The sequence below is a fragment of the Saccoglossus kowalevskii genome, chromosome 20 (genome assembly GCF_978046115.1).
Source record: "Saccoglossus kowalevskii chromosome 20, keSacKowa6.1, whole genome shotgun sequence".
NCBI classification, from domain to species: domain Eukaryota; kingdom Metazoa; phylum Hemichordata; class Enteropneusta; family Harrimaniidae; genus Saccoglossus; species Saccoglossus kowalevskii.
The window spans coordinates 20,419,881-20,491,969 of record NC_140660.1 but is presented as its reverse complement, the minus strand read 5'-3'; the positions used below and the strand labels follow the sequence as shown (position 1 = coordinate 20,491,969).

At 34.0% G+C, this 72,089-nt stretch overlaps 4 protein-coding genes and 1 long non-coding RNA gene across 5 annotated transcripts in view; 2 read left to right on the top strand and 3 right to left on the bottom strand.

Moving 5' to 3' along the window:
- Nucleotides 1–7,335, top strand: part of LOC102804163 (mucin-5AC-like) — a 9,860-nt gene extending 2,525 nt beyond the window's left edge. The window contains exons 4-14 of the mRNA XM_078006015.2: nucleotides 127–324; nucleotides 1,253–1,363; nucleotides 1,947–2,060; nucleotides 2,266–2,388; nucleotides 3,783–3,921; nucleotides 4,255–4,274; nucleotides 4,384–4,536; nucleotides 4,694–4,717; nucleotides 5,989–6,227; nucleotides 6,439–6,743; nucleotides 6,944–7,335. Coding sequence (XP_077862141.1) covers nucleotides 127–324; nucleotides 1,253–1,363; nucleotides 1,947–2,060; nucleotides 2,266–2,388; nucleotides 3,783–3,921; nucleotides 4,255–4,274; nucleotides 4,384–4,536; nucleotides 4,694–4,717; nucleotides 5,989–6,227; nucleotides 6,439–6,743; nucleotides 6,944–6,953 — 1,436 coding nt within the window. The 3' untranslated portion in view covers nucleotides 6,954–7,335. The remainder of the gene's footprint in view (nucleotides 1–126; nucleotides 325–1,252; nucleotides 1,364–1,946; nucleotides 2,061–2,265; nucleotides 2,389–3,782; nucleotides 3,922–4,254; nucleotides 4,275–4,383; nucleotides 4,537–4,693; nucleotides 4,718–5,988; nucleotides 6,228–6,438; nucleotides 6,744–6,943) is intronic.
- Nucleotides 7,336–17,083: 9,748 nt separating this feature from the next.
- LOC146730115 (uncharacterized) lies at nucleotides 17,084–22,723 on the bottom strand. The gene is made up of 5 exons (XM_085494598.1): nucleotides 22,589–22,723; nucleotides 19,528–19,543; nucleotides 18,035–18,235; nucleotides 17,653–17,904; nucleotides 17,084–17,332 (listed from the first exon to the last, which is right to left on the bottom strand). Exons 1-5 carry the CDS (start codon nucleotides 22,646–22,648, stop codon nucleotides 17,298–17,300), a joined length of 564 nt encoding a protein of 187 aa, XP_085350724.1. The 5' UTR covers nucleotides 22,649–22,723; the 3' UTR covers nucleotides 17,084–17,297.
- Nucleotides 22,724–38,358: 15,635 nt separating this feature from the next.
- Nucleotides 38,359–43,981, bottom strand: LOC146730114 (uncharacterized). The gene is made up of 5 exons (XM_085494597.1): nucleotides 43,851–43,981; nucleotides 40,812–40,827; nucleotides 39,322–39,522; nucleotides 38,930–39,181; nucleotides 38,359–38,615 (listed from the first exon to the last, which is right to left on the bottom strand). Exons 1-5 carry the CDS (start codon nucleotides 43,908–43,910, stop codon nucleotides 38,581–38,583), a joined length of 564 nt encoding a protein of 187 aa, XP_085350723.1. The 5' UTR covers nucleotides 43,911–43,981; the 3' UTR covers nucleotides 38,359–38,580.
- Nucleotides 43,982–59,350: 15,369 nt separating this feature from the next.
- Nucleotides 59,351–60,464, bottom strand: LOC146730113 (uncharacterized). Its single transcript, XM_085494599.1, has 3 exons — nucleotides 60,310–60,464; nucleotides 59,928–60,179; nucleotides 59,351–59,607 (listed from the first exon to the last, which is right to left on the bottom strand). The coding sequence occupies exons 1-3, from the start codon at nucleotides 60,386–60,388 to the stop codon at nucleotides 59,573–59,575; spliced, it is 366 nt and encodes a 121-aa protein (XP_085350725.1). The 5' UTR covers nucleotides 60,389–60,464; the 3' UTR covers nucleotides 59,351–59,572.
- Nucleotides 60,465–63,385: 2,921 nt separating this feature from the next.
- On the top strand, nucleotides 63,386–63,859 carry LOC146730112 (uncharacterized). Its single transcript, XR_014927952.1, has 2 exons — nucleotides 63,386–63,447; nucleotides 63,792–63,859. It is a non-coding gene; the product is annotated as an uncharacterized LOC146730112 (long non-coding RNA).
- The last annotated feature ends 8,230 nt before the right edge of the window (nucleotides 63,860–72,089 follow it).

The window sequence follows — 72,089 nt, the reverse complement described above, 5'->3', positions numbered from 1 at the left end:
ACGTTAAGGTCCAGATTATAACAGCACCGGGCACAATATTTCACCGAAACAGTTGGAAAAAACAGTAACAAAATCTCACAATTGTTGTTTATACATTGATCAAAAATGTAATTATACATTTAACAGTTATTGAAGATGACAACTGCAGTGTCTATGTAGCCGGTGTTTTGAAATGGGGCGAATGCAAAGATGACAGATATATTGATTTCGATGCAGAAGGTTTCGAGGAAGGTTGTTTTTATCCAGACAAACCATGCCTTAGTCATAAGCACTGTGAAGGTCACATGCAGTGTTACTTAAAATTTGATGCTTATCCCCGTTTAGGTGAGTTTTTCTCTCTATAATCATCAAACAAGTATTTATGTGACTAAACAAAAACTTGAAACAGCAACATTACGGCTCAACGCATTTTTATACTAACCATTGAACAAAACGTAATTTGATACATCTGCTACTGTAAGCTATGAAGTTACAGAATACAATTATTAACAGTAGCATCAATGAATATGCAAAATAATATATACTTGTTATGCAGATTTAAAACATTACTGGATTGCGAATGGTCTTTCTACCTCATCACGAGATCAACACAACAAATAACACTTCAGACCCCTAATTTTTCAGCACGACTCTATAATGTAACATCTTATGATTAATGACATCCGTCATTACAGCAGTATCAAAATTGTACATAACTGATTATGTACGAAACGATCAATCAATATATCAATAATAATAATTAAAATAATAATGTCATAATAAAATTCAATAATTTATGTTCGAATACATTCCACGCTTTAGCACTGTGCTCGAACTTACGTGTCACGGACAATAATTTTGCATTACGATTTAATCAAATGTGAATTCTTGATTTCAATTTGACATACAAATATTATTAATAACATAAAACAACTCAACCAAAATGTCAATATTGTTTGTACTTTTAATTTAAAATAATTTTATGTACCACAGCAACTATTATAATCACCTGCCTGTCATAATACATTATGATAATTTGGCATTATATAGGCCCTTTCTCACAAAAGAATCTGCAGACCAAAATTTATGATTTTTCATTTGTGAATCAATAGTCAATAGTTCTGTTCTCTCCTTTGTTTCTATGACACATTCATCCAGTGAAGGACTTTATCTGTTATTGGGTTTCATCCCGCTGCAACATATTCATATTAACATTTGTCTTTTATGTATTTACATTTGTTTTTATGTTCATTCATTATATCTGAATTTATAGATAAACCATGTCTAGATATAGGAGGACATTGTGTAAAACCAGGATCAAGAATTGATGGAATATTTTATAAGGGTTACTGTCCATGTGATTATGACTGTTATGTTAGAATCCGTAAGTGCGAGTTAGACTCGAAAATATTTGAAATAATTCACAACAAATATTGTAGATAAATGTAAACGCCAACTAAGAACACAATATCGTTACTGAAGCTTGTCATATATGCACTGACTGCAAAAACCCTGTCATGCAAAATGTACTACATGACCATTGATTGTGGATATTGGGAATGCTTTTCATATACAAGGACAAATGGGGCTATACAATTATTATTCTTTTCAATGAACACATATAGTGTATGATCGTCATAGGTACTGGGTAACCATTTCTAGTGTGTGCTGACATTGTCACATACACGCGAAAATTATGTTACGTAACCGATTCTTGGACATCCTAGCAATTTACTCATCTCTGTGAATTGTGGGCCTGTATCTGTAGGCACACTCTATTGAAAGGTATTTTCAATACTTACTACAATGTTACTATATTTTGAATGCACATAAACGTTGACTAACACCAAAGTAATTAACAATAAAATAGGTTGTTGGAGAAATTCGGATTTATAAATTAAATGCATGACATCACCTCAAGCTTATCTGTTTTAATTTTTGTTTTAATGTTGTTGATTTTTCTTTAGAGGATTCTGGTTGTACCGGCACAGACCATTGTCAAACGCCCAATCTACCTTGTGGAGGAACGTTGAATCATAATCTATGTGGTGTTTCCCTCGCTTGCTGTGTCAGTAATGAGGGTAAGAATAATTCTATATATATGATAGTAGTAGCAAAAAACAATTAAGCTGCATACGACTTGGGTGAGAATCGGGGTGTTATACTTAGCAGAGCAGCCGCTTCGCTGTGATCTATTGAAAGTAAGCTTCCACGATCCCTTTAATGATAAACCATGTCTGGATTAAGTAGCACATATTTTATGTGCGTCTATGCTTATTATGACAGATGACACTAAATGTGCTGATATAAATGGAGTATGTCAAGAAAACACACAAAATTGTGATGGCTGGTATGTTACTGACAAATGTGCAGGACATGCAACAAGACAGTGCTGTGTGCCCCCCGCAGGTAAACATATTTTTTAATAAGTAATCGAAAATTTAGTGTGTTTCAAGTACTCAGATTGTATATTACCGATTTCCTTTCAAGGTGGTACAAAATAAAACACTCATAATATATAATTAACTAGTTTTAAATTAAGCTCATATGAAAAATTACAATTGATAAACTTTCGAATTGAAAACATAGACCACAATAAAGATGGGTCACTTAATTTAACAACATTAATAGTACGCAACCCTTCTGTTACAGAATTGTCCCCTATGTCTATTTGAGGTTATATTATTATTATTATTATTATTAAATCTTTATCGCAGGATATAAAGTGAAAAATACGCACATCCCATATTAAAAAAACAATAACAAACAATAAACATAAACAAACAAAGAAAAAAAACGAATATATAAAAAGGCTTGACTAATAAATAAATAATTCATTGTTTCAGTGTGTTTCAAGTACTCAAAAATAAAAATAATATTGCTGTACGAGTGATTCATTTAATTCAACAAAATTGACCAGTAGTTTAAGTGATTTTTTTATCATACAGAATTTTTCCATATGTATATTAGAGTTTATAAACGGCATGTGTGATGGTCCTTTGTAGCGGATATGATGTCTTCATGTACGAAAAACACCTCAACTCATGCGCACGCGCTGCTTTGTGTAAATTTCTAATTCTTCCAAAGTTTTTTGCTCTTAGATAATACTACTGTACTATAGGGGGTCATCGAAAAGCCATATGTTTTGAAAAACACCAAACCCTTTGATAATTCTGAAAATATAATACCATGATATTCACTGATTTGATTTTTATAATGATTTGCGCGTGGATTTATGTGAACTGGCATTCTAATTTATTTTGAGAGATTAGAATGTGGTGCGCTTTCAAGATCTCGTATTGGAGTTCCAGGGCTAAAACGTATTTCATAGAACAATCTCATAGATGAGCGAGGCGCATTACTAAATCGATAAAATATGTAGTATATATAACCACGAAATATCGGTAGTATCGATCATACACTACTTTTGTACATGAACGATGTAAAAAAGCAAAAATAACAATGTTTATAGTTGTCTATTCACGAAACAGATCCGGTGAATAACAGATAATGAGTTTTCTCGCAAAATGCGCAATATATATCATTTTGGCAATGCTAATTCGTATTAGTACTTGTACCAGATTTACCTGTTTTGATTGACATTCCTAGATATTTAACACAGTTTATTCAGTTTTGGGTGGCATTACAGGTCTTCTACTGTTGAATATAGTTTTTTGCTTTAGCCAATACAATGGACTAGATTCAGACTAACCACGTTATAATTCAAGTTATAGCCTGAGAGTACTAACAGTGTTCTTCCCAATTTATTTGATTAAAACAAAATAGTTTTATGTCGTTACCAGATGATACCAAATGCACTGATGCCCCTTATTGGGGTAAATGTGATGATATTACAAAGACACCTTGTGAAAATGGTGATTATAGGCATGGTAATCCTAAATTATGTTCCGGACCTGTTCATAGACAGTGCTGCATAGATGGGTAAGTCTAACTGTCTATTAATTCATTATTAAAATGGTTGTACTCTAGTCGTTTATTATTCGATACGAATATAACCTTAATTATCAAAACTTGTTTTTTTATAACATGAATACTGGCATATGAGATATGTGATTGTTCTACAAAACATACGGAAAAAAGAAACAAACTATATATTAACATTTTATCATTTATATATGCGTATTCGCATCACTAAAATAAGCTGTGATTCTAATATATATAATTCTGTCTGTTATTTATAAAACTACGGTAGAAGATGCTACTTGTCTATATATAATCATCGTAAATTAATATTCTATTCCATTCTATTATTAGATGTGTGGATTACCTTGAAGGTGCGTAAAACAATCGATTGGTTAACATTTATATACATGTCTAAGCGTATTAATACTAGTCCATTTTCAAATTTTTTGAAGAATTTTAAATGTAAACTTTATGTTACAGTTGATGACAAGGAAGTTCTCACTCAGTGTCATGTGTATGGCGGATGCTGTAGACCTTTCTGTGAACCACCAGAAGTAGAAACGGAAGAATATTCTTGTGAAATAACAAATAGGGATGGGAACATCATTGGAACACATTGTAAATGTTGTATAAGTGAGTTGATTTTGTATTTAAAAAATACTAAATACATGAACACATATATTACCGGATATCCGCACTTTTGTTTTAAATTTCATTCCTATATAACATATTCCCCCGTCTCTTTATTTCATACATTGACTAACTTGTATATATTTTTTTGTTTTTGTAGTTCCAGGTGGTGAACCAGTGATTGGTAAGTGTGAATATTATATATTATTTTATATTTGTCTTTTAAAACAATATTCAATTTCTGAATGCACAAAATAAATCTAAAAAACTGTGCCATCATGGGAAATATGACAAAACTCCACACCCTTCCCGTGGCTTTCGTTGCGTATAGAAGTTATTTTCACGAGTGATACGGTGCATTCTGCGGCCGTACTTTCTTGAGCTAAGCGAGTGAAAGTACAGCAGAATACACCGCATCTTTAGTGTAGAATTTAGAATGCGTCTGTGTGAAAATAAAATAATCAGACGTCTAATCTGAATCACTGTTCGAATAAATAACTCGTGGACGTTTAGTTGGGGACATGACAAAATCAGAACTTGAACTGGATTATGATACAAAGTTTATGTTGAAGTTAAAAGTTCCTCCACAGAGTTGTACTGCATTGGCAAACATGCCGTGCAACTACGGTACTCCACTGACGGGATGACTTTCGTCGACAGCGGTCGTCACTAAGCTGCACGCTACAACTTCGTTTGTAATGTTGCTTTGTGGTTGTTGATTCAATGAGTCTTAGTTGCTGGTCAAAATGTCGTTCATTTGGCTTTAATAATCTTTATTTGAAACTGAGTAACGCCGCAACGTCACCAGCAGAAATCTTCTGGTATCTCGATGTTGACGTAATCACTGAGAGCCGAGAGCCCTTCAAGGCAGCTTCAAGGTTCATAAAACTCAGTACCAGGTGTTCGACATACATTATGTTCTCCCAGTCGTAGTATTCCATGCTGTGTACACCTAGTATGCCAAAAATGTTGCTGAACGATTTGAATCGCATAAAAATAGCAGACGAAACGGTGTTTACAAAATAAAAATAGTTCGGTATCCAATAGAAATACCATGTTAATTTGCATATCGACCGTGAAAATACAGAAAACATTATTGCATGGTGATATGCAAATTAGTTTAGTCAAAATGAATGACTGCCTATAAGTACCATTACTGATGTTCAAATTTCATTTCACTTGGCAAGTATATTCATGTACCCCAAAGGAAAAATTTCGTACTTCTAAATATTGTTTATTTCTGCTATGTTTCGAAAATCGGTACTCCAGAAGGAACTGTTTTGTTTTTCTCATTTGCATATGGGATGTGAAAATACCGATTTTGATTTCAGGGACGAATCAAAATAAACTGCAGTACATTTGTAATAATTATGTCAAATATTTTGTCGTTAATAATAGTATTATAAGGCAGGAATGTATTTATAATATCTAATCAACTTATTTCTACCACTGTAGGAGTGAGAGGGGATCCGCATTTTATCACACTTGACAGCCAAAAGTACAATTTTAATGGCCACTGTTCCTACGTATTGTTGAGAGAATGCACAAATCCTTTGGGAACTCCACGTTTTACTGTGACTACTAAACACAGTTTGATGGAAAGCTTAAGAAGGAATTTAAAACCATATGTCGACAGCACATCGGTCATCGTAGGGGCATTCCGAGCTGATCTTTTGCACGGCAATTTAGTTTCAGTAAGTAATTAAAAACAAATAATCATAAAATAACCATTATTACAATACAGATAAATATGCCAAGACTGCAATTTTAAATTTACATATGATTTTTCTTAATAGTTCACTCCATGTATACAGTTTTATGCTCTGCCTAATATGTACTCCATGCAAATATGATGATGTATGCATCATGATACAACAATAGTAAACTATTTACTACATTTTTCAGATCAATAATGAACCTGCAGTGCATATTCATGAGTTAAGAGGATGGAACAAAACAGATAAAGGCATCACTGTGACACCAGACAAGGGCATGGTTAAAGTAGACGTAGAGGGTGAATTTACTGTATGGTTTAATGGTAATGGACGTGTCAATGTCGCCATTGATCGACAGTATCACGGGAAAGTGTGTGGTTTACTTGGCAACGCCAATGACAATTCCGATGACGATTTCCAGAAATTGACAACTAATGGTTTGGAATTGGTCACGGACATAGATGAATTTGCAAATAGTTGGGTTGTGCCGAATAGGTGAGTGATTAAATTGTAATAGATGTTTTTTGGTTGGAGAATGAATGAATAGTCATATATCAACTGTTAATATTACGTTCAGCGTATATGTGAAAAATGAACAAAATTATGGTTGACAGTAATATTTCACTTGATGTGTGTGGGACGTTTACCGTGTCATTTGCCATTTACACATCTAATAGTGTTTTTCTTCTCCGCAGTTGTCCGTGAAACCGAAATCAGCAGAAAAAAAAAGATGAAGGCATGCAACTCTAACAACTGAGACAGCTTTTTAAAATTCATTGCTCTGGTGTTGGGAAAATATTCCTTAAATTAAATTCACGTAACTTCTACGATTTCCATACATACATCTCTAAATTCAGTAAAAATATTGACAATTATACATAAATACGATGAACGAAGCACAAATGCACAAATATGTGACGTGTTACTTTCGATCGTATATTAATTTCTTCTGTCTTCTTTGTATGGTGCTTTAAATATAATTCCTGTCCTCATAATCTTATTTTACTTTATTGGAAATGCATACTGCTGTTTTTCTTTTACTCATTTTGATCTATTATACAGGCGAATAAATAGCTTTTGGGAATAATTGTTTTAGCAATGATTACATGATAGTGTTACGCACATGTCATCCTTGTGTGTCGTGCCTTATTGAGATACGTGGTTTTTCAAATATTGTACATTTTTGTGTTATACATCTCGTCTTTTGGGTCAGAAATAGGTATAACTATGGAATTATTAATAAGGGTACCTCACAGTAAGAATACGATCGCGACATTCTGTATTGTATTCGTGTATACTTTGATATATCCTTGTAATACTAAAAAACAGAATTTCGTGATATATGTGTTATATATGTTATACATCTGTCATCGTAACGCTATAAGTTACAGAGTGCCGTAATTTCGCGGTATTGCACGCGGTATTTTCATCCTACCATATTAGGAAATGCATCCTCCAATAATAAAAAAACATGGCTAAGGTTTGACCGGACCCACACAAAGAAGTTCGCTAAATTTGTCCTAAACGTTTTGGATTTCGGCATTCCCATGATTCTCTTGTATTAGGAATCTGAAATCTCACTTCATTTTGGAACCATATAGCAACAATGTGAATAATACCCTGGCTTAACATACCAGTTGATCAGACATATTAACATTTAGAACATCAAATGTTATATTTTCTGATTGTGATAATGGATTTAATACGTCATATTACTACAAATTTAAATATTTTGCTTGGGTGAAAGTAGATTTTTAAAACTATACCAAAAGCAATATACGCGAAAAAAAAATAAAAAAAAATAATCCACATAATACAACAAATTATATCTTGAAATACAATACTCCACCCAAAAAACAATCATATGAAACATATCTGCAGAATATGCATATGTTCGGGTGAAGCCGAGAAAACTAGCAAAAAAGAAAGGTGCTATTATAAATCACAAATTCAGGACAGAAAATTGCTGGACAGCCATTAAAAAGGGTTGACTTATTAATAGAACTGCCTTGTGCGGCGTGTTTTGATGCCAGTTCCATGTCTAGTGGCTCGGCTGAAACAGTTCTGTGACGTGTTGTTTTAGAGCGTTTGCGTTTTATTTTGCCTGATAGGGTCCATATCATAGATATCTAGGATACTTTCTTTCATCCTGAGTATGTATACTAATAATGCGTTAACTCGATATGTGATATTTCTACCATAACAATATTGCTATTTTTTGTTTGACACTGTCTTTGTTCAAGTTTTACAGAGACATTAGTTGTGGAAGGCTTTGAGTTTCTTTCTTCAAGTCTTATAAATGTCATACTAACAACCGCAAACAATGCTTCCGATGTCGACACAATTTCAAAAAGATCAAAAAGTCAGAAAATCTTGACATTTCAGGAGGTCGTTGACTACATCTGGTTCAATGATTATTACACCGAAAATGTGTTTTGTTTTGTGTTTCTTAAACATTGGTTTCCTAACATAGCAATAGACCGAATTATTAACATCGTATATGTATTGATTTTATTAGTTAGACTTATAGATTTATTGTTAAATTTATTTATTTTAATTGACCCTGCAATTTCGAATTAAATTAGTTAAATTAAATATTTAAATCTCTCAATCATGATCTAATAACCACCCACCAATGTGACAATTATACAAAATCAGGAACATTACAGCTATAATATCATGTCACTTCTGATGAACAAGAAAAACGGACAGTCCACACTGTATAGTACAAATAGCATATCAATTTTCAAAAAGTTATTATATTTAACAGTCGGCCACTATGACAAAGATGCCAAAACATGCAAAATTATTCAATTTTTCAACAGCTGCAGGAATCAGAGGTCAATTCGTATATTCAAGGCCAGGGACAATAAAGCTACATAATTGCACACAATGGCTCAAATCGGTACCAAAATAACATAGTAACGAACCTGCCAAAAGTGTGAGCCACAGTTAATGCTTTGAAAAAACTACTCATAGGACTATTTTGATGCTGCACAATGCATCAGACTGCTTTAAAAAGTCTCCATTTGTACACATACATGCGGCGAGAAAAATCAGTACCTATGAATAGCGTCGGAATAGCGTCCCCTGTGTTAAATACAATTAGAATTAAAGAAAACCAACCTCAACTATAGAGGGCCTCATTAGGCACTCCGTGGTGGATTATGAAAAATAAAAACAATCTGCAGTCTAAGTTACAGAAACACACGCTTTCGATACAGCAAATATATTTTTTAAAAGTAAGTATTTAAAAACAAGAGAGAAAATATTGCATAGCAGTGAACTACCATCTGAGGAAAAATAATTCATTATCAGTAATGAATATACTAGACAGGTACGTAGAGTATTTATTTTATTCTATATTATTTAATTTTTTCTCTTTTGACCACAAAGCCATATTGAATTTCCCCAGTCGTGGAAAAAGAATAGATAAGGATGACAATTTACATCGAATAACACTCTTATGTTCGGGAATGGCATCATCATTATCATACATTGAAACGTAAACCAAATTCAAATGGTCGACCCCTACCCTGGGAGAGTGTGCCACAGTCTCAATGGGAAGGCCAATTCCACTGGCCGTGATTCATTCACTAACGAATGCGACTTTGGGGAACCTTGGTTAAGGTCCGCAGGTGCTTGTATTCGACCGGGCCTGGTTGACGCCAGGATAGCGCATTAAAATTGCCATTTTATAGGGAGATGGCTACACAGCCTTGTCATGTAGTCCCAAACAGGAAATGACTTCAGGACATGTGTCAGCACTAGCATTTGCAATTTGCACTTACAAAAAAAAGTCAGGAGAGACAACAGTGACTTTCAATGTCCGGAACTGTCGCCTGGCACAAAAACATTAAAACAAAAACGGGCTTTAGTTCTATAAATGTTCAAAGTAATAAAATGGAGAAACCATTGTAACGTAAGCCAACTTATCCTCGGGGGCGGAGCTACGTCACGGACGTTCTACGTTGCTAAGACGCGCACCACTGTACCACGCATTTCTATGGGCTTTGTGCGCGCTGCTGTGGAATGCTGGTGGAGCCGGTGAAAACTCATGAACAACCAAATTCATATATGTTACACACGTAGGGCTAATCTTGTTACACTGTTCAGGGGACTCTCAACAACCATCGCAAAGTACCGTTTTCTGTGAGTTTTTGGTCTTTGTTTTCACCGCGAGGGTTGCCAGGCGGTAGAAAATGCCCGGATGTCCGCCCCCGAGGATAGGAAACTATGTAAGAACAAATAGATAGCGCCATCAATGGCGAAATGTAAACTTCCTATTTTGGAAACACAGGCCAGGCAATACGGCGTATTATGCATTATCATTCACCGTGTATTGCCCAGCCTTGTAACGCTATGGGGAATAAATTTTTACATTTTATACGAAGTTTAGGATTGCTTGAAGACGAATATCATTCCAGCTTTGCGTATCTATTTATTTAATTGAAAATATGTCTGACCAATTCTAAAATCAACCAATGTTTTACAAAATTGTCTGACTAATGTAATCAGATGACATTACTGTTTTAACAATAACTACGTATACTACTTAAGTATAAATTTAGAATTGGCATTTTACGCCTCGTGTATAATTATGCCTTTGTAAGATCACATTACCTAATAGTGCCTTGATGTGAGGGCGCACTTCCAATAATGATACGAGGTATATGATTGTAATGTTTATATACTCAGCATAATGTCATGATGACATAGCACCCTCTATATTTCGAATGTATTTTAATTTGAATATCATATATCAGGGTCAGACATGAAATAAAAGTAGTTCTACACCGGCAATCAATGTCATCTGGTTGCATTTCTTTCGTACTCAAATCCTACACTGGCGACGAGGATGCAAATAGAACTCCAGTGATCAAGAGTGTTTTTTAATAGAACACAAGACTGAATACTACGATTTGGGAGAAGTGGATAAAAAAACAAGCAGGAGAAAGTCTAAAAAACTGACGACATTCCCGCCACACAAGTACGCGCAGTCACAGTGAGTATTAACTTATCAACAAACATGGCGACCCAAAATTTGCCATCATTTCCAAGTTTCTCTGTCCATACTGATACTGGATCAACTGGTCCAAGATGGGAGAAATATGTGAAAAGACTCGAAGTAATGATGCATTTGCTGTCACAGAAGATAAACAGAAGTGAGCCCTATTACTGCACAACGCTGAGGAAGAAGTGATGGATGTTTTTGACACACTGTCTGACACTGGCACAGGAGGGGGAAACTGTTGACATGTTCAAAACAAGACTACAAAAGCTTGCTGAACATTGTGAATTCCATGACAAAAATCAGGAAATTAAATCACAAATTATTGGCGGGTGTCTTTCGGCTCGTTTGAGACGTCGCGTGCTGTGTGAAGAACAAACACTGAAAAAGCTGCTTGATTTAGCTGGATCATTAGAGGTTTCTGAATCTCAAGCACTTGGTATGGAAAAACCTGTTACTGAGTCAGCTACTGACAGTGCAGTGAAATTCCGCAAATAGCGACCCCATAAACGTCAACCCCAAATGAGTAAATGTGAAAAGAAGATCTGTCTCTGTTGTGGCGGAGAATATCCGCATGAAAGTGAGTATCCTGTAATAGGTAAAACCTGCAATTTCTGTAAGAAAAAGAATCACTTTGCTGTGCTGTAAATCCAAAAAAAGTAATGGGACTGCCAAGAAGGTCAAAGTTAAAGCAGTTCAACTAGAAGTAGATAGTTCTGAGGAAGAATATGTGTTCACTGTTAACTCACACCACAGTGGCAAAAAACCTTTGATTACTGAATGTGTGAACAATATACCGCTTCCCATGCTTACTAATACTGGTGCTACATAAAAAATAACGAGGTATGCAACTTACAACAGTCTACCTGAGAAACCTGAACTCAACACAAACCAAACAATTCGTATTTATGCATACGGTACGAAAGAACCACTACCAGTTGTTGGCACTATTTCAGCTGACTTATCACATGGAACTCAGTCATGTTCAGTCATGTTCTTAGTTACCAAACCAGATGGTGATACGCTTATTAGCTACAATAAGTAAACTCAACATGACCATGATATCTGACAAAGTAAATGCCGTAGCTGCTGTCGATGCTGACTACTGGCATAGCAAATACAGTGACCTATTCCATGGTATTGGTAAGCTGAAGTCAATCAAACCCATCGTACAACCGCATAGACGAATACCATTTCATGTACGCAAGAAAACAGAAAAAGAGTTACAAAAACTACTTGATCTGGACATCATAGAAAGAGTTAGAGATGAACAACCACCGTGGGTATCAAGAGTATTTTCCAAACTCGACTTGAATGCTGGTTACCATCAAATCGAACTTGATCCAAAGTCTAATCGTTTAACTGTCTTCTCTACTCATAGCGGATTATTTCGCTACAAACGTCTTAACTTTGGTGTGTGTTCAGCTGCTGAATTGTTTCAAAACTACATCCAGTTAGCACTACAGGGACTAGATGGCATATTAAATATTAGTGACGACATACTTATATTTGGTAGAAATGAACAAGAGCACAATGAACGACTAGATGCCTGTTTACAGCGCTTACGTGAGAAAAACCTAACACTCAACAAGGACAAATGCAGATTCAAAAAGAGTCAAGTAGAGTTTTTCGGCTGTATATTCAGTCACATTGGTGTCTCGCCTGATCCAAAGAAAGTAGCTGCAATCAGAGATGCTCCGCCACCACAAAATGCTGCAGAGGTAAAATCATTCCTTGGTATGGTTAATTACTGCGGGCATTTCATTACAGACCTAGCTACAATGTCTGAACCACTGCGAGAGCTAACCAAAGAATCAGCAAAGTGGAAATGAATCGAAAAGGAACAGAATGCTCTAGACAAAATAAAAGAGAAACTAGTGGTAGACTCTACTCTAGTATACTTTAATCCAAACCAAAAACAGTCCTTGTTGATGCAAGTCCAGTTGGACTAGGAGTTATATTAACACAGCATAATGACAATAATCAAATGTCTATTGTTACACTAGCTAGCTGCTCTCTCACACCGGTAGAGCAGAGATATTCACAGACTGAAAGAGAGGCACTAGCCGTCACATGGGGTATATTACACTTTCATCTGTATCTTCATGAAAGTCAGTTTCAAGTAACAACTGATCACAAACCACTTGTACCATTATTCAACACCCCAACATCAAAAGCACCAACACGCATAGAAAGATGGATACTTAAACTCCAAGAATATGACTATAAGGTAGTTTACCAGTCTGGAAAGCTAAATCTTGCTGACTATATGTCATGTCATTCATTATCATCAACAAGACAGTCAAGTCGTGAATAACAAAATCGCTGAAGAACACATCAACTTCATAAATCAACACACAGTGCCCAAAACATGGCGTATCCAAGATATACAGCAGGCAACGCTAAAGGATGACGCCCTGCAACACTGTATAAAAGCAATGCATGATCGGAAATGGTATGAAAAACTTGAAACATACAAAGGAAACTAAAAATGGGGCAACCCTGCGAAGTCTACATGCAACACGTTATAAACTCACCATCACTGCCTCCAAAGATTTTGTTCTTCGTAGTAATCGGACTATCATTCCGCAAATACTACGAAAAAAGATAATCGATATAGCGCATGAAGGCCATAAGGAATTGTAAAGTCCAAATAACTCATACGAGAAAAGGTCTGGTTTCCACAAATCGATGCAATGGTTGAACAAACAATCAACTCGAGTATTGTATGCCAAGCCACAACAGTTTATAAGAGCCACGAACTGCTAAAAATGTCCACACTTCCATATGGACCATGGCTAGAAGTTAGCGTTGATTTCGTTGATCTCGCAAAAGTAGAATACCTACTTGTTATTACTGATGACTACAGTCGCTTCCCTGAAGTTGAAGTTAGCAGTTCAACCTCAGCCAGAGCAGTGATTCCGCGATTAGATCGCATATTCTCACTACTTGGTACACCGTTGATTGCACACACAGATAATGGACCACAATTCAACGGAACAGAGTTTGAATCCTTTGCTAATTATTTGGGATTCAAACATCGCAAAATAACTCCAAGATGGCTCAGAGTCAACGGTGAAGTTGAACGATTCACGAAGACTATCAAAAAAGTCTACTGAACATTACACACTGACGGCAAACCATTTAAACAGGAACTATACCGATTCCAAAGAAATTATCGTGCTACACCACACTCATCAACCAATGAACCACCCGGAAAACCCGAAGTTACGGTTAAGTCCAACGATGCGATTGTACGTCAACGCGACAACAAGCGAAAATAAAAATAAAATAAAAGCATATGCTGATGCTCGTGAAAATATTAACAAGCTTCCTATTGCAATTGGCAATACCGTACTAGCCAGACGTGAAGGGTAACATTCCGAAACAATTTTGCCGTACGACACAAAACCATATAAAGTCTCCACTAAGAAAGGCAGCATGATCACTGCAACTGGAAGTGACCATAAGATAACGCGAAATTCATCATTCTTCAAAACCCTCAAATGCCAACCTCCAATACAAATTGATGAGCAAGAAAATGATATTTCAGCTGATGTCGGGGATACTACTAATGATGCCGAGACCACACCTAGCCCTCCTGCACCACGTTATCCGACTCGTGAACGCAAGCCGCCATCCTACCTGCAAGAGTACATCACTTAGCATAGGGAACTGGATGCTGGATATCCATTCAGAAGGTGAATGCGCTAGAAACCTCTCCCCTTAAGTTAGGTTTGAACTTTTAATAGTTTAATGTCTTTTGATAATGTTGTGTATAATTTATATTTCATTGTATTTACTCGTAATTTACTCGAACTACAGATCCATGATTTTATTCGTAATTTACTCGAACTTCCCAATTCACAATTTTGAACAGTTGCTGTCTAGTTAAGTTATTGTTAAGTCATCATATTTACCTGTATTTTACTTGAACTTCATGATTTTGAATTGCTGTCCAGTTAAGTAATTGAAATACTGAGAACTCACTCATAGATGACATTTGACAACAACAAATAATGCCTGATATGCCAATATACCCGTTTTATTCAAGGTGGAAAGGGATGTAATGTTTATATACTCAGCATAATGTCATGATGACATAGCGACCTCTATAGTTCAAATGTACTTTAATTTAAATATCATGTATTCAGAGGTGCAATAAAAGTAGTTCTACACCGGTAATCAGTGTCGTCTGGTTGAATTTCTTTCGTACTCAAATCCTACAATTATAATACACAATACGATGCATAACTCGTGTAATTAACATATGAAGATAACTACGTGATAATTTATTTAATGCTATATTCAGCTGTTTTATAGATAATGTTTACTGTTCATTTCGTTGACATGGAAATAGTTAGTAAAATATCAACTGATGGACACCACCATCCCATGTTGCAAGGTTGCTTTGTTATCATTGTGTTTGCAATTGCCAACGTTTACAATTTAATCAAGAATTTTCATTTAGTGTGGTGAAAAAACATACTTCTGATAGTTGATTAAATTGCCATGGAAACGTGTAAGCAATGAAACGTCCAGTATTTGAAATTTTCTTGTAGTTCACCATACGGCAAACACGTTTTTGTTTATATAACAAAGTGACTGACCAGCAGCTACAACATTGGGACTAGAGGACTGAGTAGTGTTTTTGAATCGTTTAGTGAATGTGTTTGTTGGTTTGTAGCTGCCCGCATGTGTGGGTCGGTACATGAATGTTTTTCTTGGTTTTACAATGCATCATTGGAGATACCATTATACTAAATATTGCATGGGCACTAGGTATGTACATATGTAGTTCCTATATAGTAGGAACATATGAATCGATAACACTGTATATAACACAATATATTCAGGATAGTATATCATTGATGACATTTCCATAACCTGTCACCATTTATACCCATGCGGCGTCTTGGTCGGAACTGAAATCATTGACTGGAATTATTTCTAACAATATGGTATGTGTAGTTTCTTAATATAGAGAGTAATTAATCAATATATATGACGTGTTAATACTTCGTGTGATTGGCTGTATGCGAGTTGAATATGTGACGGTTACGCCTTAAAGACTTTATACTTCATTGTAATTGGTTGAGTTTTGTTAAGTAATAAACCGAGTCTTAGTCTATTGTCACAGGGAGCTCCACATGTCTTGGACAGTCCATGGCTGAGTTCTGCACGAGGCAGTAAGCTGCCAGGGGCTCTTCACGAGATGACTAAGTCTAGAAGTTGACACGTATTCTACCTACAAGCTGTGTGTGTGTGTGTGTCTTTGTTCAGTGAGAAGGTGGCGAGCTCCACAATCTCTGGTACCACAGATGAAAGTATAATAACACGAGAATTAACTGCATCATAGTTACATGCAATTCTGTGATTATCCACATTTCAATAACTATGAAGTCTACAAAAAATAATCTATATACATTAAAATTATATTTTCCCATCAATAAATGTAGCTAACAGTTGAGCCCCTTTCGCAGTCAGTCTGATCACGGTCTTCTATTAACACAATAAACCAGCATTTCGTGAGTAGTGCAACTGGCATGCAGGCGAATTACGTCGCTAGGTTTTAATATTAGGCGGGGCATGTTAGTCGCGTGAGAGCGTTCTCAGGTATCGGCCTTTCACTGGAATGCCTGTGGCATTAAATTAATAATAAATATACTGACAAATTAGGCTTGAGGACTGTTGACAGTCTATTCTATCATCAACAGCATAATTGAATAAACGTTAGGAAATATATTCTATTATCATGTACAACAGTTCTGTTACAGTTAATATTGCACATATTGATTACAAGCATGTAATAATTCATAGCGACTTTACTTTTTGTATGCATATTATCACCCTTTATTAGTAACCCGGAAATCAAATTCTTACATTTAAAATTACATGCTCACTCTGCTTTTGCACCTTTACATAATATCGAAGCTGGTCGAAATTGACATTTTAATTTCACGAAGGAAGATTAAATATTTAGTATATGAAGCGATTTTTATTTATCGCCAGGAAATAATACATAACTGTTATAATGTTCACTTCTTCAATTGACAAGCATTGATGATTGTTTCTGAAAACAAAGTCAAAATATTCACATGTCAGTATAGCGTATTGTATCCGGATTATAAATTGACATTCATAATTGCAAATTATCACGTCAAACAAAAACGTTTTGATTTTAAACTGATAGAATTATATAATTAATTTCCTTTTCGCCCTTGTCATCAAACAGTAGAACATTGCTAGCAATGTCCCGTCAAACCATTATATCAATTGTAATTATAATTGAATTGTTGATTTCACCAATAATTTCATGTAGTATGCAATGATAGTTGACCAGACTAAGGGGCCATGCATACCACCATTGGTGACTGTTTGTTATAAACTCACCTTTACCCTGGTCAACAGCTTCGCTGTATTGCTCAATTGCTAACTCAGTCCATGCCAGATCTTCTTCAATGGCCGGATCATCAGAGTTGTACTCTTCTAGGTCTTGCTTTTTTCCAAGTAAAAGGCTAAGCTCTGCCTGAGCCAATGAATACACCTCAAGAAAGCTTACGTAATCTTGGTATATTCTAATCTGACGAATTAGGTCATCCTCCGTAGCAACTGTAGTTGAGTTTCCTACACATACAAACATGTCTGTCCACCAACGAATAAAGGTAGAAAAATTTGTTTTCAATAACAATAATAGAATAAGACAGGTAGCCATATATGTGATTCGTTAGCATGTGTGTAATCAGATTTACATAAACGCAATGATAAGACTTACCGGCCATTGCCTGCCTGATGGCTGGATCTTCCTCTGTTAACATCATTCCTTCCAAAATTCGATGTACATTATTGGCCATGTAAAATACATAAAAAACAGGGTCTATCTCGCGACCAGTGTATTCAATTTGTAGTCCTTGAAATAGCCTAGCCAATACGTTTTGCGGAGAATATTCACTTCCAAAAACTATCATACCCAAATCTGTATGCAACAAAAAAGTATATATCTTTTTCATTAGCAATATATGTGATACATTTATAAACACCAAAACAAATACTTACACAATCATAATATCATCTTTTTACTGAAACAAAAAAATAAATACTAAAGATGAGTTCAGGTCAATACTGTCCAGATTTGAAAATATTGACTTAAAAGGAACAAACAAGGGACAAGATGAATAATATTATCACAAGTGAATTGGAAATGACTTTATATTAAACAAATCAGATATATCAGCAATACTGTTGTCGTATTTGCAAATTGGGGAAGTAGAATTATTTGTAAAACAAACATAAAGTATTATGATGATAACAGAAACAAGTGTAACACTTGTTCAGCACGTGTCATTGAATCTGTTTAGTTTAGTGTATTGACATTTGTCATTGACAAGAAAGAGGTTAAGGCCCACAATAACCATGTTAAGCGTAAGTAAATTGGAATCTATATCCAAGGTGGACCACTGCAATCATGTTGTTATCCTTCTGATAGGATACTAATTGAGTCATGCTGAAAATGTTTAATATCTGACGAACCCAAAATTGTGTGCCACAAAAATATTTGTTTTTATTAAATATCAACAAATATTTACACGAAGACATCATTTTATTTCACTCAAAAAACAAATCGAACAATACTGTAAAGATGTCAAGATATGTCCGTAATAAAGACAAGATAAACAGACACACATCTCAATAAAATTAATAATAATAAGCTAATTGTCGTCTTGATGTTGAGGAATTGAAGAAACTAGATTTATTTGCAACAAATCAATTCTAAGCAATACAAAGAAAAAAAGGTCCTTGGCAATCTGAGATCTAACATAATTATTAGGGTATATGACAGATGTCTCGATTGAGATACCTCTGCAAAATGAAAATTGGAATTTAAATTTCATATAATTTTCTATCTAACAATTATCATGCAAACTAATTTTCTAAGAATACAAGCAATACGCTCGGCAATAGAGCATTTTTAATGGAATGGTTTGAATTTTTAACCGCTATGTACCTTAATCGCAATGTTGTGGCAAGGCTGGGTATATGGATGGATGAATTGATAATTATGTTGGGTGATGATGGCATATGGTCAGAATATGGATGTTACCTGAGGCTAGAATTATTTTGTATTAAACTCTGACCCTATTATAATGTTAATCATACTCTATGTCTGTCATGGTAAATTGTAGGTTTGGACTAGCTACTTGATGCACGTTTAATTCGTTAAGTGTCTGATTATTTAAAACATATACAAAAATAACCAATTATACATACCTGAGGTCACATTCCTCTGTGAAAATAAAACACAGATATGTAAAACTGATGTCAATTCACATACACATATAAATATTAATGTAACATCTTATAATGCAGCTTTTATATCACACCACATCAAATAGAACAGGTTTCTGAAACTTATTCGAGTGAACACACTATTATGCACAATTACTTATACAATCTTTGTGTTGGTTTGGCAATCCATTTTGTCTTCATATTGTTGATAAATAAGTGATAAGAGCAATATATATCCTCAAGCAAACATGTGTTGTAATGTAATATTTTTTTTGATAGGCAGTGAAGAACCAAAATGTGTTATAAGACGTTATTAAAACTACGTCCGTTGTATGGTATATAGATTTAGAACCATCAAATGAATTTAAGAAACATGAAATATTGTTATCAAATAATAGATTCATACATCCTAATTTCCTTTGCAGTCATTTTTTTTAAATTTAGTCACGTCCATAAATTGACCACACAATCGATACTATTAGGAACCCCATACAAACGCATTTGACTAATCATATGTTTCACCCACTCTAATAAATACAAGTTTTCTGTTTCTTCAACTAAGTCTAATATGTTTATAATTCAAGAGTGTTATTGTACAGCAGACTGTTTATTGAAACAAGAAGATAAGCAGCGGATGTACAAACGGACGATGTTCATTCGTTAAAGGTCCGACCAACCTGCCTGTATATCAGCAATAAGTTTTGTACTACAATTTTGATATTCAAATAAAAAGTCACTAAATTGTTTCAAGTCTCCTTTTGCAGGAGAATTGTGAAGTTTGTATTTGATGTCCTCGAGACACAATTACACATGTCATTACACATGTCATTGAATCACAGTTGAGTCAGTAAAATAGCTGTCATTTGAACATTATCAAGTGTACATTGCATCCTCATTTGTCATTGTTTAGAGATTGTTTATGTAAATTATATATACGTTTTTTACAAACGAGTAATTGTTGATCCACTTTTGATAAAAATGTGTATTACTGATCGAATACATCCTCAACCAGGGTCTGTTTTATTTAACTATCATCGTGTGCTGTATGTTTCGTTTTAGCGGATCTATTTAAAGTATATTATTACCACTACGATCAACAATTGTGAGTCGTAGTATCTATACTTAGCTTGAACACGCATGTAAACCTAATGATGCACGCCTCATTGTTTATGGTTACTTATAGAGGATGGGTCGCTTAATGCAGACATCCCGGTTGGAATACGCATACAATGAAACGGCGTGTGTTACTAACAGTAAATTCCATTGACCTCACAGTAGAACTAGTCAACATACATTCTCTTTGTACTCGGTTTAAGAGCTCTCAGAAAATTGAATAGAAAATATTTTCATTTTTTAGTTGTTTAGTCGTCTTTCAGATATGGCCCATAACACATTTTTTTTAAATAGCAAAAAAATCAGTGAGCTTTGAATTCACCGCACTGTATGTATTGGCAATATATATGTCGACCTCAATCATAGGAGGTTAACCACAATACCGATGTAAAACTTTGACGTGTTTAACGATCGATTGTTAGTTTAATAGTCAATACGCATATCACACAAATGTGTGGTTGTGCATATTACTAATTGTCCCACGTTGTCAATCTGGAACGAGAAAGCAATATTTTCCAAAAGAGGAAAGCGTATATTTTTGGATTGGCCAGAGAAAAAATATCGGATAAAACTGATGCAACATTGCATAAATTAATTAAATTGTTGAAATAGTTATTGATTAAAACACTTTGAAATAGCTACATACCATTCTAGCAAATTTGACTCAATACATGAATTAACAAAATCTTAATTTAGCTAAAATGCCAACAATCTCATTGTGAGAATATACTTTATTCTCAATTAGTGACATCTTGAATTAGCGAAATTACAGGTTAGCTAAATTAGCAAAAATGAGATGCTAACTAAAAATACGTGTTTTACAGTATATATATAAATTGTATGATTCTGTGAGCGGACATACAAATCTCTTTCTTGCAATGCCACTTCCCGTTAATATATGTTTTAAGGTGGAGATGCAGGTTCGTGGGCACTTGGGAGTAATTTTTTTTTGCTTTTCATTATCCAAACAGTCTTGGCTATAAACTGGTTAAAATTTTGTAGAATTATGAATATTGGATCATACTCAAAAGACGATTTTAAAATATATATAACAGGTGCAAAAATTCTCTCTTTTGAATGCTTAGCAAGATTTAGCAAGGCTGCACATAAATAATAAAAAAGAAACATTGTAAAAAAAGAAATGACGGGATCTCCATATTATGCACTATATTTAACTTTATACAAAACAATAATACATTTAAGTTTGTAACTGTTACAGCCATTTTAATTATGAGCATTAGCAAACTTCTACTGAGTGAATGGTTATGCAAATTAGCAATTATCTCAGCTTCTTTTAGTGCACATCCCAGAACTTTAAAAAAATAGCTCCTAACCGCTTTGATCATTTGTTTTGAAATATTCACAAATGATTGACAATGTGTTTATCTTCAAAACGCCATCGGGGCATTGTTTCTGGTTGAGCAGTGTTACAACAATAGCACAGACCTCTAGCCTGGGTGTAAATTTATGCATCAACTTGAAGTAGTGAAATTTGAGCTGCTGCCCTGCAAAATTGACAACAGAAGCCAATTGTTTTCAAACCACTTTTGCATATTTCAAACTACAGTGCCCATAAAAAAAATCAAAATTTTAAAATTCATACAATAAGCATTCTGAAAATATATAGTTTTATTGACAAGGGAGGTCATCTTGGTTTCCTAATTAACTAATTAAAATACCTGTCAGGTAAACTGCATCTCTACCTTAAGGTAATGTAATAGCAAATTACTTATTTATACCCTGACATAATGATGAGAGAAAATGAAACACTTTACGTACTTAGTACTATGGAATCACAGCAACATTGTTGAGGCTATTTACATAAAAATATGTTTGACCACTCAAGAAAGCAGATACATTTTCCTTTTACTCAACAGATCGAAATGAAATTGAATATCTAGACCTGAATTTGTATACATTGTACACATACCTTCATGGGAGCAGCTGCAATAACACCTACAGCAATGAGTACCACCAGTAAACGCAACATGATTCTGATCGTTGAGACAGCCTTGTTTATCAGAGACTTCGTCGAGCTGGAACTTACTAATGCAATATCACACAACTTCCAAATAAGTCAATTCGCCAGGCTTTTATTGCGTATGGAATGAGATGTCGTGTTTCTATTGGCTCGTTTAGATAATTAGTAATCTAGGTCTATTTAAGCTATCGTTTTGCTACAAATACCCTTGGCTGTAATATTTCATCAAACACATACATTACTATACTTATTTCTAAATATAAAGATCACTGGTGACTTTCTGGAATAACACCCAAGTTTAATGTTGATGGATTGACCATTTGGATAACGTGTCCCCTGATTGTAAAAACACCCCTACCAAAATGTAATAATGGTTTGTCCTGTGTGTCTTCTAAAATAGTACTGTGAAACTATTACAGGCGATAGTGTTTGGATCATTCTGAATGAAAAGTAATCCAATAATAGTCCAGGTCTCGAACTGACAATTCACTGGTATATATGACAATGATGTAACAAGGCAACAAAACGATTGTGACACAATGCAATGCATAATGGGACGATCGTTTTATAGTTTTATAATGTTCCTGAATAATTGTCTCGCAATTTGTTAATTTGGTATTTTCGGTACAGTACCAGTAATTTCAATCTTTAACAGTTAAAAAAACGAAATGGATGTGAACAGGGTGAAAGTAACATAAAACATCCAATCAATTGATTTACAAAATCCATTTTAGATTTGTTTATATCAGTCTTATTTTTCTCATTGGGAATATATTGACTATAACATTAACGAAACTGACATGCAAATTTAACAGTGACGGGTCCAAATTATTATAATTGTTTTTTTTGAATAATGGTTTCATTTATTATAGGTTATTCAGAATGCAGACAACGATATATCTCTAGCTGATGATGTCATCAAAGAGGTAACAACTTTTAAAAGTAAGAAGGAATCGCTATTGACTTATTTGAAATTGAAAACATGATATTATTACCACACGATTAATATATGACATTATTATGTGAATGTGTATCTATTCTAGCAAAATCTCCAGAACCACTCAAAGGATTTCAATGAAATTTGGTACTTTGTAGTACGTCATGACTTACACCTGGGTAATGATAATGCAGGTATAAATATTAAAGCATTGACAGAAATAGCCAGACAAGCTGACCGAATTTGCATATCTATTGTATAACGGGCGTAATCCTGTGATCCCAATCTTTAATTCATAAAGTGTTTTCCAAATGTCCAAATTGCCTATTCATGTCTTGTTTGTGCATAATTACAAGGCATTCCTGTGTTAAGCGAGTGCTTAATGGTTATTTCAGGCAAAATATATGATTTTAAAACTGATTAAATTTGGTTTGGATCTAGACACTCAGGGTTTGGTCGGCTCGTGATATATCAAGGAAGTGACGGCACACACACAGCTGGATTTGCTTGTTTCATAGCGGCCATTTTAGAATTTAGTAAATTTTTATTGTTTCTGGCTTGAGAACTCAATGTATAGAAACAAAAGTCCGTTGTTTCCCTTTTGGCGGGTCATTGTCCTCGTCGTTACATAACATCGAGCTAAGTTTACATTGGTAAGATTTCGCCAGGGTTGAGCAATACCACATACCAGTGCCATATATCCTGAAATTTGTTGAGCTTATTTCTACATCAAGAAGACTCCTTCACCTCTCCAAGCATTCTTGTAGCAGCAACATATGTCCCATATGTGCGAGACATTTTTGTCACAAGGATTCTAACTTATGACTGCAATAAGGCATTGTATGCCTCGGAACAAAAGATTACCTCACCTTCTAATGTTTCCTATCCCAAGCTGTGAACTATTTAACATGACAATGAACGTATTAAGATGAAAAAAGTCCCATAGAACGAATTCATCTATTTATATGAATACATTTGCATATCTTTAAAGACCCAGCATTGGAAAGAACAGGAAATCCCCTGTTGACCAAATTCTATTGTTGATTTCTGACGATGTTAATTCATTGCAGCATAACTAAAATCAGGCTGTGGAATGTAGAAAAGTTTATTCCGATGTGGAATTAGCATAACATAGTTCTGTGTCACTATATTTTAGTTGAATACAAACATCTAATATGTCCTTAATTATTAATATATAATATGATTTGTAAATCAAATATCTAGAAATGTTACACGTACATTCCGGTTTAAAACAAGATAACGAGTAAAACAAGATAATATGCTGATTGTCTATTTTGACTCATATCGAGGCTAATAATTATCGAACCCAAAGTCAACTACAGCGGTTATATTTAATCGTCATCGCGGGTTGTATGTTTCATTTACGTATTCAATATAGTTGATATCATTGTGATACATTATACCACTAATTACCTGCTAAGCTAGTGGCGCATGTCTATAGACCTGACATGCACACATTCTTGTCTGTGAATGGTTATTTAAAAAATATTCATCGCTTGAATGCAAATAACATGTTAGAATACGAATACAAAGATGATGTGTTTACAACAATGAATTGCATTGTCGTCACAGTAGGCTTTCCCAACATGAAACACCTTGTCATCTGTCCGCCCAAGTCAATGTTGATTTTGAAAGCTGAATTTTCACTGTCTCTTCGCTCGGCGTTTCGAGTTCCTCAGCAACGCATACAGAGCCCGTAGAAATACGTGGTACAGTGGTGCGCGTCTTAGCAACGTAGAACGTCTTGTGACGTAGCTCCGCCCCCGATGATAGGAGAGGTGGCAGAATTGAAACAAATTATTTTCACAGAAACAGTGCTACAGAGATCATTAAAACAATTCTGCACATCTAAATGATAGATAAAAATCTACACAGTTAATAAGTGAAATAAATCTAATTCCTGATACCCCCCCCCCGAGTTACTACTGATCCTCCCTTGAATCCTAAATTTTGATTACTGACCAAATGCAGCGTTTAAATAGTCGCCAATAAAACCTAATTTGCATGCTTGCGTGTATTCTGTGATCACATTTAATGTTTTAAAACTTTTTCCAGTTATATTTAACTCGCATGGCATGTTGTCTGTGAATTCATTTTCAAAATAGTTGTATAGTTAAATAACACCACAATCAACCGGTATAATAGTACCAGTGCATATTGAATTACACATTTATATTCTATCGACCTGTCACTCCAGCTTATTGCGTTGTTATGAGTAATTACAAATCATATGTTGCAAATAAAATAGTGGAATCAACATACACGATATTGACGTGTATTATTAACAATATAATATATTGACGTCACACATTGGTCATTCGAAATTATCTGTCACTCATGATTTGTAGTTCGGATTAAAAAATCGAGCATACTAATTGCTTAATTTGCATAATCATAATATTTTATCGAAATAAGGTACGTTGATGCCCTCGAGTAATACGTGATTAGTTTAACGTTGTAAACCATGCATACTTATTATCTAATTATTCTTAGAACTTGTGATATATGTGATTTAGAATAAATTAGACTGCTAAACCACAGATGTACAATTAAATTTATTATAAACTTCAATATTGAACTGCTTATGTTGTGCATATAAATTCTAACATGACTATGCGCCCTCCACCAATCAGACCGCCGGATTCACGATATATATTCTCTGTGTAAATTGATAGAAGTTAGAACATGGCTTTATCAGTTGATCTTGATTGACAAGAGATCGTCAAAAGAACACACATGATTGGTTAATCTAATGCAACATTTTATTCGGGTAGCGATTGTTCTTTTATTTGAATCAATGATTTCTAGTCATGAAGTGAATTGTACCGCACAAAACAAAAATAAAATTGAATAAATTGTTGCAAATTATTGCCATGTTAGAAGCCAGGTATAAAATGACCCGCCCTTTATACATACTTTTAAAATCACGAGCAAACAGATAATTTATTTTAGCTTATTATGAATTTTGAGTTAACTTTTATTATGCCTCCTATTATGCATTATATGAGTCATTGAGAAACACACAGTATAATGTACTATTTATTACGCTCGTGTCTTTATGATAATGACTGGGGTCATTAGGGATTTGAATGTGATATTTTTCTATTATAAATATTTCTTGATATGTCTTTGTTATTACTACTACAAATAATACACAATGGGAATGCAAAGTGAATGACTTGTTTCTGCAAAAAATGTTGAGTTTGATCATTTACATTTACCTGAGCTCAGAATCATTTTAGATTTAGATCTAGGATTTAAGGTTTGGGCCTAGATATTCCAAATATGAAATTGGGCGAGGTGATCTGCTGTGTTTATAAGTTGATAGCATGTCTATAAATATATTCATAAGTAACAGCATATTACTGAAACACAATCACTCTTACTCTTATTGTCAATTCAATTCTATTAAATCATGATGCATATTGTTGGCTTGTTGATCGACCCCACTGAATTGTTCCTAGATGCTCAATAGTCACAAATTGTTTTCATATAACTCCAATGAGTTAATATGAGAAAGTAACAGATAAGAAATCACATTCGACAGAATCATAAATATGTGTAATGTTCTACAAATCATCACGAGGTCTATATATATATATATATACATATATACGGTGATAGATGATTTATTACACAACTACATGAATATTGAAACTCGACAACACTGTTTCGTAAGGTACAAGTACCTCACTCATCAGGAGCTTTATGATTAATCACTCACTGCACCAAAGGGCATGCATTATAAGATTCGCAAATTAACATATTAATTAAAATTAAATAGAAAGTTTAATTGTTAGATAATAGAGCTTTTGGTCTGTGTCGGCATGATGACACGAGTTCATTTCTTTTGTTTAATGTGGAGTGGTGGGGTCTAAAAATTATGATGAATTTTTCTTTCAAACATAAAATACATCGTTTGCTGGAGCTATTATACGGGCTACCGCGAGTAAGAATTTTCCATTGTATTTCATATTCAATATCTTTTTCTTTGAGTGACCAGACGTGTTTACTTAGTTCTGTCGCATTTCTGGGGGCCTGATTGCGAAATGAGGCCGTGTGGTTTCTGTATCTTGTTTTGAACTCATTACCAGTAAGTCCGACGTACGTTTCACTGGTGTGTTTGTCTAAACGCGTAACTTCCGCTTGGTATACGACGCCGGACTGCAAACACTTCCCATCTAGTGGACATGTTGTTTTTTTCTGGCAATTTCACAACTTGTTGGCTTTCGTTTCGTCAGTGGTAGTGTTATTTTCGGTCGCGAGTTGGTGTTTGTTTTTCTTGTTGATGGTATCTTTGATGTTGTTCATACAGCTATAGCTGACTTTGATTGTATTTCTGTTAAATATTTTCTTGAGGTTGTTGTCGGTAGGAAAGCACTTGTCGATTAGATCCAGGAATCGCTTCCCTAAACTGTTACAGACGCTGCAGCTATATGGTTGGTTGAACCAAAGGACGTTGCTACGCGGCCCGGTTTTTTTACCCTTCTCTGTGTGGGGGGGGGGGCTCAAACTTTAGTTGGTGTTTGTAGCCGCTTTCGCGTAGAGCTCTTTGGTAGGGTGGTACCGCGATGTCAAACATCTTCTTATCTGACAATATTGCAGAAAGACGCTTGTTAATCCCGGCCGGGATATTCTTTGTGATGGCGGGTAGGTTATTACTCTCTTTGTGTACATATACCAAGTTGGCATTAGGCTTTATGAAGGCACTGTACGAACTTTCAATGAGGTTTACCGTTACATCAAGGAAGTTTACGATTTTCTTGTTTGCTTCGATCGTGATCTTTAGGCCGTTGTTTTTAAACACGCGACGAATATCTTTTTCGATTGTTAACTGTTCGTATTACTTTATTCCATCCTATAATTCCATCGTAGAATAAAAACAATACTATTTTTTCTTCATAGTATCTTGGGGACCCAAGTGTTATGTGCATGTAAATGATATATTAGACACTTTTTTTGATTTATTATTTTGAATCTTGCCACAAAAATAATTGTATTTTGTATCGGGCTTATTTTTCCTGCAGTTTGACAAGAAATTAACCCGGGCCCTAAAGTAATATTTGATGTACTAGTTCTCTTCTGAAATTGCGGCAATCATCCATAATTCGATTCGACATTTGAATGAAATTTAAAATAGCAATTAATTTGTAAATTAGTTACGCCATATAGACATCACATTAATCGACCAGAACAATCTACAATAGTAACGTAACAAAATTTCATTTTTTGTGCTTTTCATTGGTCTTATTTTGCTATGTATTTGTAATGTATACTTGTTTATATCTGTTCTGTTAACTACATTACTAGCAATTAAAAATGCATTGTTAAATATCGATGAATAGATAAATATATGTGTGGGCGGAGGGATACAGAATGGCGGGCCTTTAGGTAGACGTATGAATTGGTTGATGTTTTGGAATGAAATTTGATGAATTGGCGACTGGGTGGAATAGATGGCTAGATGGAAGGTGGGTTCAATTAATAGCTTACGACGATGCTGTCCAGCAGACACACTACCTTCAACCACTAGCCATGAGACACATATATTACTATAAACTGTTCACCATCAAACCAAAATAAACATAATTTTATTTTATTACAAAATTGGATAGGGTGGATTATTTAGATGGAATGATTGATGTATAGATAGGATGGCACGGATGACAATATAGATATATAGGTAGATGAGTTGATAAATTTGATGGTATATTGTATGCAATTGATATATCATCCAACCCAATAATATGGCATGGATGAGAATACGAATGGATGCTTAGTTGGATTGGTAGATGTGTTTGGTGATGATGAAACGTGGTAATCATTGGTGGACTATTACATTTTAAGTCTGACCATATTTTAATTTTAATGATACAAGATGTTTGCTTGGTTAAATCGTAGTTCTGGACTTGCTGTTCGATGCATGTTTGAATTGCTGACTGACTAATTATAATAAAATTTACTTACCCAGCGACACCTTACAAGATTTTTGTGAAAATGAAACACAATTAGGTAAAACATAATATATTAACACAGTTCTCGAATAATTATTCCAATCTTGAATGTGTTTACAATAATTATTGTTAACCCGTGGTATATTCACCAATCCATATAGCACACATGTTTGATGGCCAAAATTTATGTGGAAATATGCAACACTGGAACATAAATTATACCACATAAATGAGAGTCAAAAGGTTATCATCATTAATTTCTGTCGAGAGCTAATGAATATTATGCATTGTCTTACATTGTTATTGATGCTGGTACTGCAGAACTTTTTACTGCATTTGAACAGACTGTTAAATTACCACACTTACGACAGGCATTTCAATATCATATCTCATTCACCCTGACAATTGTAAGCACGTAATCCTTCACCAATGTGTGTTCCACACGCTTCATTCACTCCCTTATATATATTTCTTCAATATTTCTATCATGAGTTGTACACGCTCATACCAAGCGAATGTGTTGTAACAGTTATTTTACCGGTTCATGGATATAGATTAATCTACTCAGCATTTAAGCTGACGCTTTGAGTTGGTTTGTGTGTTTTGGGGTTTTGTTTGATTAATTTAACGTGACATTTTGGAGACTGATCGCTCCCACTTTTACCGAACATTCTCCCATGTCTTTGTCTCCGTGCACCTCAGTGCTTGCCAGTGTCTGTGCTGTCCGAGACGCAGGCGGGGTAGAGATTTTACGAGCGGGATTTCACCATTCCACGTCTGTATATAAAGGTTATATTCACTTGTTTTATTAATTTTTTGAAACCTACTACTAGTGTCTTTTTTACTTGAAGCTGCTCACATGTTATTAATGTTTGTCCCTAATCCTGTACAATATTTATTTGGCAATATTGTTAAAGAACTCAAACAAGATGTTGTCGTTACCTAATTTAACTTGCCTATGTGCGCATAGTAAGACACGCGTGTTGGAGAAATTTTGGTAACAATCTCTTTACACATCTAATCGAATACACGCATTCACAACATTATTACTGTTTATGCTGTCACATATGATCGATTGCAGTCTCAAAGCCAAGAAAAGAAACGACTTGCATGCTTGCGTGTATTCCGTGATCGCATTTGTTTGTTTCATCTCTTTCTAGTTATATTTAACTCGTATCACATGTTGTCTGTGAAACCGTTTCTAAAATAGATGTATAGTGAAATAAAACCCTATTATTTGTTTCATCTCTTTCTAGTTATATTTAACTCGCATCGCATGTTGTCTGTGAAACCGTTTCTAAAATAAATGTATAGTGAAATAAAACTACAATCAACCGGTACCTTTAGTACCAGTGTATACTCAATTACACATTCATATTCTATAGACCTGTCACTCCAACTTATAGCAACTTGTATTGTATTTAATGAAAGATCTCACGACACTTGAATACATATCAAATAGTAGAATCAGCATACAAAATAGTGGCGTATGTTACGAACAAGCTGAAAATTAATCATTATGCAAATCAAGTAATATTATTCAATCAATCAAACATTTTATTTTTACCTAATAATGTACATTTTTAGTTTACAAAACAAAAATTAATTTTAAATAGGTAAAATAGGAAACAGAAATAGCCGTTGGCTAATCTAGTCTGATTCCTCAAAAAGAAATGAATTACACTATATTTGAGGGTGATTTATAATGACCTGAACCTGTAAATGAAGCTAATAATAATAACAATAATGAAAATAATGATGATAACAACAATTATTATTATTATTCAATTATTTTCTCTTTCATTTTTAACTTAAATAATTTCCTTGAGGTAAGGTCCTTTATTCTGTGGTAGCTGGTTCAAGAGATTGAGGCCAGTATTTTTAATAGAACGTTGACCTACATTAATACGGTACTTTGGAAATATTAAATTTCCTTTGGTTTGAAACCTAGTATGATAAGTTTTGGGTTCATGCTCAAAGAGTTGGGATATAGAATTAGAAAAATGTCCATGAATACTATCAAAAACGAAAAGGGCTAATTGGAACTGGCGTTGTTTGTATATGTCAAGTATATCACAGCTGTTAAACAATGGGAGAGTATGTCAAAAAGGAGGTGAACCAGAAATAGTACGTACAATTCGTTTCAGAATAATTAGTATTGGATGTAAATGAGTTTTGTAGGCATTTCTCCAGGTTTCCAACATATATGAAATATGTGGCGAAATAAATGAGTTATACAATAATATTAGATTTGACCTTGGAAATTTTTGTCTTAATTTATATATGATACCTGCTTTGACACTTATTTTGCTCATCACATGATCAAGCAGCACAGCAACAAATTTAGTACACTCTACCTCACTAATAGTTTGGTTTCTAATTGTCAAACTCCAAAAAGTCGCTACTTTTGTGTTTTTACCTCTGAATAAGATGTATTCAGTTTTCTTAATAGTTATTGTCAGTTTATTGCAGTCGCACCAGTCAAGTATTTGATTTAACTTTTCATTAACATAGTGTAGATTAATACTGTTAATACTGCTGTTACACCATTCACACTTACATGTTGTTCCCTTTTTTGTAAATAGCTCACGACCAAGTCCAAAGATAGGCCTCGAATACCATATCCAGATATAAAAATGAGTAACTAACAGTGTCGAACGCCTTTCTAAGATCTAAGAAAATTCCAAGAACTGCATTCCCTTTATTAATTCCATCTAATACCTTTTGTGCTAGGTCTATAACAGAGAGTTTTGTACTATTTTTTTCTCTAAAGCCGTACTGCTTGGAATAAATATATTGAATTTATTCAAATAAACAGTTAATTGTTTGTTGATTATTTTCTCGAATAATTTACTTAATTGGGGCAGTACTGAGACAGGTCTATAATTACCAGGGTTAAAAGGAGTTTCCTTTTTAAAAATAGGGGTTACCTTTGCTATTTTAAGAACATTTAAAACGAACCAGAAGAGAATGAAAGATTTATAATATGAGAGAGGGGCTTAGAAATATACTCTGTTGCATGTATGAGTAGCTTAGCACTTATTTGGTCAAAACCAACTGCCTTCTTTTTATCTAACCATCTCAATATACCTGACACTTCATGAACCGTGGTACCACGTAAGAAAAATGTGTTACCTGTGCATTGTAATTGTCGAATGTACGTGGCGAGATTTCGTTTGCAAGGTACATCCAAACTCTGGTAATCAGTTATTGAACCCATTTACAATTGCATCTTGGTCATTCAGTGTAGTCGTAACGTTGCTACAGGGGTAATGGACATCAATGTGGTCCGGTAATTTTGTTTTTGAATGTCCTCTTCCTAATATTTCATTTATTATTTTCCAAGTTTTATCGGTTTTCCCATTATATTCAACAAACTGTTATGAATACAAATTAAGTTTCGCATCTTTTAGAACACTTATTATTATGTGCAGATTTTTAATGAAAATCACTAAGGTAGCAGATCTGAGCATTGTCCTAGACCATTTATTGTTATGTATACACTATGCGTATATAAGACACTTTGACATATTTCACGGATTAAATTATATATACCAGATTTCATTTTTTTAAATCGTCTGATTATTCAATATAAAGAAAGATTGCTAAAATCGCTAAAATACATCAGCAATTCATAGTCATTCTCCAAATCGACCATGGCTAACATAAAGTAATAGACAAGTGTTTTATAAAGGCTTGATGAATATAAAAGCAGTGTATCAATCTCTTGAATCCATACTAACATATTTATACCGCGGGAGAAGAAAGTAAATTCCCTTATGGTCACATGACTGGTATGAACCGTTAAAATGCTATTTCGGTAGTGTTAAATCAGTCACAATAAAAACATTGCGAATTGGTTTGGGTAATATCATGACAGGATGATAAGGGTATTCAGGTTATGGCTGTCATAACATTAATATCACCAATTATTTTGATAATAGCCTTATTATTATACATCATTTTCTTCCAAGGATACATTATGGGAATGCCGAAATCCAAAAAGTACAGAATCGGCGAATTTCTTTGTGTGGAGTCCGGTCAAATCCTGGTAGGAGCTATGTTTAGTATTAGAGGACGCTTACGCGCGTAGTCATTCCATATTTGGAATTCGCATTTCCTTATATGGTAGGATGAAAATACTCGGTAAAACACGGCAAAATTACGGCACACTGTAACTTATGTAATATATGCTTTATACATCTGTCAACGTAACACCATAAGTTACAGCGTGCCGTAATTTTGCGGTATTGCACTTGGTATTTGCATCCCACCATATTGGAAAACACGAATTCCAAATATGGAATGATCGTGCACGTAAACATCCTCAAAAAATAAATGTTCTGAAAGCACCGATGAACAGAGGCTGAAGATTAGTCCTCGAATGTATATAGCGCCCGCATATCCAATATTCTAGCATAATAAGCTCGCCACTAACGACATAATCAGTCGAGTCTTGGACATTGTAACCCAGCTGTGTTCAGCCTCATTACATCACACCTCTCATACTTCTTTGTACGATCAATTTTGTAAAATTTCACATGCTATTAGGATAATAATAGAACGACACTCATCGTATCTTACGTTCCCATTTACAGGTACTCGAAGACAGGAATACGCGACAAATAAATAATTTTTGCATATTATTTTTTTTCCGTGAAGAGCTCATGTCATGTCAATGATGTGTGATTAAAATATTACTATTACATAGTGCCGCAGACTCGATACTAGAACAATGTTCTTATAAATGATGCGTTGTTGTTCATTCCGGATTTACTGGTTAATCGGACAAACATTACTCGTCAATGATGGATTTTCCTGATCGCACCGGGGTTCTTCTAAAGCATCAACAGAGAACAAAACTGACATGCTGCACACAAACTGGATTACGACTAGTCGAACTTGTCGGTAATTATACTTACAAATGTATATTAGAATATAAGGGAATCTGTGATGCTTTTTACACTGACCATATAAAACAAACTACATGAACCACACTGGCAATAGGTGATATTCCGTTGCACTGCGAGATCTCACTTGTTGCGTGAAAAACGCGGACCGAAAATTTGCAACAAAAAATCAAACGATTTGAATTTCGTAGCTCACATAGAAAGGCCGATCTTTGACTGGGGATAATATATTGAATACTCTTATTTCATCGATATTGATAATCATCAAATGTGTAAAGTACATTACTAAGTTATTTTGCATGCAAACAAGCTAAAGTCGTACACTTATTTTCGAAGTGTAAAATGGCAAGTTATTTGATTGGCAATTCCATGTATATGGGTAACTCGTTCCAGTTGCTCATGAAGACTACCGGCAAGGCAGTCAATGGTATTACTCCACATGTCAATGAGTGTATTTCTGCTGGTTTGATTCTTTGATATTACACCAGAGAAGATAAGAATTCATGAGTTGAATGTCATATGTGGAACTCCTCGTGAAACATGCAGAACTTCACCAGTACAATGTTATTGATTAGATACGTAGTTACCCAGTCTGAAGTTCCATGCCCAATGAGCGTGCATAGTTATCTCTCGGAGCTCACTCCACTAAAGCCACGCCACGCCCAGTAAATAGATTTTCGAATTAATGTTACGTCACGAATTGGTTAACTTGAGAATGGGGTATAGATAACTGGCTAAATATGACCTCTGATGTGAAATTGTCTGCACAGTCAATGCAGATATGTTTGTTTCTACTCGAAAACTAAAGCGAAATTGAAAAACCTAGACCTGAATTCACACTGTAAAAATACTTTATTTGGGCCAGCTACAGTAAACAAGGAACGAATGAGTAAGATCAGTAAATGCAACATTCTTGTTATCGTCGATGCAGCCTAGCATATCTGAGATTCCGTCCAACAAACCGTTCGGCAGTATGTAAATGGTATATTTAAATGAACTGCCGTAATTATAATGGTTGTTCTACATGATTTTTGACAGGAAATGGTAATCAGAAATTAGTGCTGCACGCAATATATTAATACATGACTTGTTTTAGAAGATTAAGAATTTGTTTTAATAATTGTAATACATTCATGTATTTAATAGACACACATTATATCGGTCTCTCTTTTTCTACAATTTGATATTTCTATACATGCCATGTTTCCGATCAAATGTAATGTGATATTGTATTTGTTCTGGTTTTAGCCTAGACTCTGTTCCTCATAAAATGCCTACACTTAAGATATAGCATATGAAAAATATACCTCTATACAAATGCAGGTACTCAGCTTGCACTGTGTTGTATGGATTAACATTTATAAATATAGGTAATATACAAGCAGGTATTGTACTTTAATACACCTGAATACAATACACACACGCATACACAGTAGCCATGCGATATGTCGCATATACCATTGTTTCAATGAAAATGTTCTGATTATGGAGGTGGCGCTTGTTATCTTAAACATGGTGTAATGGATTCTCGATGAGCTAAGATTAATTTCATACAGAATATTGAAATGATTGGGCCAGAAAATATATGACAGGGTGACTATAAGAACAAGTCACGCCCTTCCTATCATGTGCACCCATTGTTTCTGAATACTATTTTAGGAATCGCGTGATATCTCCTTCTACAGAACAAACAGGTATAACCTTATTGTTAACATTTCTACTCAATTTTCTCAGTCTCAATTCTTATATTGTTGTGCTTTTCTGCTTTAGTATAGTTTGTATTTTAGTTTTATTATAAGCTTTGAAGGTTAACTAAACGATACATATAACACTGCACGTAATCTAACTCATTTTTCACGTGATAACTGGTCATTTGTCAAACATTTTGTTTCTGGATGTTATCACGTCCAAAGCATAGTGATATATATTTATAATTTGATTGTGCAGTGTAATGAATCCGTGACATATGGTGGTCATTTGATTTTGTTTGTTCTATTGTATACGAGCTAGGGTAAAAGAGTAAAATTCAAAATGTAGAAAAAGTGCCAAGATTTCTAAAACGATAATAATTTTGCTGTTTGATTTATTACAAAACAACAACAACAAACATTTGAAATGAATGATCCTTATGTGTATATGATGGCCATTCGTTTATTCTAGTGCGTCATTTTGTATATTTGACTTGAGCTTACGATCTCATCTTGATAATTATTCAATTGTTGTACTCTAGTTGTTTATTATTTGTTACGAATATAACCTTATTTATTAAACCTTGTTTTATATAACATGTATACTGACATATGAGATATTTGTTTGTTCTATGAAACATACGGAAAAAAAAGAAACAAATCAGATAATAATATTTTACCATTTATATATGCGTATTCTCATCACTTAAAAAGGCTGTGCGTGATTCTACATATATCATTTTGTCTGCGATTTATGAAACTACGCTACTTGTCTATATATATTCATTGTGAACTAATATTCCATTTCATTCTATTATTAGATGTCTGGATTTCCTTGATGGTACGTAAACGATCGATTGTTTAAGCGTATTGTTAACATTCATATTCTTGGAAAGGTCAATAAGTCTTAATAACAGTTCATTTTTCAAATTATTTAAGGGGTCTTACAATAGTAACATTGTTTTGCAGTTCCGTTTGCTGTTGATTTACATGCATTAATAAACACACTACAGTATAATCAGAATAGTACATCATTGATGAGTTGCATCGCTGTAACCGTTTCCCTGGCGACCATAGCCCCACCCGTAACGAACGGTTTAAATCCTCTTATATTCCATTCTAGGGTATTGTTCATTTTCTATTATTTAAATTATTGACATCTTGAAAACTATAGCTGATTCCACGAGTAACCTCGGTCACATTAGTTTATATAGTCATGTCATGATTTATTTCTGTGTGTCTACGGATGGGTCACTGATACGACATAATAGGTAGTTGCTACTGAATAGCTGGTTCATAATTGATCACATTTCCATAACCTGTCACCATTTAGACCCATGTGGCGCCTTGGTCGGAACTGAAATCATTGACTGGAACTATTTCTAACAATATGGTATGTATAGTTTCTTAATATAGGGAGTAAGTAATAAATCAATATATATGACGTGTTAATACTTCGTGTGATTGGCTGTATGTGAGTTGAGTATGTGTCCGTTACGCCTTAAAGACTTTATACTTCATTGTAATTGGTTGAGCTTTTTTAAGTAATAAAGAGAGTCTTAGTCTAATGTCACAAGGATCTCCACATGTCTCACGAGATGACCATGTTTAGAAGTTGACACATATTCTACCTGCAAGCTGTATGTGTGTCTTTGTTCAGTGAGACGGTGGCGAGCTCCACAATCCCTGGTACCTCAGATGAAGGTTTAATAACACGAGAATTAACCGCATCATAGTTACATGCAATTCTCTATTTTAGTGATTATTCACATTTTAATAACTATGAAGTCTACAAAAAATAATCTATATACATTAAAAATTATATTTTCCCATCAATAAATGTAGCTAACAGTTAAGCCCCTTTCACAGTCAGTCTGATCACGGTCTGCTATTAACACAATAAACCAGCATTTGTGAGTAGTGCAACTGGCATGCAGGCGAATTACGTCGCTAGGTTTTAATATTAGGCGGGGCATGTTAGTCGCGTGAGAGCGTTCTCAGGTATCGGCCTTTCACTGGAATGCCTACGGCATTAAATTAATAATAAATATACTGACAAATTAGGCTTGAGGACTGTTGACAGTCTATTCTATCATCAACAGCATAATTGAATAAACGTTAGGGAATATATTCTATTATCATGTACAACAGTTCTGTTACAGTTAATATTGCACATATTGATTACAAGCATGTAATAATTCATAGCGACTTTACTTTTTGTATGCATATTATCACCCTTTATTAGTAACCCGGAAATCAAATTCTTCAAGTATTACATTTAAAATTACATGCTCACTCTGCTTTTGCACCTATACATAATATCGAAGCTGGTCGAAATTGACATTTTAATTTCACGAAGGAAGATTAAATATTTAGTATATGAAGCGATTTTTATTTATCGCCAGGAAATAATACATAACTGTTATCATGTTCACTTCTTCAATTGACAAGCGTTGATGATTGTTTCTGAAAACAATGACAAAACATTTACATGTCAGTATAGCGTATTGTATCCGGATTATAAATTGACATTCATAATTGCAAATTATCACGTCAAACAAAAACGTTTTGATTTTAAATTGATAGATTAATATAATTAATTTACTTTTCGTCATCAAACAGTAGAACATTGCTAGCAATGTCCCGTCAAACCATTATATCAATTGTAATTATAATTGAATTGTTGATTTCACCAATAATTTCATGTAGTATGCAATGAAAGTTGACCAGACTAAGGGGCCATGCATACCACTATTGGTGATTGTTTGTTATAAACCCACCTTTACCCTGGTCAACAGCTTCACTGTATTGCTCAATTGCTAACTCAGTCCATGCCAGATCTTCTTCAATGGCCGGATCATCAGAGTTGTACTCTTCTAGGTCTTGCTTTTTTCCAAGTAAAAGGCTAAGCTCTGCCTGAGCCAATGAATACACCTCAAGAAAGCTTACGTAATCTTGGTATATTCTAATCTGACGAATTAGGTCATCCTCCGTAGCAACTGCAGTTGAGTTTCCTACACATACAAACATGTCTGTCCACCAACGAATAAAAGTAGAAAAATTTGTTTTCAATAACAACAATAGAATACGACAGGTATATGTGATATGTTATATATGTGATTCGTTAGCATGTGTGTAATCAGATTTACATAAACGCAACAATAAGACTTACCGGCCATTGCCTGCCTGATGGCTGGATCTTCCTCTGTTAACATCATTCCTTCCAAAAATCGATGTAAATTATTGGCCATGTAAAATAAATAAAAAACAGGGTCTATCTCGCGACCAGTGTCTTCAATTCGTAGTCCTTGAAATAGCCTAGCCAATACGTTTTGCGGAGAATATTCACTTCCAAAAACTATCATACCCAAATCTGTATGCAACAAAAAGTATATATCTTTTTCATTAGCAATATACGTGATACATTTATAAACACCAAAACAAATACTTACACAATCATAATATCATTTTTTTACTGAAACAAAAAATTAAATACAAAAGATGAGTTTAGGTCAATACTGTCCAGATTTGAAAATATTGACTTAAAATGAACAAACAAGGGACAAGATGAATAATATTATCGCAAGTGAATTGGAAATGACTTTATATTAAACAGATCAGATATATCAGCAATACTGTTGTCGTATTTGCAAATTGGGGAAGTAGAATTATTTGTAAAACAAATATAAAGTGTTATGATGATAACAGAAACAAGTGTAACACTTGTTCAGCACGTGTCATTGAATCTGTTTAGTTTAGTGTATTCGGTATGTCATTGACAAGAAAGAGGATAAGGCCCACAAGAACCATGTTAAGCGTAAGAAAATTGGAATCTATATCCAAGATGGACCACTGCAATCATGTTGCAATCCTTCTGATAGGATACTAATTGAGTCATGCTGAAAATGTTTAATATCTGACGAACCCAAAATTGTGTGCCACAAAAATATTTGTTTTTATTAAATATCAACAAATATTTACACGAAGACATAATTTTATTTCACTCAAAAAACAAATCGAACAATACTGTAAACATGTCAAGATATGTCCGTAATAAAGACAAGATAAACAGACACACATCTCAATAAAATTAATAATAATAAGCTAATTGTTGTCTTGATATTGAGGAATTGAAAAACTAGATTTCTTTGCAACAAATCATTTCTAAGCAATACAAAGAAAAAAAGGTCCTCGGCAATCTGAGATCTAACATAATTATTAGGGTATATGACAGATGTCTCGATTGAGATACCTCTGCAAAATCAAAATTGGAATTTAAATTTCATATAATTTTCTATCAAAAAATTATCATGCAAACTAATTTTCTAAGAATACAAGCAATACGCTCGGCAATAGAGCGTTTTTAATGGAATGGTTTGAATTTGTAACCACTATGTACCTTAATCTCAATGTTGTGGTATGGCTGGGTATATGGATGGATGAATTGATAATTATGTTGGGTGAAGATGGCATATTGTCAGAATATGGATGTTACCTGAGGCTAGAATTATTTTGTATTAAACTCTGACCCTATTATAATGTTAATCATACTCTATGTCTGTCATGGTAAATTGTTGGTTTGGACTAGCTACTTGATGCACGTTTAATTCGTTAAGCGTCTGATTATTTAAAACATATACAAAAATAACCAATTATACATACCTGAGGTCACATTCCTCTGTGAAAATAAAACACAGATATGTAAAACTGATGTCAATTTACATACACATATAAATATTAATGTAACATCTTATAATGCAGCTTTTATAACACACCACATCAAATAGAACAGGTTTCTGAAACCTATTCGAGTGAATACACTATTATGCACAATTACTTATACAATCTTTGTGTTGGTTTGGCAATCCATTTTATCTTCATATTGTTGATAAATAAGTGATAAGAGCAATATATATCACCAATCAAACATGTGTTGTAATGTAATATTTTTTTTGATAGGCAGTAAAGAACCAAAATGTGTTATAAGACGTTATTAAAACTACTTCCGTTGTATGGTATATAGATTTAGAAACATGAGTTATTGTTATCAAATAATAGATTCATACATCCTAATTTGCTTTGCTGTCATTTTTGTTTAAATTTAGTCACGTCCATAAATTGACCACTCAAACAATACTATTAGGAGCCCCATACAAATGCATTTGACTAATCATATCTTTCACCCACTCTAATAAATATAAGTTTTCTGTTTCTTCAACTAAGTCTAATATGTTTATTATTCAAGAGTGTTATTGTACATGATACTGTTTATTGAAACAAGAAGATAAGCGGCGGATGTACAAACGGACGATGTCAATTCGTTAAAGGTCTGACCAACCTGCCTTTATGTCAGCAATAAGTTTTGTACTCCAATTTTGATAATCAAAATAAAGAGTCACTAAATTGTTCTGAGTCTCCTTTCGCAGGAGAATTGTGAATTTTTTATGTGATAGAGTCCTCGAGGCACAATTACACATGTCATTACACATGTCATTGAATCGCAGATGAATCAGTAAAATAGATGTCATTTGAACATTATCAAGTGTACATTGCATCCTGATTTGATTGTTTAGAGATTGTTTATATAAATTATATATACGTTTTTTACAAACGAGTAATTGTTGATCCACTTTTGATAAAAATGTGTATTACTGATCGAATACATCCTCAACCAGGGTCTGTTTTATTTAACTATCATCGTGTGTTGTATGTGTCGTTTTAGCGGATCTATTTAAAGTATATTATTACCACTACGATCAACAATTGTGAGTCGTAGTATCTATACTTAGCTTGAACACGCATCTAAACGTAATGATGCACGCCTCATTGTTTATTGTTACTTATAGAGGATATGTCGCTAAATGCAGACATCCTGGTTGGAATACGCATACAATGAAACGGCGTGTGTTACTAACATTAAATTCCATTGACCTCACAGTAGAACTAGCCAACATACATTCTCTTTGTACTCGGTTTAAGAGCTCTCAGAAAATTTAATAGAAAATATTTTCATTTTTTAGTTGGTCGTCTTTCAGATATGGCCCATAACACATTTTTTGAAATAGCAAAAATATCATTGAGCTTTGAATTCACCGCACTGTATGTATTGGCAATATATATGTCGACCTCAATCATAGGAGGTTAACCACAATACCGATGTAAAACTTTGACGTGTTTATACGATCGGTTGTTAGTTAGTCAATACGCATATCACACAAATGTGTGGTTGTGCATGTTACTAATTGTCCTAGGTTATCAATCTGGAACGAGAAAGCAATATTTCCCAAAAGAGGAAAGCATATATTTTTGGATTGGTCAGAGAAAAAATATCGGATAAAACTGATGTAACATTGCATACATTAAATAAATTGTTGAAAGAGTTATTGATTAACACACATTGAAATAGCTACATAACATTCTGGCAAATTTGACTCAATACATGAATTAACAAAATCTTAATTTAGCAAAATGCCAACAATCTCATTGCGAGAATATACTTTATTCTCAAATAGCGACATCTTGAATTAGCGAAATTACAGTCTAGCTAAATGAGCAAAAATTAGATGCATACTAAAAATACGTGTTTTACAGTATATATATAAATTGTATGCTGCTGTGAGCGGGCATACAAATCTCATTCTTGCAATGCCACTTCCCGTTAATATATGTTTTAAGGTGGAGATGCAGGTTCGTGGGCACTTGGGAGTGATTTTTTTTTTGCTTTTTATTATCCAAACAGTCTTGGCTATAAACTGGTTAAAATTTTGTAGAATTATGAATATTGGAACATACTCAAAAGACGATTTTAAAATATATATAACAGGTGCAAAAATTCTCTCTTTTGAATGCTTAGCATGATTTAGCAAAGCTGCACATAAATAATAAAAAAGAAACATTGTAAAAAAAAAAGAAATGACGGGATCTCCATATTATGCACTATATTTAACTTTATACAAAACAATAATACATTTAAGTTTGTAACTGTTACAGCCATTTTCATTATGAGCATTAGCAAACTTCTACTGAGTGAATGGTTATGCAAATTAGCAATTATCTCAGCCTCTTTTAGTGCACATCCCAGAACTTTAAAAAAATTAGCTCCTAAACGCTTTGACCATTTGTTTTGAAATATTCACAAATGATTGACAATGTGTTTATCTTCAAAACGCCATCGGAGCATTGTTTCTGGTTGAGCAGTGTTACAACAATAGCACAGACCTCTAGCCTGGGTGTAAATGTATGCATCAACTTGAAGTAGTGAAATTTGAGCTGCTGCCCTGCAAAATTGACAACAGAAGCTAATTGTTTTCAAACCACTTTTGCATATTTCAAACTACAGTGCCCATAAAAAAAATTCAAAATTTTAAAATTCATACAATAAGCTTTCTGAAAATATATAGTTTTATTGACAAGGGAGGTCATCTTGGTTTCCTAATTAACTAATTAAAATACCTGACAGGTAAACTGCATCTCTACCTTAAGGTAATGTAATACCAAATTACATATTTATACCCTGACATAATGATGAGAGAAAATTAAACACTTTACGTACTTCGTACTATGGAATCACAGCAACATTGTTGAGGCTATTTACATAAAAAAATTTGACCACTCAGGAAAGCAGATACATTTTCCTTCTACTTAACAGATCGAAATGAAATTGAGTATGTCGACCTGAATTTGTATACATTGTATACATACCTTCATGGGAGCAGCTGCAATAACACCTACAGCAATGAGTACAATCAGTAAACGCAACATTATTCTTATCGTTGAGGCAGCCTTGTTGATCACAGACTTCGTCGAGCTGGAACTTACTAATGCAATATCACACAACTTCCAAATAAGTCAAATCACCAGGCTTTTATTGCGTATGGAATGAGATGTCGTGTTTCTATTGGCTAGTTTAGATAATTAGTAATTTAGGTCTATCTATTTAAGCTATTTGTTGCTACAAATATCCTTAGCTGTAATATTTCATCACACACATACATTACTACACTAATTTCTAAATATAAAGATCACTGGTGACTTTCTGGAATAACGACCAAGTTTAATGTTGATGGATTGACCATTTGTGTAAAGTATACCCTGATTGTAAAGACTCCCCTACCAAAGTGTAATAATGGTTTGTCCTGTGTGTCTTCTAAAATAGTACTGTGAAACTATTACAGGCGATAGTGTTTGGATCATTCTGAATGAAAAGTAATCCAATAATAGTCCAGGTCTCGAACTGACAATTCGCTGGTATATATGACAATGATGTAACAAGGCAACAACACGATTGTGACACAATGTAATGCATAATGAGACGATCGTTTTATAGTTTTATAATGTTCCTGAATTAATGTCTCGCAATTTGTTATTTTGGTATTTTCGGTACAGTACCAGTAATTTCAATCTTTAACAGTTAAAAAAACGAAATGGCTGTGAACAGGGTGAAAAGTAACATAAAACATCCAATCAATTGATTTACAAAATCCATTTTAGATTGCTTATATCAGTCTTATTTTTCTCATTGGGAATATATTGACTATAACATTAACGAAACTGACATGCAAATTTAACAGCGACGGGTCCAAATTATTATAATTGTTTTTTTTTTAAATAATGGTTTCATTTATTATAGGTTATTCAGAATGCAGACAACGATATATCTCTAGCTGATGATGTCATCAAAAGTGTAAAAACTTTTACAAGTAAGAAGGAATCGCTATTGACTTATTTGAAATTGAAAACATGATATTATTACCACACGATTAATATATGACATTATTAAGTGAATGTGTATCTATTCTAGCAAAATCTCCAGAACCACTGAAAGGATTTCAATGAAATTTGGTACTTTGTAGTACGTCATGACTTACACCTGGGTAATGATAATGCAGGTATAAATATTAAAGCATTGACAGAAATAGCCAGACAAGATGACCGAATTAGCATATCTATTGTATAACGGGCGTAATCCTGTGATCCCAATCTTTAATTCATAAAGTGTTTTCCAAATGTCCAAATTACTTATTCATGTCTTGTTTGTGCATAATTACAAGGCATTCCTGTGTTAAGCAAGTGCTTGGTGGTTGTTTCAGGCAAAATATGTGATTTTAAAAGTGATTAAATTTGGTTTGGATCTGGACACTCAGTGTTTTGTCGGCTCGTGATATATCAAGGAAGTGACGGCACACACACAGCTGGATTTGCTTGTTTCATAGCGGCCATTTTAGAATTTAGTAAATTTTTATTGTTTCTGGCTTGAGAACTCAATGTATAGAAACAAAAGTCCGTTGTTTCCCTTTTGGCGGGTCATTGTCCTCGTCGTTACATAACATCGAGCTAAGTTTACATTGGTAAGATTTCGCCAGGGTTGAGCAATACCACATACCAGTGCCATATATCCTGAAATTTGTTGAGCTTATTTCTACATCAAGAAGACTCCTTCACCTCTCCAAACATTCTTGTAGCAGCAACATATGTCCCATATGTGCGAGACATTTTTGTCACAAGGATTCTAACTTATGACTGCAATAAGGCATTATATGCCTCGGAACAAAAGATTACCTCACCTTCTAATGTTTCCTATCCCAAGCTGTGAACTATTTAATATGACAATGAACGGATTAAGATGAAAAAAGTCCCATAGAACGAATTCATCTATTTATATGAATACATTTGCATATCTTTAAAGACCCAGCATTGGAAAAAACAGGAAATCCCCTGTTTACCAAATTCTATTGTTGATTTCTGACGATGGTAATTCATTGCAGCATAACTAAAATCAGGCTGTGGAATGTAGAAAAGTTTATTCCGATGTGGAATTAGCATAAAATAGTTCTGTGTCACTATATTTTAGTTGAATACAAACATCTAATATGTCCTTAATTAATATATAATATGATTTGTAAATCAAATATCTAGAAATGTTACACGTACATTCCGGTTTAAAACAAGATAACGAGTAAAACAAGATAATATGCTGATTGTCTATTTTGACTCATAACGAGGCTAATAATTATCGAACCCAAAGTCAACTAGAGCGGTTATATTTAATCGTCATCGCGGGTTGTATGTTTCGTTTACGTATTCAATATAGTTGATATCATTGTGATACATTATACCACTAATTACCTGCTAAGCTAGTGGCGCATGTCTATAGACCTGACATGCACACATTCTTGTCTGTGAATGGTTATTTAAAAAATATTCATCGCTTGAATGCAAATAACATGTTAGAATACGAATACAAAGATAATGTGTTTACAACAATGAATTGCATTGTCGTCACAGTAGGCTTTCCCAACATGAAACACCTTGTCATCTGTCCGCCCAAGTCAATGTTGATTTTGAAAGCTGAATTTTCACTGGCTCTTCGCTCGGCGTTTCGAGTTCCTCAGCAACGCGTACAGAGCCCGTAGAAATACGTGGTACAGTGGTGCGCGTCTTAGCAACGTAGAACGTCTTGTGACGTAGCTCCGCCCCCGATGATAGGAGAGGTGGCAGAATTGAAACAAATTATTTTCACAGAAACAATGCTACAGAGATCATTAAAAACAATTCTGCACATCTAAATGATAGATAAAAATCTACACAGTTAATAAGTGAAATAAATCTAATTCCTGATACCCCCCCCCGAGTTACTACTGATCCTCCCTTGAATCCTAAATTTTGAAAACTGACCAAATGCAGCGTTTAAATAGTCGCCAATAAAACCTAACTTGAATGCTTGCGTGTATTCTGTGATCACATTTAATGTTTAAAACTTTTTCCAGTTATATTTAACTCGCATGACATGTTGTCTGTGAATTCATTTTCAAAATAGTTGTATAGTTAAATAACACTACAATCAACCGGTATAATAGTACCAGTGCATATTGAGTTACACATTTATATTCTATAGACCTGTCACTCTAGCTTATTGCGTTGTTATGAGTAATTACAAATCATATGTTGCAAATAAAATAGTGGAATCAACATACAAGATATTGACGTGTATTATTAACAATGTAGTATATTGACGTCACACATTGGTTATTCGAAATTATCTGTCACTCATGATTTGTAGTTCGGATTAAAAAATCGAGTATAATAATTGCTTAATTTGCATAATCATAATATTTTATCGAAATATGGTACGTTGATGCCCTCGAGTAATCCACCGACGTGATTAGTTTAACGTTGTAAACCATGCATATTTATTATCTAATCATTCTTAGAACTTGTGATATATGTGGTTTAGAATAAATTAGACTGCTAAACCACAGATGTACAATTAAATTGATTTTAAAATTCAATATTGAACTGCTTATGTTGTGCATCTAAATTCTAACATGACTATGCGCCCTCCACCAATCAGACCGCCGGATTCACGATATATATTCTCTGTGTAAATTTATAGAAGTTAGAACATGGCTTTATCAGTTGATCTTGATTGACAAGAGATCGTCAAAAGAACACACATGATTGGTTAATCTAATGCAACATTTTATTCGGGTAGCGATTGTTCTTTTATTTGAATCAATGATTTCTAGCCATGAAGTGAATTGTACCGCACAAAACAAAAAATAAAATTGAATAAATTGTTGCAAATTATTGCCATGTTAGAAGCCAGGTATAAAATGACCTGCCCTTTATACATACTTTTAAAATCACGAGCAAACAGATAATTTATTTTAGCTTATTATAAATTTTGAGTTAACTTTTATTATGCCTCCAATTATGCATTATATGAGTCATTGAGAAACACACAGTATAATGTACTATTTATTACGCTCGTGTCTTTATGATAATGACTGGGGTCATTAGGGATTTGAATGTGATATTTTTCTATTATAAATATTTCTTGATATGTCTTTGTTATTACTACTACAAATAATACACAATGGGAATGCAAAGTGAATGACTTGTTTCTGCCAAAAATTTTTAGTTTGATCATTTACATTTACCTGAGCTCAGAATCATTTTAGATTTAGATCTAGGATTTAAGATTTGGGCCTAGATATTCCAAATATGAAATTGGGCGAGGTGATCTGCTGTGTTTATAAGTTGATAGCATGTCTATAAATATATTCATAAGTAACAGCATATTACTGAAACACAATCACTCTTACTCTTATTGTCAATTCAATTCTATTAAATCATGATGCATATTGTTGGCTTGTTGATCGACCCCACTGAATTGTTCCTAGATGCTCAATAGTCACAAATTGTTTTCATATAACTCCAATGAGTTAATATGAGAAAGTAACAGATAAGAAATCACATTCGACAGAATTATAAATATGTGTAATGTTCTACAAATCATCACGAGGTCTATATATATGTAAATATATATATATATATATATATATATATATATATATATATATATATATATATATATATATATATATATATATATATATACGGTGATAGATGATTTATTACACAACTACATGAATATTGAAACTCGACAGCACTGTGTCGTAAGGTACAAGTACCTCACTCATCAGGAGCTTTATGATTAATCATTCACTGCACCAAAGGGCATGCATTATAAGCTTCGCAAATTAACATATTAATTAAAATTAAATAGAACGTTTAATTGTTAGATAATAGAGCTTTTGGTCTGTGTCGGCATGATGACACGAGTTCATTTCTTTTGTTTAATGTGGAGTGGTGGGGTCTAAAAATTATGATGAATTTGTCTTTCAAACATAAAATACATCGTTTGCTGGAGCTATTATACGGGCTACCGCGAGTAAGAATTTTCCATTGTATTTTATATTCAATATCATTTTCTTTGAGTGACCAGACGTGTTTACTTAGTTCTGTCGCATTTCTGGGGGCCTGATTGCGAAATGAGGCCGTGTGGTTTCTGTATCTTGTTTTGAACTCATTACCAGTAAGTCCGACGTACGTTTCACTGGTGTGTTTGTCTAAACGCGTAACTTCCGCTTGGTATACGACGCCGGACTGCAAACACTTCCCGTCTAGTGGACATGTTGTTTTTCTCTGGCAATTACACAACTTGTTGGCTTTCGTTTCGTCAGTGGTAGTGTTATTTTCGGTCGCGAGTTGGTGTTTGTTTTTCTTGTTGATGGTATCTTTGATGTTGTTCATACAGCTATAGCTGACTTTGATTGTATTTCTGTTAAATATTTTCTTGAGGTTGTTGTCGGTAGGAAAGCACTTGTCGATTAGATCCAGGAATCGCTTCCCTAAACTGTTACGGACGCTGCAGCTATATGGTGGGTTGAACCAAAGGACGTTGCTACGCGGCCCGGTTTTTTTACCCTTCTCTGTGGGGGGGGGGGCCTCAAACTTTAGTTGGTGTTTGTAGCCGCTTTCGCGTAGAGCTCTTTGGTAGGGTGGTGCCGCGATGTCAAACATCTTCTTATCTGACAATATTGCAGAAAGACGCTTGTTAATCCCGGCCGGGATATTCTTTGTGATGGCGGGTGGGGTATTACTCTCCTTGTGTACATATATCAAGTTGGCATTATGCTTTATGAAGGCACTGTACGAACTTTCAATGAGGTTTAGCGTTACATCAAGGAAGTTTACGATTTTCTTGTTTGCTTCGATCGTGATCTTTAGGCCGTTGTTTTTGAACACGCGACGAATAGCTTTTTCGATTTTTAACTGTTCGTATTACTTTATTCCATCCTATAATTCCATCGTAGAATAAAAACAATACTATTTTTTCTTCATAGTATCTTGGGGACCCAAGTGTTATGTGCATGTAAATGATATATTAGACACTTTTTTTGATTTATTATTTTGAATCTTGCCACAAAAATAATTGTATTTTGTATCGGGCTTATTTTTCCTGCAGTTTGACAAGAAATTAACCCGGGCCCTAAAGTAATATTTGATGTACTAGTTCTCTTCTGAAATTCCGGCAATCATCCATAATTCGATTCGACATTTCAATGAAATTTAAAATAGCAATTAATTTGTAAATTAGTTACGCCATATAGACATCACATTAATCGACCAGAACAATCTACAATAGTAACGTAACAAAATTTCATTGTTTGTGCTTTTCATTGGTCTTATTTTGATATGTACTTGTAATGTATATTTGTTTATATCTGTTCTGTTAACTACATTACTAGCAATTAAAAATGCATTGTTAAATATCGATGAATAGATAAATATATGTGTGGGCGGAGGGATACAGAATGGCGGGCTTTTAGGTAGACGTATGAATTGGTTGATGTTTTGGAATGAAATTTGATGGATTGGCGACTGGGTGGAATAGATGGCTAGATGGAAGGTGGGTTCAATTAATAGCTTACGATGATGTTGTCCAGCAGACACACTACCTTCAACCAGTAGCCATGAGACACATATATTACTATAAACTGTTCGCCATCAAACCAAAATAAACATAATTTTATTTTATTACATAATTGGATAGGGTGGATTAATTAGATGGAATGATTGATGTGTAAATAGGATGGCACGGATGACAATATCGATATATAGATAGATGGATGGATAAATTTGATGGTATATTGTATGCAATTGATATATCATCCAACCCAATAATATGGCATGGATGAAAATACGAATAGATGCTTAGTTGGATTGGTAGATGTGTTTGGTGAAGATGAAACGTGGTAATCATTGGTGGACTATTACATTTTAAGTCTGACCATATTTTAATTTTAATGATACAAGATGTTTGCTTGGTTAAATCGTAGTTCTGGACTTGCTGCTCGATGCATGTTTGAATTGCTGACTGACTAATTATAATAAAATTTACTTACGCAGCGACACCTTACAAGGTTTTTGTGAAAATGAAACACAATTACGTAAAACATAATATATTGACATACTGTTCTCGAATAATTATTCCAAACATGAATGTGTTTACAATAATTATTGTTAACCCGTGGTATATTCACCAATCCATATAGCACACTTGTTTGATGGCCAAAATATATGTGGAAATATGCAACACTGGAACATAAATTATACCACATAAATGAGAGTCAAAAGGTTATCATCATTAATTTCTGTCGAGAGCTAATGAATATTATGCATTGTCCTCCATTGTTATTGATGCTGGTACTGCAGAACTTTTTTACTGCATTTGAACAGACTGTTAAATTACCACACTTACGACAGGCATTTCAATATCATATCTCGTTCACCCTGACAATTGTAAGCACGTAATCCTTCACCAATGTGTGTTCCACACGCTTCCGTCACTCCCTTATATATATTTCTTCAACATTTCTATCATGAGTTGTACACGTTCATACCAAGCGAATGTGTTGTAACAGTTATTTTACCGGTTCATGGATATAGATTAATCTACTCAGCATTTAAGCTGACGCTTTGAGTTGGTTTGTGTGTTTTGGGGTTTAGTCTGATTTATTTAACCTGACATTTTAGAGACTGATCGCTCCCACTTTTACCCGACATTCTCCCATGTCTTTGTCTCCGTGCACCTCAGTGCTTGCCAGTGTCTGTGCTGTCCGAGACGCAGGCGGGGTAGAGATTTTACGAGCGGGATTTCACCATTCCACGTCTGTATATAAAGGTTATATTCACTTGTTTTATTAATTTTTTGAAACCTACTACTAGTGTCTTTTTTACTTGAAGCTGCTCACATGTTATTAATGTTTGTCCCTAATCCTGTACAATATTTATTTGGCAATATTGTTAAAGAACTCAAACAAGATGTTGTCGTTACCTAATTTAACTTGCCTATGTGCGTATAGTAAGACACGCGTGTTGGAGAAATTTTGGTAACAATCTCTTTACACATCTAATCTAATACACGCATTCACAACATTATTACTGTTTATGCTGTCACATATGATCGATTGCAGTCTCAAAGCCAAGAAAAGAAACGACTTGCATGCTTGCGTGTATTCCGTGATCGCATTTGTTTGTTTCATCTCTTTCTAGTTATATTTAACTCGTATCACATGTTGTCTGTGAAACCGTTTCTAAAATAGATGTATAGTGAAATAAAACCCTATTATTTGTTTCATCTCTTTCTAGTTATATTTAACTCGCATCGCATGTTGTCTGTGAAACCGTTTCTAAAATAAATGTATAGTGAAATAAAACTACAATCAACCGGTACCCTTAGTACCAGTGTATACTCAATTACACATTCATATTCTATAGACCTGTCACTCCAACTTATAGCAACTTGTATTGTATTTAATGAAATATCTCACGACACTCGAATACATATCAAATAGTAGAATCAGCATACAAAATAGTGGCGTATGTTACCAACAAGCTGAAAATTAATCATTATGCAAATCAAGTAATATTATTCAATCAATCAAACATTTTATTTTTACCTAATAATGTACATTTTTAGTTTACAAAACAAAAATTAATTTTAAATAGGTAAAATAGGAAACAGAAATAGCCGTTGGCTAATCTAGTCTGATTCCTCAAAAAAGAAATGAATTACACTATATTTGAGGGTGATTTATAATGACCTGAACCTGTAAATGAAGCTAATAATAATAACAATAATGAAAATAATGATAATAACAACAATTAATATTATTATTATTCAATTATTTTTTCTTTCATTTTTAACTTAAATAATTTCCTTGAGGTGAGGTCCTTTATTCTGTGGTAGCTGGTTCAAGAGATTGGGGCCAGTATTTTTAATAGAACGTTGACCTACATTAATACGGTACTTTGGAATTATTAAATTTCCTTAGGTTTGAAACCTAGTATGATAAGTTTTGGGTACATGCTGAAAGAGTTGGGATATAGAATTAAAAAAATGTCCATAAATACTATCAAAAACGAAAAGGGCTAATTGGAACTGGCGTTGTTTGTATATATCAAGTATATCACAGCTGTTAAACAATGGGAGAGTATGTCAAAAGTCGCTACTTATTTGTTTTTACCTCTAAATAAGATATATTCAGTTTTCTTAGTAGTTATTGTCAGTTTATTGCAGTCGCACCAGTCAACTATTTGATTTAACTTTTCATTAACATAGTGTAGATTAATACTGCTGTTACACCATTCACACTTACATGTTGTTCCCTTTTTTGTAAATAGCTCACGACCAAGTCCAAAGGTAGGCCTCGAATACCATATCCAGATAAAAAGTTGGGTAACTAACAGTGTCGAACGCCTTTCTAAGATCTAAGAAAATTCTATATAGGTCTATAACAGAGAGTTTTGTACTAATTTCTTCTCTAAAGCCGTACTGCTTGGAATCAATATATTGAATTTATTCAAATAAACAGTTAATTGTTTGTTGATTATTTTCTCGAATAATTTACTTAATTGGGGCAGTACTGAGACAGGTCTATAATTACCAGGTTAAAAGGAGTTTCCTTTTTAAAAATAGGGGTAACGTTTGCTATTTTAAGAGCATTTAAAACGAACCAGAAGAGAATGAAAGATTTATAATCTGAGAGAGCGGCTTAGAAATATACTCTGCTGCGTGTATGAATAGCTTGGCATTTATTTGGTCAAAACCAACTGCCTTCTTTTTATCTAACCATCTCAATATACTTGACACTTCATGAACCGTGGTACCACGTATAAAAAAATTGTTACATGTGCATTGTAATTGTCGAATGTACGTGGCGAGATTTCGTTTGCAAGGTTCACCCAAACTCGGGTAAAAAGTTATTGAACCCATTCACAATTGCATCTTGGTCATTCAGTGTTGTCGTAACGTTGCTACAGGGGTAATGGACATCAATGTGGTCCGGTAATTTTGTTTTTGAATGTCCTCTTCCTAATATTTCATTTATTATTTTCCAAGTTTTATTGGTTTTCCCATTATATTCAACAAACTCTGTTATGAATAGAAATTAAGTTTCGCATCTTTTAGAACAATAATTATTATGTGCAGATTTTTAATGAAAATCACTAAGGTAGCAGATCTGAGCATTGTCCTAGACCATTTATTGTTATGCATATAGTATGGTGCATCAAAACAGAATGACTTACATATATAAGACACTTTGACATATTTCACGGATTAAATTATATATACCAGATTCCATTTTTTAAATCGTCTGATTATTCAATAATAAGAAATGTTGCTAAAATCGCTAAAATACATCAGCAATTCATAGTCATTCCCCAAATCGACCATGGCTGACAGACAGACAAGTGTTTTATAAAGTCTTGATGAATATAAAAGCAGTGTATCAATCTCTTGAATCCATACTAACATATTTTTACCTAAGGAGAAGAAAGTAATTTCCCTTATGGTCACATGACTGGTATGAAACGTTAAAAAGCTATTTAGGTATTGTTAAATAAGTCAAAATAAAAACATTGCGAATTGGTTTGGGTTACATCATAACAGGATGATAAGGGTATTCAGGTTATGGCTGTCATAACATGAATATCACCAATTATTTTGATAATAGCCTTATTATTATACATCATTTTCTTCCAAGGATACATTATGGGAATGCCGAAATCCAAAAAGTTTAAAACAGAATCGGCGAATTTCTTTGTGTGGAGTCCGGTCAAATCCTGGTAGGAGCCATGTTTAGTATTAGAGGACGCTTACACGCGTAGTCATTCCATATTTGGAATTCGCATTTCCTTATATGGTAGGATGAAAATACTCGGTAAAACACGGCAAAATTATGGCACACTGTAACTTATGTAATATATGCTTTATACATCTGTCAACGTAACACCATAAATTACAGCGTGCCGTAATTTTGCGGTATTGCACTTGGTATTTGTATCCCACCATATTGGAAAACACGAATTCCAAATATGGAATGATCGTGCACGTAAACATCCTCAAAAAATAAATGTTCTGAAAGCATCGATGAACAGAGGCTGAACATTAGTCCTCGAATGTATATAGCGCCCACATATCCAATATTCCAGCATAATAAGCTCGCCACTAACGACATGATCAGTCGAGTCTTGGACATTGTAACCCAGCTGTGTTCAGCCTCATTACATCACACCTCTCATACTTCTTTGTACTATCAATTTTGTAAAATTTCACATGCTATTAGGATAATAATAGAACGACACTCATCGTATCTTACGTTCCCATTTACAGGTACTCGAAGACAGGAATACGCGACTAATAAATAAATTTTGCATATTATTTTTTTTCCGTGAAGAGCTCATGTCATGTCAATGATGTGTGATTAAAATATTACTATTACATAGTGCCGCAGACTCGATACTAGAACAACGTTCTTATAAATGATGCGTTGTTGTTCATTCCGGATTTACTGGTTAATCGGACAAACATTACTCGTCAATGATGGAATTTCCTGATCGCACCGGGGTTCTTCTAAAACATCAACAGAGAACAAATAACTAAACTGACATGCTGCACACAAACTGGATTACGACTAGTCGAACTTGTCGGTACTTATACTTACAAATGTATATTAGAATATAAGGGAATCTGTGATGCTTTTTACACTGACCATATAAAACAAACTACATGAACCACACTGGCAATGGGTGATATTCCGTTCCACTGCGAGATCTCACTTGTTGCGCGAAAAACGCGGACCGAAAATTTGCCATAAAAATCAAAAGATTTGAATTTCGTAGCTCACATAGAATGGCCGATCTTTGACTGGGGGATAATATATTGAATACTCTTATTTCATCGATATTGATAATCATCAAATGTGTAAAGTACATTACTAAGTTATTTTGCATGCAAACAAGCTAAAGTCGTACACTTATTCTCGAAGTGTGAAATGGCAAGTTATTTGATTGGCGATTCCATGTATATGGGTAACTCGTTCCAGTTGCACATGAAGACTACCGGCAAGCCAGTCAATGGTATTACTCCACATGTCAATGAGTGTATTTCAGCTGGTTTGATTCTTTGATATTACACCAGAGAAGATAAGAATTCATGAGTTGAATGTCATATGTGGAACTCCTCGTGAAACATGCAGAACTTCACCAGTACAATGTTATTGATTAGATACGTAGTTACCCAGTCTGAAGTTCCATGCCCAATGAGCGTGCATAGTTATCTCTCGGAGCTCACTCCACTAAAGCCACGCCACGCCCAGTAAATATATTTTCGAATTAATGTTACGTCACGAATTGGTTAACTTGAGAATGGGGTATAGATAACTGGCTAAATATGACCTCCGATGTGAACTTGTCTGCACAGTCAATGCAGATATGTTTTGTTTCTACTCGAAAACTAAATTGAAATTGAAAAACCTAGACCTGAATTCACACTGTAAAAATATTTTATTTGTGGCAGCTACAGTAACCAAGGAAACAATGAGTAAGATCAGTAAATGCAACATTCTTGTTATCGTCGATGCAGCCTAGCATATCAGAGATTCCGTCCAACAAACCGTTCCGCAGTATGTAAATGGTATATTTAAATGAACTGCCGTAATTATAATGGTTGTTCTACATGATTTTTGACAGGAAATGGTAATCAGAAATTAGTGCTGCACGCAATATATTAATACATGACTTGTTTTAGAAGATTAAGAATTTGTTTTAATAATTGTAATACATTCATGTATTTAATAGACACACATTATATCGGTCTCTCTTTTTCTACAATTTGACATTTTTATACATGCCATGTTTCCGATCAAATGTAATGTGATATTGTATTTGTTCTGGTACCTCTATACAAATGCAGGTACTCAGCTTGCACTGTGTTGTATGGATTAACATTTATAAATATAGGTAATATACAAGCAGGTATTGTACTTTAATACACCTGAATACAATACACACACGCATACACAGTAGCCATGCGATATGTCGCATATACCATTGTTTCAATGAATATGTTCTTTGATTTATAGAAATGAATGCTAAATAATAGTTTTGCTGATTATGACGGTGGCGCTTGTTATCTTAAACATGGTGTAATGGATTCTCGATGAGCTAAGATTAATTTCAAACAGAATATTGAAATGATTGGGCCAGAAAATATATGAGAACAAGTCACGCACTCTCTATCACGTGCACCCATAGTTTTTGAATACTATTTTAGGAATCACGTGATATCTCCTTCTACAGAACAAACAGGTATAACCTTATTGTTAATATTTCTAATCAATTTTCTCAGTCTCAATTCTTATATTGTTGTGCTGTTCTGCTTTAGTATAGTTTGTATTTTAGTTTTATTATAAGCTTTGAAGGTTAACTAAATGATATATATAACACTGCACGTAATCTAACTCATTTTTCATGTGATAACTGGTCAATTGTCAAACATTTAGTTGATGGATGTTATCACGTCCAAAGCATAGTGATAGATATTTATAATTTGATTGTGCAGTGTAATGAATCCGTGACATATGGTGGTCATTTGATTTTGTTTGTTCTATTGTATACGAGCTAGGGTAAAAGAGTAAAATACAAAATGTAGAAAAAGTGCCAAGATTTCTAAAACGATAATATTTTGCTGTTTGATTTATTACAAAACAACAACAACAAACATTTGAAATGAATGATCCTTATGTGTATATGATGGCCATTCGTTTATTCTAGTGCATCCTTTTGTATATTTGACTTGAGCTTACGATCTCATCTTGATAATTATTCAATTGTTGTACTCTAGTTGTTTATTATTTGTTAAGAATATAACCTTATTTATTAAACCTTGTTTTATATAACATGTATACTGACATATGAGATATTTGTTTGTTCTATGAAACATACGGAAAAAAAGAAACAAATCAGATAATAATATTTTACCATTTATATATGCGTATTCTCATCATTTAAAAAGGCTGTGCGTGATTCTACATATATCATTTTGTCTGCGATTTATAAAACTACGCTACTTGTCTATATATATATTCATTGTGAACTAATATTCCATTTCATTCTATTAATAGATGTGTGGATTTCCTTGATGGTACGTAAACGATCGATTGTTTAAGCGTATTGTTAACATTGATATTCTTGGAAAGGTCAATAAGTCTTAATAACAGTTCATTTTTCAAATTATTTAAGGGGTCTTACAATAGTAACATTATTTCGCAGTTCAGTTTGCTGTTGATTTACATGCATTAATAAGCACACTACAGTATATTCAGAATAGTACATCATTGATGAGTTGCATCGCTGTAACCGTTTCCCTGGCGACCATAGCCCCACCCATAACGAACAGTTTACATCCTCTTATATTCCATTCTAGGGTATTGTTCATTTTCTATTATTTAAATTATTGACATCTTGAAAACTATAGCTGATCCCACTAGTAACCTCGGTCACATTAGTTTATATAGTCATGTCATGATTTATTTCTGTGTGTCTACAGATGGGTCACTGATACGACATAATAGGTAGTTGCTACTGAATAGCTGGTTCATAATTGATCACATTTCCATAACCTGTCACCATTTAGACCCATGTGGCGCCTTGGCCGGAACTGAAATCATTGACTGGAACTATTTCTAACAATATGGTATGTATAGTTTCTTAATATAGGGAGTAAGTAATAAATCAATATATATGACGTGTTAATACTTCGTGTGATTGGCTATATGTGAGTTGAGTATGTGTCCGTTACGCCTTAAAGACTTTATACTTCATTGTAATTGGTTGAGCTTTTTTAAGTAATAAAGAGAGTCTTAGTCTATTGTCACAAGGATCTCCACATGTCTCACGAGATGACCATGTTTAGAAGTTGACACATATTCTACCTGCAAGCTGTGTGTGTGTCTTTGTTCAGTGAGACGGTGGCGAGCTCCACAATCCCTGGTACCTCAGATGAAGGTTTAATAACACGAGAATTAACCGCATCATAGTTACATGCAATTCTCTATTTTAGTGATTATTCACATTTCAATAACTATGAAGTCTACAAAAAATAATCTATATACATTAAATTATATTTTCCCATCAATAAATGTAGCTAACAGTTAAGCCCCTTTCACAGTCAGTCTGATCACGGTCTTCTATTAACACAATAAACCAGCATTTGTGAGTAGTGCAACTGGCATGCAGGCGAATTACGTCGCTAGGTTTTAATATTAGGCGGGGCATGTTAGTCGCGTGAGAGCGTTCTCAGGTATCGGCCTTTCACTGGAATGCCTGTGGCATTAAATTAATAATAAATATACTGACAAATTAGGCTTGAGGACTGTTGACAGTCTATTCTATCATCAACAGCATAATTGAATAAACATTATGGAATATATTCTATTATCATGTACAACAGTTCTGTTACAGTTAATATTGCACATATTGATTACAAGCATGTAATAATTCATAGCGACTTTACTTTTTGTATGCATATTATCACCCTTTATTAGTAACCCGGAAATCAAATTCTTCAAGTATTACATTTAAAATTACATGCTCACTCTGCTTTTGCACCTTTACATAATATCGAAGCTGGTCGAAATTGACATTTTAATTTCACGAAGGAAGATTAAATATTTAGTATATGAAGCGATTGTTATTTATCACCAGGAAATGATACATAACTGTTATCATGTTCACTTCTTCAATTGACAAGCGTTGATGATTGTTTCTGAAAACAAAGACAAAACATTTACATGTCAGTATAGCGTATTGTATCCGGATTATAAATTGACATTCATAATTGCAAATTATCACGTCAAACAAAAACGTTTTGATTTTAAACTGATAGAATTATATAATTAATTTCCTTTTCGCCCTTGTCATCAAACAGTAGAACATTGCTAGCAATGTCCCTTCAAACCATTATATCAATTGTAATTATAATTGAATTGTTGATTTCACCAATAATTTCATGTAGTATGCAATGATAGTTGACCAGACTAAGGGGCCATGCATACCACTATTGGTGATTGTTTGTTATAAACCCACCTTTACCCTGGTCAACAGCTTCGCTGTATTGCTCAATTGCTAACTCAGTCCATGCCAGATCTTCTTCAATGGCCGGATCATCAGAGTTGTACTCTTCTAGGTCTTGCTTTTTTCCAAGTAAAAGGCTAAGCTCTGCCTGAGCCAATGAATACACCTCAAGAAAGCTTACGTAATCTTGGTATATTCTAATCTGACGAATTAGATCATCCTCCGAAGCAACTGCAGTTGAGTTTCCTACACATACAAACATGTCTGTCCACCAACGAATAAAGGTAGAAAAATTTGTTTTCAATAACAACAATAGAATAAGACAGGTAGCCATATATATGATTCGTTAGCATGTGTGTAATCAGATTTACATAAACGCAACGATAAGACTTACCGGCCATTGCCTGCCTGATGGCTGGATCTTCCTCTGTTAACATCATTCCTTCCAAAATTCGATGTACATTATTGGCCATGTAAAATACATAAAAAACAGGGTCTATCTCGCGACCAGTGTATTCAATTTGTAGTCCTTAAAATAGCCTAGCCAATACGTTTTGCGGAGAATATTCACTTCCAAAAACTATCATACCCAAATCTGTATGCAACAAAAAAGTATATATCTTTTTCATTAGCAATATATGTGATACATTTATAAACACCAAAACAAATACTTACACAATCATAATATCATTTTTTTACTGAAACAAAAAAATAAATACTAAAGATGAGTTCAGGTCAATACTGTCCAGATTTGAAAATATTGACTTAAAAGGAACAAACAAGGGACAAGATGAATAATATTATCACAAGTGAATTGGAAATGACTTTATATTAAACAAATCAGATATATCAGCAATACTGTTGTCGTATTTGCAAATTGGGGAAGTAGAATTATTGGTAAAACAAACATAAAGTATTATGATGATAACAGAAACAAGTGTAACACTTGTTCAGCACGTGTCATTGAATCTGTTTAGTTTAGTATATTGACATTTGTCATTGACAAGAAAGAGGTTAAGGCCCACAAGAACCATGTTAAGCGTAAGTAAATTGGAATCTATATCCAAAGTGGACCCCTGCAATCATGTTGTTATCCTTCTGATAGGATACTAATTGAGTCATGCTGAAAATGTTTAATATCTGACGAACCCAATATTGTGTGCCACAAAAATATTTGTTTTTATTAAATATCAACAAATATTTACACGAAGACATCATTTTATTTCACTCAAAAAACAAATCGAACAATACTGTAAAGATGTCAAGATATGTCCGTAATAAAAACAAGATAAACAGACATACATCTCAATAAAATTAATAATAATAAGCTAATTGTTGTCTTGATATTGAGGAATTGAAGAAACTAGATTTATTTGCAACAAATCAATTCTAAGCAATACAAAGATAAAAAGGTATATGACATATGTCTCGATTGAGATACCTCTGCAAAATGAAAATTGGAATTTAAATTTCATATAATTTTCTATCAAACAATTATCATGCAAACTAATTTTCTAAGAATACAAGCAATACGCTCGGCAATAGAGCGTTTTTAATGGAATGGTTTGAATTTTTAACCACAATGTACCTTAATCGCAATGTTGTGGCAAGGCTGGGTATATGGATGGATGAATTGATAATTATGTTGGGTGAAGATGGCATATGGTCAGAATATGGATGTTACCTGAGGCTAGAATTATTTTGTATTAAACTCTGACCCTATTATAATGTTAATCATACTCTATGTCTGTCATGGTAAATTGTAGGTTTGGACTAGCTACTTGATGCACGTTTAATTCGTTAAGTGTCTGATTATTTAAATCATATACAAAAATAACCAATTATACATACCTGAGGCCACATTCCTCTGTGAAAATAAAACACAGATATGTAAAACTGATGTCAATTGACATACACATATAAATATTAATGTAACATCTTATAATGCAGCTTTTATATCACACCACATCAAATAGAACAGGTTTCTGAAACTTATTCGAGTGAACACACTATTATGCACAATTGCTTATACAATCTTTGTGTTGGTTTGGCAATCCATTTTATCTTCATATTGTTGATAAATAAGTGATAAGAGCAATATATATCACCAATCAAACATGTGTTGTAATGTAATATTTTTGTTGATAGGCAGTGAAGAACCAAAATGTGTTATAAGACGTTATTAAAACTACTTCCCTTGTATGGTATATAGATTTAGAACCATCAAATGAATTTAAGAAACATGAGTTATTGTTATCAAATAATAGATTCATACATCCTAATTTGCTTTGCAGTCATTTTTGTTTAAATTTAGTCACGCCTTTAAATTGACCACTCAATCAATCAATCTTCAACTAAGTCTAATATGTTTATTATTCAAGAGTGTTATTGTACAGGATACTGTTTATTGAAACAAGAAGATAAGCGGCGGATGTACTAACGGACGATGTCAATTCGTTAAAGGTCTGACCAACCTGCCTGTATGTCAGCAATAAGTTTTGTACTCCAATTTTGATAATCAAAATAAAGAGTCACTAAATTGTTCCGAGTCTTCTTTCGCCGGAGAATTGTGAAGTTTGTATGTGATAGAGTCCTCGAGGCACAATTACACATGTCATTACACATGTCATTGAATCGCAGTTGAATCAGTAAAATAGCTGTCATTTGAACATTATCAAGTGTACATAGCATCCTGATTTGTCATTGTTTAGAGATTGTTTATATAAATTATATATACGTTTTTTTTATAAACGAGTAATTGTTGATCCACTTTTGATAAAAATGTGTATTACTGATCGAATACATCCTCAACCAGGGTCTGTTTTATTTAACTATCATCGTGTGCTGTAGGTGTCGTTTTAGCAGATCTATTTAAAGTATATTATTACCACTACCATCAACAATTGTGAGTCGTAGTATCTATACTTAGCTTGAACACGCATCTAAACGTAATGATGCACGCCTCATTGTTTATTGTTACTTATAGAGGATAGGTCGCTTAATGCAGACATCCCGGTTGGAATACGCATACAATGAAACGGCGTGTGTTACTAACAGTAAATTCCATTGACCTCACAGTAGAACTAGCCAACATACATTCTCTTTGTACTCGGTTTAAGAGCTCTCAGAAAATTGAATAGAAAATATTTTCATTTTTTTAGTTGGTCGTCTTTCAGATATGGCCCATAACAAAATTTTTTAAATAGCAAAAAAATCAGTGAGCTTTGAATTCACCGCACTGTATGTATTGGCAATATATATGTCGACCTCAATCATAGGAGGTTAACCACAATACCGATGTAAAACTTTGACGTGTTTATACGATCGATTGTTAGTTAGTCAATACGCATATCACACAAATGTGTGTAAGCAAATAACACCGAATAAACGGCAAGGTAAAGACTATGTCTAATTATAGTAAATACGTACTGCGTGCGTGACTCGAACCGGCGCTCGCAGACTGTTAGCTGAAACTGAACTACACTATTTGATTGAAGCTGTTTACAGTGGCGGTTGTCTAGACTGAGTCAGGGTATGTTTTGATTGTGTATTTTTTGTGGGATTATTTATATAAATGTTTACTTGTTTACTTTATTTACATATTTATAGTATTGTTAACTATTGTGAACCATACAATATATTTTCTAGTGAGGTTACTTACTTTATGTGTTATTCTGATGTTGTCAACAGCATATAAACACCTTGTTTATATTGTTGACAATATTGACAGCCTATTTGGCATAGCATTGAATGGTAATGTGCCTCTGAGATGTTGTGTATATTTATGTATATTTATGTATTTATGTTGTGTACATTTATGAATATTTATGTATTTATGTTGTGTATACTGATTTGTATTATTTATTTATTATACAGGTTTTTTTGTTTTTGCTTTTGTTTACACTGGTCCAGAAATAAAAAGAACAGGACATTGCATTAAACTCTACCATCTTGTTTGTGTAATATTCTTGGCGTTACATCATGGAAGACGTGTAGTGGCGTGAAGCTAGGCGATTAGGTGCCGTACGCGAGCGCCGGTTCGAGTCACGCACGCAGTACGTATTTACTATAATTAGACATAGTCTTTACCTTGCCGTTTATTCGGTGTTATTTGCTTACTTTACTTCCTATGTCGACAGCAACTATGAGTTTAAAAATTATTTCTCAGTACTTATTCACTGTTAAAATGCTGTACCATTACTTTCACCATCCTACTACAGCCAGATCTGAAGGCCTTTGCCGCATTCTGGCCATGCTGTGTGGCGCGTATCGCGTGGACGGGTTTCACGTTCTCTGCACGTAATAAGCTCGGTTATTAAGCATCCTTTTTTGGGGATGCCCGGTGGCCGAGGGGAAGACGTGTAGTGGCGTGAAGCTAGGCGATTAGGTGCCGTACGCGAGCGCCGGTTCGAGTCACGCACGCAGTACGTATTTACTATAATTAGACATAGTCTTTACCTTGCCGTTTATTCGGTGTTATTTGCTTACTTTACTTCCTATGTCGACAGCAACTATGAGTTTAAAAATTATTTCTCAGTACTTATTCACTGTTAAAATGCTGTACCATTACTTTCACCATCCTACTACAGCCAGATCTGAAGGCCTTTGCCGCATTCTGGCCATGCTGTGTGGCGCGTATCGCGTGGACGGGTTTCACGTTCTCTGCACGTAATAAGCTCGGTTATTAAGCATCCTTTTTTGGGGATGCCCGGTGGCCGAGGGGAAGACGTGTAGTGGCGTGAAGCTAGGCGATTAGGTGCCGTACGCGAGCGCCGGTTCGAGTCACGCACGCAGTACGTATTTACTATAATTAGACATAGTCTTTACCTTGCCGTTTATTCGGTGTTATTTGCTTACTTTACTTCCTATGTCGACAGCAACTATGAGTTTACACAAATGTGTGGTTGTGCATGTTACTAATTGTCCCACGTTGTCAATCTGGAACGAGAAAGCAATATTTTCCAAAAGAGGAAAGCGTATATTTTTGGATTGGTCAGAGAAAAAATATCGAATAAAACTGATGCAACCTTCCATACATTAAATAAATTGTTGAAAGAGTTATTGATTAAAACACTTTGAAATAGCTACATACCATTCTAGCCAATTTGACTCAATACATGAATTAACAAAATCTTAATTTAGCTAAAATGGAAACAATCTCATTGTGAGAATATACTTTATTCTCAATTAGCGACATCTTGAATTAGCGAAATTACAGGTTAGCTAAATTAGCAAAAATGAGATGCTAGCTAAAAATACGTGTTTTACAGTATATATATAAATTGTATGATTCTGTGAGCGGACATACAAATCTCATTCTTGCAATGCCACTTCCCGTTAATATATGATTTAAGGTAGAGATGCAGGTTCGTGGGCACTTGGAAGTGACATTTTTGACAGTCTTGGCTAAAAACTGGTTAATTTTGTAGAATTGTGAATAGTGGAACCGACTCAAAAGACGATTTTTAAATATATATAACAGGTGCAAACATTCTCTCTTTTGAATGCTTAGCAAGATTTAGCAAGGCTGCACATAAATAATAAAAAAGAAACATGGTAAACAAATGACGGGATCTCCATATTATGCACTATATTTAACTTTTTACAAAACAATAATACATTTAAATTTGGAACTGTTACAGCCATTTTAATTATGAGCATTAACAAACTTTATACTGAGTGAATGATTATGCAAATTAGCAATTATTTCAGTTTTAGTGCACATCCCAGAACTTTAAAGAAAATAGCTTCTTGACGCTTTGACCTTTTGTTTTGAAATTTTCACAAATGATTGACAATGTATTTATCTTCAAAACGCCGTCGGGGCATTGTTTCTGGTTGAGCAGTGTTACAAAAATCGCACAGACAACTAGCATGGGTGTAAATTTATGCATCAACTTGAAGTAGTGAAATTTGAGCTGCTGCCCTGCAAAACAGACAATAGTTTTCAAGACGGCTCTTTCTTCATAGTAAACAGATGTACTCGTAAACAAATTTTGACAGGAAACAGAAGCATGGTTTAGAAGCTAATTTTTTTAAACCACTTTTGCATATTTCAAACTACAGTGCTCATAAAAAAATCCAAAATTTTAAAATTCATACAATAAGCTTTCTGAAAATATATAGTTTTATTGACAAGGGAGGTCATCTTGGTTTCCTAATTAACTAACTAAAATACCTGTCAGGTAAACTGCATCTCTACCTTAAGGTAATGTAATACCAAATTACATATTTATACACTGACATAATGATGAGAGAAAATTAAACACTTTACGTACTTCGTACTATGGAATCACATCAACATTGTTGAGGCTATTTACATGAAAATATGTTTGACCATTCAAGAAGCAGATACATTTTACTTCTACTCAACAGATCGAAATGAAATTCAATATCTAGACCTGCATTTGTATACTTTGTATACATACCTTCATGGGAGCAGCTGCAATAACACCTACAGCAATGAGTACCACTAGTAAACGCAACATGATTCTGATCGTTGAGGCAGCCTTGTTTATCAGAGACTTCGTCGAACTGGAACTTACTAATGCAATATCACACAACTTTCAAATAAGTCAATTCGCCAGGCTTTTATTGCTTACGGAATGAGATGTCGTGTTTCTATTGGCTCGTTTAGATAATTAGTAATCTAGGTCTATTTAAGCTATTGTTTTCCTAGAAATACCCTTGGCTGTAATATTTCATCAAACACATACATTACTATACTTATTTCTAAATATAAAGATCACTGGTGACTTTCTGGAATAACACCCAAGTTTAATGTTGATGGATTGACCATTTGGGTAAAGTGTCCCCTGATTATAAAGACACCCCTACCAAAATGTAATAATGGTTTGTCTTATGTGTCTTCTAAAATAGTACTGTGAAACTATTACAGGCGATAGTGTTTGGATCATTCTGAATGAAAAGTAATCCAATAATAGTCCAGGTCTCGAACTGACAATTCGCTGGTATATATGACAATGATGTAACAAGGCAACAAAACGATTGTGACGCAATGCAATGCATAATGGGACGATCGTTTTATAGTTTTATAATGTTCCTGAATAATTGTCTCGCAATGTGTTAATTTGGTATTTTCGGTACAGTACCAGTAATTTCAATCTTTAACAGTTAAAAAAACGAAATGGCTGTGAACAGGTTGAAAAGTAACATAAAACATCCAATCAATTGATTTACAAAATCCATTTTAGATTTGTTTATATCAGTCTTATTTTTCTCATTGGGAAAATATTGACTATAACATTAACGAAACTGACATGCAAATTTAACAGTGACGGGTCGAAATTATTATAGTTGTTTTTTTGAATAATGGTTTCATTTAATATAGGTTATTCAGAATGCAGACAACGATATATCTCTAGCTGATGATGTCATCAAAGAGGTAAAAACTTTTACAAGTAATAAGGAATCGCTATTGACTTATTTGAAATTAAAAACATGATATTATTACCACACGATTAATATATGACATTATTATGTGAATGTGTATCTATTCTAGCAAAATCTCCAGAACCACTCAAAGGATTTCAATGAAATTTGGTACTTTGTAGTACGCCATGACGTACACCTGGGTAATGGTAATGCAGGTATAAATATTAAAGCATTGACAGAAATAGCCAGACTAGCTGACCGAATTTGCATATCTATTGTATAACGGGTGCAATCCTGTGATCCCAATCTTTAATTCATAAAGTATTTTCCAAAAAGTCCAAATTGCCTATTCATGTCTTGTTTGTGCATAATTGCAAGGCATTCCTGTGTTAAGCAAGTGCTTGGTGGTTGTTTCAGGCAAAATATGTGATTTTGAAAGTGATTAAATTTGGTTTGGATCTAGACACTCAGTGTTTGGTCGGCTCGTGATATATCAAGGAAGTGACGGTACACACACAGCTGGATTTGCTTGTTTCATAGCGGCGACATTCGTAGCCCAAAATTTGCTTTAAACTTTGGCGATTTTCTAGTGTTATCGAGTGCAGTTGTCCATTTTAGAATTTAGTAAATTTTTATTGTTTCAGGCTTGAGGACTCAATGTATAGAAAGAAAAGACCGTTGTTTCTCTTTTGGCGGGTCATTGGTGGAACGAAAAGTCCGTCACCTCTCTTTAAGCATTATATGTGTATGTGTATTTCATTTTCAGTACTATTGTCTTGTCTTCCTTATTCTAGCAGTAAGGGCCCCTCTGTCCAGTGTGAGTTCTGTGGGTGTCCCTCTTAATATCTATAAGCAGGCTTTACACTGTGATAGGGATATAACCAAACTAAGGACATGATTAGATAATTATGCCTGACTCTCTTTTTAACCACTCCTTGATAGAACACAATGGCTTCTCACTAGAAGAATGTGACTTCATTAATATGCATACATCCATTTGTATGCACAATACATTATGTTCAGTATAGTTCCAACTAGTTTTTAACATCATTGGTGAGGCGTGTTAGATGTAACTGTTTCCCTGGTGACAATGACGACATATGTAACTAAACGTTTAAAACAATATATACTTCATTCAAGCCCCAATGCTCTGCGCTTGAGGATGAAAGAAAAGAGCAATATAATAGGTTATTTTAGGTTAAACTATTGACATCATCTTATAAACCGTTAATACCTGATACCATTCGTTCATACACCTATGATCTCTTCAATTATCAGTTTTAGTGATTATTCACATTTTTATACCTTATTTTATATTAGCTTATATAAGCTGGTGCTTATTTTTCCTGCAGTTTGACAAAATATTAACCCGGGCCCTAAAGTAATAGTTGATGTACTAGTTCTCTTCAGAAATTGCGGCAGTCATCCATAATTTGATCCGACATTTGAATCAAATAGCAATTAATTTGAAAATTGGTTACGCCATATTGACATCACATTAATTAACCAGAACAATCTACAATAAGTAAAGTAACGAAATTTCATTATTTTCTTTTCATTGGTCTTCTTTTGATATGTGCTTGTAATGTATACTTGTTTATATCTGTTCTGTAACTACATTACTAGCAATTAAAAATGTATTGTTAAATATGGATGAATAGATAAAAGTATGTGTGGGCGAAGGGATACAGAATGGCGGGCTTTTAGGTAGACGTATGGATTGGTTGATGTTTTGGAATGATAGATGGAAGGTGGGTTCAATTAATAGCTTACGATGATGTTGTCCAGCAGGCACACTACCTTCAACCACTAGCCATGAGACACATATATTATTATCAACTGTTCGCCATCAAACCAAAATAAACATACTTTTTAATTTATTACATTAATTGGATAGGGTGGATGAATTAGATGGAATGATTGATGTGTAGATAGGATGGCACGGGTGACAATATCGATATATATATAGATGGATGGATAAATTTGATGGTATATTGTATGCAATTGATATATCACCCATCTCAATAATATGGCATGGCTGAAAATACGAATGGATGCTTAGTTGGATTGATAGATGTGTTTGGTGAAGATGAAACGTGGTAATCATTGGTGGAATATAGACTATTAATTCTTACCCTATTTTATTTTCAATGATACAAGATGTCTGCTGAGTTAAATCGTAGTTCTTGACTAGCTGCTCAATGCACGTTTGAATTGCTGACTGACTGATTATAATAAAATTTACTTATGCAGTGACACCTTACGAGACTTTTGTAAAAATAAAACGCAATTAGGTAAAACATAATATATTGACTCACAGTTCTCGATATATTCCAATCATGAATGTGTTTACAATAATTATTGTTAACCCGTGGTATATTCACCAATCCATATAGCACACTTGTTTGATGGCCAAAATTTATGTGGAAATATGCAACACTGGAACATAAATTATCCCACATAAATGAGAGTCAAAAGGTTATCATCATTAATTTCTGTCGAGAGCTAATGAATATTATGCATTGTCCTCCATTGTTATTGATGCTGGTACTGCACAACTTTTTACTGCATTTGAACAGACTGTTAAATTACCACACTTACGACAGGCATTTCAATATCATATCTCGCTCACCCTGACAATTGTAAGCACGTAATCCTTCACCAATGTGTGTTCCACACGTTTCCTTCACTTATATATATTTCTTCAATATTTCTGTCATGTGTTGTACACGCTCATACCAAGCGAATGTGTTGTAACAGTTGTTTTACCGGTTCATAGATATAGATTAATCTACTTAGCATTTAAGCTGATGCTTTGAGTTGATTTGTGTGTTTTGGGGTTTAGTCTGAATTATTTAACCTGACATTTTGGAGACTGATTGCTCCCACTTTTTCCTGACATTCTTTCATGTCTTTGTTTCCGTGCACCTCAGTGCTTGCCTGTGTTTATTCTGTCAGAGACACAGGTGGGGTAGAGATTGTACGAGCGGGATTTCACCATTTCACGTCTGTACTTTATAAAGGTTAAATTCACTTGCTTTATTAAATTGTTTGAAACCTACTACTAGTGTCCTCTTTACTTGAAGCTGTTCACATGCTATTAATGTTTGTCCTTAATCCTGTACAATATTTAATTGGCAATATAGTTAAAGAACTCAAACAAGCGGTTGTCGTTACCTAATTCAACTTGCATATGTGTGTATAGTAAGGCACACATGTTGGAGACATTTTGGTAACAATTTCTTTACACATCTAATCGAATACACGCATTCACAGCATTATTACTGTTTATGCTGCCACATAGCATCGACTGCAGCCTCAAAATCAAGAAGCGAAACGACTTGCATGCTTACGTGTATTCCGTGATCGCATTTTTTTTGTTTCATCTTTTTCTAGTTATATTTAACTCGCATCGCATGTTGTCTGTGAAACAGTTTCTAAAATAGATGTATAGTGAAATAAAACCCTATTATTTGTTTCATCTCTTTCTAGTTATATTTAACTCGCATCGCATGTTGTCTGTGAAACCGTTTCTAAAATAGATGTATAGTGAAATAAAACTACAATCAACCGGTACCCTTAGTACCAGTGTATACTCAATTACACATTCATATTCTATAGACCTGTCACTCCAACTTATAGCAACTTGTATTGTATTTAATGAAAGATCTCACGACACTTGAATACATATCAAATAGTAGAATCAGCATACAAAATAGTGGCGTATGTTACCAACAAGCTGAAAATTAATCATTATGCAAATCAAGTAATATTATTCAATCAATCAAACATTTTATTTTTACCTAATAATGTACATTTGTAGTTTACAAAACAAGAATTAATTTTAAATAGGTAAAATAGGAAACATAAATAGCCGTTGGCTAATCTAGTCTGATTCCTCTAAAAAGAAATGAATTACACTATATTTGAGGGTGATTTATAATGACCTGAACCTGTAAATGAAGCTAATAATAATAACAATAATGAAAATAATTATAATAACAACAATTATTATTATTATTCAATTATTTTTTCTTTCATTTTTAACTTAAATAATTTCCTTGAGGTAAGGTCCTTTATTCTGTGGTAGCTGGTTCAAGAGATTGGGGCCAGTATTTTTAATAGAACGTTGACCTACATGGTACGGTACTTTGGAATTATTAAATTTCCTTTGGTTTGAAACCTAGTATGATAAGTTTTGGGTACATGCTCAAAGAGTTGGGATATAGAATTAGAAAAATGTCCATGAATACTATCAAAAACGAAAAGGGCTAATTGGAACTGGCGTTGTTTGTATATGTCAAGTATATCACAGCTGTTAAACAATGGGAGAGTATGTCAAAAAGGAGGTAAACCAGAAATAGTACGTACAATTCGTTTCAGAATAATTAGTATTGGATGTAAATGAGTTTTGTAGGCATTTCTCCAGGTTTCCAACATATATGAAATATGTGGCGAAATAAATGAGTTATACAATAATATTAGATTTGACCTTGGAAATTTTTGTCTTAATTTATATATGATACCTGCTTTGACACTTATTTTGCTCATCACATGATCAAGCAGCACAGCAACAAATTTAGTACACTCTACCTCACTAATAGTTTGGTTTCTAATTGTCAAACTCCCAAAAGTCGCTACTTTTGTGTTTTTACCTCTGAATAAGATGTATTCAGTTTTCTTAATAGTTATTGTCAGTTTATTGCAGTCGCACCAGTCAAGTATTTGATTTAACTTTTCATTAACATAGTGTAGATTAATACTGTTAATACTGCTGTT

Coding starts and splice junctions, on each gene's coding strand:
- LOC146730115 (XM_085494598.1), bottom strand. CDS start 22,648: ATGTTGCGTTTACTGGTGGTACTCATTGCTGTAGGTGTTATTGCAGCT. Junction 17,905..18,034: donor CATCAGGCAGGCAATGGCCG/GTAAGTCTTATC, acceptor GTTGGTGGACAG/ACATGTTTGTATGTGTAGGA. Junction 17,333..17,652: donor AGCTGTTGACCAGGGTAAAG/GTGAGTTTATAA, acceptor CTTTGTTTTCAG/AAACAATCATCAATGCTTGT.
- LOC146730114 (XM_085494597.1), bottom strand. CDS start 43,910: ATGTTGCGTTTACTGATTGTACTCATTGCTGTAGGTGTTATTGCAGCT. Junction 39,182..39,321: donor CATCAGGCAGGCAATGGCCG/GTAAGTCTTATT, acceptor GTTGGTGGACAG/ACATGTTTGTATGTGTAGGA. Junction 38,616..38,929: donor AGCTGTTGACCAGGGTAAAG/GTGGGTTTATAA, acceptor CATTGTTTTCAG/AAACAATCATCAACGCTTGT.
- LOC146730113 (XM_085494599.1), bottom strand. CDS start 60,388: ATGGCCAATAATGTACATCGAATTTTGGAAGGAATGATGTTAACAGAG. Junction 60,180..60,309: donor CATCAGGCAGGCAATGGCCG/GTAAGTCTTATC, acceptor GTTGGTGGACAG/ACATGTTTGTATGTGTAGGA. Junction 59,608..59,927: donor AGCTGTTGACCAGGGTAAAG/GTGGGTTTATAA, acceptor CTTTGTTTTCAG/AAACAATCATCAACGCTTGT.